Source organism: Salvelinus namaycush, chromosome 31, assembly GCF_016432855.1.
Source record: "Salvelinus namaycush isolate Seneca chromosome 31, SaNama_1.0, whole genome shotgun sequence".
Lineage (NCBI taxonomy): Eukaryota > Metazoa > Chordata > Actinopteri > Salmoniformes > Salmonidae > Salvelinus > Salvelinus namaycush.
This window is the reverse complement of record NC_052337.1, coordinates 44,430,515-44,502,603: the sequence shown is the minus strand read 5'-3', so window position 1 is coordinate 44,502,603 and position 72,089 is coordinate 44,430,515. Positions and strand designations below refer to the sequence as shown.

At 44.3% G+C, this 72,089-nt stretch overlaps 1 protein-coding gene and 1 non-coding gene across 3 annotated transcripts; both read right to left on the bottom strand.

The window, feature by feature from the left end:
- Positions 1-8,985: 8,985 nt before the first annotated feature.
- LOC120026596 lies at positions 8,986-9,038 on the bottom strand. The gene has a single exon (XR_005473168.1). It is a non-coding gene; the product is annotated as a U7 small nuclear RNA (small nuclear RNA).
- Positions 9,039-18,330: 9,292 nt separating this feature from the next.
- On the bottom strand, positions 18,331-31,723 carry LOC120026341 (trimeric intracellular cation channel type B-like). Of its 2 annotated transcripts, XM_038971183.1 has the most exons (7): positions 31,347-31,459; positions 27,749-27,774; positions 25,193-25,349; positions 21,638-21,822; positions 20,651-20,738; positions 20,221-20,338; positions 18,331-19,631 (listed from the first exon to the last, which is right to left on the bottom strand). In XM_038971183.1, exons 3-7 carry the CDS (start codon positions 25,297-25,299, stop codon positions 19,320-19,322), a joined length of 810 nt encoding a protein of 269 aa, XP_038827111.1. In that variant the 5' UTR covers positions 25,300-25,349; positions 27,749-27,774; positions 31,347-31,459; the 3' UTR covers positions 18,331-19,319. The 2 variants fall into 2 exon arrangements, with proteins under 2 accessions (XP_038827111.1, XP_038827110.1); XM_038971182.1 differs by lacking the exon at positions 27,749-27,774 and having other exon boundaries at positions 31,347-31,723.
- Positions 31,724-72,089: the final 40,366 nt, after the last annotated feature.

The window sequence follows — 72,089 nt, the reverse complement described above, 5'->3', positions numbered from 1 at the left end:
ACGTCCAACTGGCCTCACAACCGCAGACCATGTGCAACCACACCAGCCCAGGACTTCCACTTCCGGCTTCTTTATCTACGGGATTGTCTGAGACAAGCCACCCCGGTCAGCTGATGAAACTGAGGAGTATTTACTGTATGTCTGTAATAAAGCCATTTTTGTGGGGTAAAACTTATTCTGATTGGCTGGGCCTGGCTCCCCAGTGGGTGGGAGCCCATGGCTCTGCCCCTGCCCAGTCATGTGAAATCCATAGATTAGGGCCTAATTCATTTATTTCAATTGACTGATTTCCTTATATGAACTGTAAATCAGTAAAATCGTTGAAATTGTTCCATATTGCATTTATATTTTGTTCAGTATGAATAAAATAATAAATAATAATCAAATAAAATAGTAATAATAACAAAATAATAGAAATACCAACAATAGAATGACAACAATGGTTAGTAATATAAAATTGGATAAATAATGGGGACAAAATATGTTTTATTGTCACATACAGATGTAGGATCTAACTTTGAGCACCCTGTTGCAGGAGAACTGCAATGCAGGAAATGTAAAACTTGTAGTGTATTTGAGTTTTAAAAACGACAAAAACGTTCATTAATTATAATCCAGATAATAATTCCCATTTCCTGCATGATTATTTTACTGCTGAAGCAAACTGGCTCAAATTAAGATCATACATCTGTACACCGGATAGGTGCAGTGAAGTGTGTTGTTTGACAGGGTCAGCCATAGAAGTACGCACCCCTGGAGCAAATTAGGTTTAAGTGCCTTGCTCAAGGGCACATCGACAGATTTTTCACTTTATTCGAATCAAATCAAATTTTATTAGTCACATGTGCCGAATGCAACAGGTGTAGACCTTACATTGAAATAATTACTTACAAGCCACTAACCATAAAAAAAAATATGAGTAAGAACAAGAAATAAAAGTAGCAATAATTAAAGAGCAGCAGTAAAATAACAATAGTGAGGCTATACACAGGGGGGTACCGGTACAGAGTTAATGTGTAGGGGCACCGCTTAGTTGAGGTAATATGTACATGTAGGTAGAGTTATTAAAGTGACTATGCATAGATGATAACAACAGAGAGTAGCAGCGGTGTAAGAGGGGGGGCAATGCAACTAGTTTGGGTGGCCATTTGATTAGATATTCAGGAGTCTTATGGCTTGGGGGCAGAAGCTGTTTAGAAGCCTCTTGGACCTAGACTTGGCGCTCCGGTACCGCTTGCTGTGCGGAAACACATAGAACAATCTATGACTAGGGTGGCTGGAGTCTTTGACAATTTTTAGGGCCTTCCTCTGACACCGCCTGGTGTAGAGGTCCTGGATGGCAGGAAGCTTGGCCCCAGTGATGTACTGGGCTGTACTCACTACCTTCCGTAATGCCTTGCGGTCGGAGGCCGAGCAGTTGCCATACCAGGCAGTGATGCAACCAGTCAGGATGCTCTCGATGGTGCAGCTATAGAACCTTTTGAGGATCTGAGGACCCATACCAAATCTTTTCAGTCTCCTGAGGGCGAATAGGTTTTGTCGTGCCCTCTTCACGACTGTCTTGGTGTGCTTGGACCATGTTAGTTTGTTGGTGATGTGGACACCAAGGAACTTGAAGCTCTCAACCTGCTCTAACACAGCCCCGTCGATGACAATGGCGGCGTGCTCTGTCCTCTTTTTCCTGTAGTCCACAATCATTTGTCTTGATCACGTTGAGGGAGAGGTTGTTGTCCTGGCACCACACGGCCACCTCCTTCCTATAGGCTGTCTCGTCGTTATCGGTGATCAGGCCTACCACTGTTGTGTCATCGGCAAACTTAATGATGGTGTTGGAGTCGTGCCTACCCATGCAGTCATGAGCGAACAGAGAGTACAGGACGGGACTGAGCAGGCACCCCCGAGAGGCCCCTGTGTTGAGGATCAGCGTAGCGGATGTGTTGCTACCTACCCTTACCACCTGGGGGCGGCCCGTCAGGAAGTCCAGGATCCAGTTGCAGAGGGAGGTGTTTAGTCCCAGGGTCCTTAGCTTATTGATGAGCTTTGAGGGCACTATGGTGTTGAACGCTGAGCTGTAGTCAATGAATAGCATTCTCACATAGGTGTTCCTTTTGTCAAGGTGGGAAAGGGCAGTGTCGAGTGCAATAGAGATTGCATCATCTGTGGATCTGTTGGGGCGGTATGCAAATTGGAGTGGGTCTAGGGTTTCTGGGATAATGGTGTTGATATGAGCCATGACCAGCCTTTCAAAACACTTCATGGCTACAGACGTGAGTGTTCCGGGTCGGTAGTCATTTAGGCAGGTTACCTTAGTGTTCTTGGGCACCGGGACTATTATGGTCTGCTTAAAACATGTTGGTATTACAGACTCGGACAGGGAGAGGTTGAAAATATCAGTGAAGACACTTGCCAGTTGGTCAGCGCATGCTCGCAGTACACGCCCTGGTAATCCGTTTGGCCCTGTGGCCTTGTGAATGTTGACCTGTTTAAAGGTCTTACACACATCGGCTGTGGAGAGCATGATCACACAGTCTTTCGGAACAGCTGGTGGTCTCATGCATGTTTCAGTGTTATTTGCCTCGCAGCCAGCATAGAAGTAGTTCAGCTCGTCTGGTAGGCTCGTGTCACTGGGCAGATCTCGGCTGTGCTTCCCTTTGTAGTCTGTAATGGTTTGCAAGCCCTGCCACATCCGACGAGCTTCAGAGCCGGTGTAGTACGATTCGATCTTAGTCCTTTATTGACGCTTTGCCTGTTTGATGGTTCGCCTGAGAGTGTAACGGATGTGAAATGGCTAGCTAGTTAGCGGTGGTGCGCGCTAATAGCGTTTCAATCGGTTACGTCATTCGCTTTGAGACCTTGAAGTAGTGGTTCACCTTGCTCTGCAAGAGCCGCGGCTTTTGTGGAGCAATGGGTAACGATGCTTCGTGGGTGACTGTTGTTGATGTGTGCAGAGGGTCCCTGGTTCACGCCCGGGTCGGGGCGAGGGGACGGACTAAAGTTAAACTGTTACAATCGCATAGCGGGATTTCTTATAAGCTTGAAAGTGGCAGCTCTAGCCTTTAGCTCAGTGCGGATGTTGCCTGTAATCCATGGCTTCTGGTTGGGGTATGTACAGTACGTACGGTCACCGTGGGGACGACGTCATCGATGCACTTATTAATGAAACCAATGACTGATGTGGTGTACTCCTCAATGCCATCGGAGAAATCCCTGAACATATTCCAGTCTGTGCTAGCAAAACAGTCCTGTAGCTTAGCATCTGCTTCATCTCACCAGTTTTTTAATGATCGAGTCACTGGTGCTTCCTGCTTTAATTTTTGCTTGTAGGCAGGAATCAGGAGAATAGAATTATGGTCAGATTTGCCAAATGGAGTGTGAGAGAGAGCTTGGTATGCGTCGCTGTGTGTGGAGTAAAGATGGTTCAGAGTTTTTATCCCTTTTATCCCTTTCTTTTTTATATTTAGGATAATTCTGCAGAATTCTGTATGCATATTTTCTTTTGGGGGTTTCTCCCAATGCTTAAAACCGTAATTGCAGATTGGACCCAAAACCTCGCTTCCATTTAGTGCAATTGGTAAAATTACACTATTGAATATTTTGCACCAGAATTGGATTAGAATATTTATTTTGGAGAAATGTGTTTTTATGGAGTAAAATGCTTTGCAGCCTATTTCATTTATTGCATTCAGTGCCAGACCAAAGCCACCAGAGGCACATATTTTTTGTCCCAGGTAGTTGTATAATTGTGCTCGTTCAACCATGGTTTTTCCTCATTTGAAGGCGTGTTTGCTGCTCTGATTCCTGTCCTTTTTCTGGAAAATCACAACTTTGGTTTCATGAAAGTTAATGTTGATTGCTAAGTTGGTGCAGTATTCGCATATAATGTCTAGTTGCTCCTGTAGATATTGCTCCCCTGGTGACAGCAGGACATGGTCATCTGCGTAGAGCAGGAATCTGACCTCGTCTTTGAGGGTGAGTCTAGGGTTTGCAGACCGGTCCAAGGTTGAACAGGTTTGGACTTAAACTGCACCCTTGACTCACCCCCCTCCCTTGTTAAGGATTAGCCCCTTTTTTTCAATTTTCTCCTAAAATTACATACCCAAATCTAACTGCCTGTAGCTCAGGCCCTGAAGCAAGGATATGCATATTCTTGGTACCATTTGAAAGGAAACACTTTGAAGTTTATGGACATTTGAAATGAATGTAGTAGAATATAACACAATAGAGCTGGTAAAAGATAATACAAAGAAAAAAACAACCGTTCTTTTGTGTTTTTCTTGTACCATCATCTTTGAAATGCAAGAGAAAGGCCATAATGTATTATTCCAGCCCATGTGCAATTTAGATGTTGGCCACTAGATGGCATCAGTGTATGTGCAAAGTTTTAGACTGATCCGATCTGATGAACCATTGCATTTCTGTTAAAAATGTTGTATCAAGACTGCCCAAATGTGCCTAATTTGTTTATTAATAACTTGTCATGTTCAAAATTGTGCACTCTCCTCAAACAATAGCATGGTATTATTTCACTGTAATAGCTACTGTAAATTGGACAGTGCAGTTAGATTAACAAGAATTTAAGCTTTCTGCCAATATCAGATATGTCTATGTCCTGGGAAGTTTTCTCATTACTTACAACCTCATGATAATCACATTAGCCTACGTTAGCTCAACCGTCCCGTGGAAGTTAAACTGTTATTTTGTGTGGTTTAATACTTAATTTGCTATGAGAGTAAATGCATTTAATGATTTATACTTTACCCCCAACACCGCTTTGGAGGGTTGTGTAATAATCATGCCAAATGGAATCAAAAGCATTCTTAAAATCAACATAACATGCAAATACTTTCCCTCTGTTGTTCTGATGAACATGCTGGTTTATTAGCATGTGTAATGTGTGCGTGGTCTGTTCTGTGTTTGGGTAGAGAGACAATTCGTTTTTTGCTGAGAGCGTTTGTCACACCCTGACCGTAGAGATCTTGGTTGGTCAGGGTGTGACTCGGGTGGGAAACTCTATGTTCTTTATTTCTATGTTTTGGCCGGGTATGGTTCTCAATCAGGGACAGCTGTCTATCGTTGTCTCTGATTGGGAACCATACTTAGGTAGCCCTTTTTCCCTCATTTCAGTGTGGGTAGTTGTCTTTGTTCGTGGCACTATAGCCTTAAGCTTCACGGTTGTTTTTGTATTGTTTATTGTTTTTGTCGGCGTCATCCTAAATAAAAGGAATATGTACGCTCACCACGCTGCGCTTTGGTCTACTTCCTTTGACGGCCTTGACACCGGGAAAAAGGTGTTCTCTCTGGGGTCCCGTTGGACATTGATAATCAATATCTTAGGCAAACAATTCCAGGAGTAGTTCATGCACGTGGCTTGACCTGTATGGAGAAAGAGAAAAAGAGGCAAAGTTTATCTGTATTATTGATGTTTGATGAGTATTTACCACCCTATGTAAAGTTGGGATATACCAGCCAAAAGTTTGGACACACCTACTCATTCAAGGGTTTTCTGTACAGCCCTGACTGGTAATGTATAACATACACCGTAAGAGCGTTCGTGCAAAACCCGAAACAATGCAAGAAGTGTAAAAAGGTTGGCCATTTGTCAAGTGTTTGCAGACAGAAGAAATATGTTATTGTAAAATGTTGCAACTGTGGTGGGGATCATATTTCCGAGTGCCCTGTTAGGGTGAAAGAGGTTGAGGTTTTAAGGATCAGGGCAGTACAGCAAATCTCCTATGTGGAGGCGGTGATGAGAGTTGTTAGACATGCACAATTGAAAGCATCCTGTCAGGCTGTATTACCATCTGGTACGCCAACTGCACCGCCCGCAACCGCAAGGCTCTCCAGAGGGTGGTGCGGTCTGCCCAATGCATTACTGGGGGCAAACTACCCGCCCTCCAGGACACCTACAGCACCCGATGTCACAGGAAGGCCAAAAAGATCATCAAGGACATCAACCACCCGAGCCACTACCTGTTCACCATCCAGAAAGCGACTTCTGTACAGATACATCAAAGCTGGGACTGAGAGACTGAAAAACAGCTTCTGTCTCAAGGCCATCAGACTGTTAAACAGCCATCCCTAGCACATTAGAGGCTGCTGCCTATAGGCATAGACTAGGAAACACTGGCCACTTTAAGGAATGGAACACTAGTCACTTAATAATGTTTACATATCTGGCATTACTCATCTCATATGTATATACTGTATTCAATACTATTCTACGGTAGCTTAGTCACTTAATGTTGACATATCTGGCATTACTCATCTCATATGTATGTACTGGTTTCTGTACTATTCTACGGTATCTCATTCACTTAATAATGCTTACATATCTTGCATTACTCATCTCATATGTATATACTGTATTCTATACTATTCTACTGTATCTTAGTCTATGCCGCTCTGACATCGCTCGTCCATATGTGTATGGTCTTAATTAATTCCAACTTAGATTTGTGTGTATTGGGTATATGTTGTGTAATTTGTTAGATATTACTTATTAGATATTACTGCACTGCCGGAGCTAGAAGCACAAGCATTTCGCTACACCCGAAATAACATCTGCCAATCACGTGTATGTGACCAATGAAATTTGATTTGATTTGAAGAGGCAAGAGGCCACAGTTCTGAAGAAGATATGGCGGTGGATGAACCACAACCAGTTGCAAATGTTACACGTCAATCAAGTGATCTGGATACACTCATTGTGAAGGTGGATTTTGTAGCATTTATAGCCACAGTTATTAATTGCACTGCACAAGTGTCCAAGAAGCTGGACATCACTATATCTGCAGCCGAGAAGTTTTTGGGCCACCAAGAATTAACGGTAGAAGCACTGCAAGGACTACTGTCGCCGGGAAATGTCCCGCCATCATAGGATCCTTCTGAGCCTGTGTAGGGACCTGATCAAAACTGAAAAGGAGGCTGATTTAGTTTGAATTAACGTTTTATTTTACCACAAACTTTTTCCTTTTCGGGTCTTTATTATTCACCTGTTCAGTAGGTGGCGGAATGCACATATAATTGTTGCGAACATCATTATACCAAAGAAGAAGAAGAAGAGAGAAGAACAGCAAACCAACAAAAACATGCACAGGCAAGCATAAAGCACACAATTAATAAATGGCCACTGCAACTCCAATAAACACCTATTCAGAAAATAAGGGCTGGTTCTCTAAAAAGCTAATAACAGTCGACTGGCACTTCCATCTTACGTTTTGTTTGTATTCTTTCAATGTGCCATACAACTCTTGCCGAACGTCTGTATCTTGTGGTTGGTAATGTTTTAAAGACATATTTTTTTCTGAAGTGTTTACATTCGGTATTAAACAACTAGTATTTTTGAGGTTTCCAATTAGAATTATTGTTTCTTTTGCATACGTTTGCCTTTGTGGCTGCTCTATGATGCATACATTTTTTTTCACTGACACATTTGTTTTCAGGGAAGTTAGGGCTAAATGCACTTGAAAGGAAATCATTGATACAGGTTGTAATTTCTGGAGAGTGCAATACTGTGTTGAAGTGTGCTGAAGTGTGTTGCACTGTCAGGGGCCCATCTGTGTGTTTTATTTAGATTAATCAGTGTACAGGGCTCTGTTTGTGTGGTTCCCTCTTTCTCTCTCGCTCTCTCCCTCGTTCTCTCTCTCTCTGAAAAGAGGCCGAGTGAATCACAGCTGCTCTGTCGTGATGGCCTGATGTGAAACCACTGCGCTGAAAGCCTTGAACCCTGTCTTATCTCGCTCCTTCTCTCTCTCTCTCGCTCTATCGCGCACTCTCTCTCTTTTTCTCTCCCTCTCTCTCTCTCTCTCTCTCTCTCTCTCTTGCTCTCTGGCTCATTGTCACGCTCTCTCTCACTCTACCAATCTATATTGGTATTATGGATCTTACTACAGCTTGGTAACATCATCCATGTTGGTGCTTTCTATTCCTTTTGAGCCTGACAGAAGATGGAAATGGGAATCTCTCTCTCTCTCTCTCTCTCTCTCTCCCCACATCTTTCTACTCATGCTTTTTGTCCTGTACAGTTGTGTATTGTACTGCTTAAGGGGCTTGGTAAGCATTACTGGACTGTAGATTTAGACAGGGTCTTAATGCTCATGTCTTCTGTAGGTTTACTGACATGGTGCAGAGGGCAGAAGAGAAAAGCTCCTCAGTATGATCACTGCTTAGCCGTCTACTGTCAGGCCAGCTGATGGATGACAATCACTATGTAAGGAACACCACCATACCGTACAGGAGTGTTCACAGGTGCAGAAACAGCATACAGCATGTGCCAGAGACCATCCATTTGTGATACAAATCTTGGATTCCACTTATGTCCTTCACTTTAGAAAAAAAACAAAAAAAACATCTCAGCTCAGGATTAAATAAAGATGTGCTGGATCTATGTACAGTAACATTGTACGTGTGTAGCCTCTGTCTGGAGAAGGAGAAACACAGGATCTGGGTCTTTGTCTGGTCCCGGCTGCATAGCTGGTCGCTGGTCGTTGGTGGGGTTTGGGGGGGCGTGTGTGTGTGGCTGAAGGCTCTTTGTGTCTTTTTGATGGACTCTGCCTGTCTTTGTTAGGGACGTGCCACTCTGTGGCTGTGGGCAGCTACCATTCCCACTGAGGGAGAGGCCGGGGTCCCTAGCCATCTAGTCCCCAGCCACTGTCCTCCCCTCCCCTAACAGCCTGCAGCTGCCTCTCTGCTTGCCTGTCTGCTCTCCTCTCCTCCAGCCAGACAGGGAGGGACACTCTACGCCCTCCTGTGGACGATACCTGTACCTGCATACCCTTCTATGAAAATGGTTTGTTTACTAAGGACACTAGTGGTGGTGGTGGTAGTGTCTCTCCAGTCTGAGGGTGCATCTGAGGTAGTATTTTTGCGGACATTACTGTGGTATACTGTAGTATTCACTGTGGTATACTGTAGTATTTACTGTAGTGTTTTTGTGACCATTACTGTAGTATTTACTGTAGTTTTTATTATCTTTGACATAGAAGTGGGGGCTTTCTCCTTGAGAAAATCTACTGGAGAAATATTAAAAGAGCACATTTTCCATAACTTGTAAGGATTGGTTCAGAGATGATCTTGTCTATAATCTGTGGGGAACAATACTTGGCATGTAGGTTTCTCAATACAGTGTTTAGTATAGTATACTACAGTTTACTACAGTGAACTGCATAATTCTATATTAAGTCAACTATAGTATTTTATACCATTGGGGGATACTTTAAAAACATGTTTAACCTTTATTTAACTTGGCAAGTCAGTTAAGAACAAATTCTTATTTACAATTACGGCCTACCTCGGTCAAACCCTCCCCTAACCCGGACGACGCTGGGACAATTGTGCGCCGCCCTATGGGACTCCCGATCACGGCCGGTTGTGATACAGCCCGGGATCGAACCAGTCTGTAGTGACGAGTCTAGCACTGCGATGCAGTATACTACACAATTCTATAGTAAGCAGTACACGATCGAGGATACTAGTGTGTAGTATAGCATTCTACAGTATACTACAAAAGTCTATAGTAAGCAGTACACGATCGAGGGATAATACAGTGTTCTCCTTGTCTCAAATATACAGTATGTGCTTATTTAAATACTAATTTAATTAAAAAGTCATTCAGATTGCATACACTGAACAAAAACATAAACGCAACATGCAACAATTTCAAAGATTTTACTGAGTTTCGGTTCATATAAGGAAATCAGTAAATTGATTTAATTAGGCTGTAATCTATGGATTTCGCATGACTGAGAATACAGATATGCATCTGTTGGTCACAGAAAAGATAGCGGTGTGGATCAGAAAACCAGTCAGTATCTGGTGTGACCATTTGCCACATGCAGCGCGACACTTCTCCTTCACATAGAGTTGATCAGGCTGTTGATTGCGGCCTGTGAAATGTTGTCCCACTCCTCTTCAATGGCTGTGGGAAGTTGCTGGATCCTGGCTGGAACTGGAACACGCTGTCGTAAATGTCGTTCCAGAGTATCACAAACATGCTTAAAAGGTGACATGTCTGGTGAGTATGCAGGCCAGGGAAGAACTGGGACATGTTCAGCTTCCAGGAATTATGTAGAGATCCTTGTATCATGGGGCCGTGCATTATCATGCTGAAACCTGAGGTGATGGCGGTGGATGATCGGGATCTCGTCACGGTATCTCTGTGCATTCAAATTGCCATCAATGAAATGTAATTGTGTTCGTTGTCCGTAGCTTATACCTGCCCACACCATAACCCCACCGCCAGCATGGGGCACTCTGTTTACAATGTTGACATCAGCAAACCGTTCGCCCACACAACGCCATACAAGCTGTCTGCCATCTGCCCGGTACAGTTGAAACCAGGATTTATCCGTGAAGAGCACACTTCTCCAGCATGCTAGTGACCATCGAATGGGAGCATTTGCCCACTGAAGTCGGTTACGACGCAGAACTGCCATCAGGTCAAAACCCTGGTAAAGATGACGAGCATGCAGATGAGCTTCCCTGAGACGGTTTCTGACAGTTTGTGCAAAAATTCTATGGTTGTGCAAACACAGAGTTTCATCAGCTGTCCGGGTGGCTGGTCTCAAATAATCCCGGATGTGAAGAAGCCGAACGTGGAGCTCCTGGGCTGGCGTGGTTACACATGGTCTGTGGTTGTGAGGCCGGTTGGATGTACTGCCAAAAACGACGTTAGAGACGGCTTATGGTAGAGAAATTAACATTACATTCTCTGGCAAAAGCTCTGGCGGCCATTCCTGCAGTCAGCATGCCAATTTAATTAGATTGCACTCCTCATCACTCAAAAACAAACAAGCAGAAGTAGTAGCTGTAGACAAGGTGTTGAGATACAGTAGAAAGCTCCCCTTTAAAACTTGAGACAGCTGTAGCATTGTGTTGTGTGACAAAACTGCCCATTTTAGTGTGACCTTTTATTGTCCCCAGCACAAAGTGCACTTGTGTAATGATCATGTCACGATCGTCGTATGAGTATGAGACCAAGGCACAGCGTGGTATGCGTACATTCTCTTTTAATGAATGAACACTAAACAAAAACAACAAAATTGACGAACGAAACGTGAAGCTATACAAATAGTGCAGACAGGCAACTAAACATAGACAAGATCCCACAAACACAAAAGGGAAATGGCTGCCTAAATATGATCCCCGATCAGAGACAACGATAAACAGCTGCCTCTGATTGGGAACCATATCAGGCCACCATAGACATACAAATACACCTAGATAACCCACCCAAGTCACCATCACGCCCCAACCAACACAGAGAAAAAACAGCTTACTATGTTCAGGGCGTGACAGATCATGCTGTTTAATCATCTTCTTGACATGCCACACCTGTCAGGTGGATGGATTATCTTGGCAAAGGAGAAATGCTCACTAACAGGGATGCAAATAAATTTGGACAAGGACATCCCAGCTGGCCAAACCCTTACGAAGCTGGGCCAATTGTGCGCCGCCTCGTGGGTCTCCCGGTCGCGGCCAGCTGCGACACAGCCTGCGATCGAACCCGGGTCTGTAGTGATGCCTTAAGCACTGCGATGCAGTGCCATTGATCGCTGCGCCACTCGAGAGGCTGTGTTTATATTTTTGTTCAGTATATTTACCTAGTTTTTCAATAATCTACGCTGCATATGTCGACTCAATCGTAAATTGTCCTTAAATTGTTATCACCCAATCTGTAATGCTTCAGCGATACAGATTGAATAGAGCTCCCCATCACTCAAAAACAGACAAGCAGAAGTAGTAGCGTAGACAAGGTGTTGAGATACAGTAAGTCGATTTAACCCTATAGAAATAACCTCCAGGTAATTGCTGGTGTCAATATGAAATATTCACTGATAGCTAAACCCTCCTCTCCCTGACCCTGTCTGCGTCCCAAAGAGCACCCCTATTGCCTACATAGTGCCGAATGGGCCCTGGTCAAAAGTAGTGCACTATATAGGGAATAGTGTGCCATTTCGGACATATCCCCTGTATTTAACTTTGCTGCCATTGCAGCCTAATATCCTATCTGCTGTGTGTTTGACACAGAGAGACAACCTGACAGTCCTAACGCACAACATGCCATGCCCTTGGCTTATCCCATGTCCCATGCCTGGCCCTTTCGCTGGGGGGGAGAGAGAGAGATCTTGTTTATCTCACTCTTAACAACGTAGTGGTTACTGTATTTCTGACTGTGCTATTCTTTGTTTTTGCAGCATGAAATCGCCTTCATGCGGAACATCCCTGGAGTTAAAAAAAAAAAATCTTATAAGATGTTGACGTCATCATTCTGCAGGAGACATGGTGTAAGACAGACATTGTCACTCCATGCCCCACAGGCTACAGAGAGGTAATCGTGCCGTCACAGAAACACAGCTCTGTTAATAGAGGCAGAGACTCTGGAGGATCATTTGGTACAAATCCGAACTACAAAATGTAATTGATACCCTCAAAATTGGTAAATATCACATTTGGTTAAAACTGAAAAAATTACTTGTACTGACAGAAAAATATCCTTTTCGCAATATATATCCCCCTCTCAGAATCCCCATATTGCTCAGAGGAGATATTCCCCACCCTTGAGGAAGAAACATGCCATTTCCAGGCCCAGGGAAAGGTGCTCATCTGTGGGGACACAAATGCACACACAGGAACACTACCTGATCAAACAACCACACGAGGGGACAGCTTTATTACAGGCCATACTGTTTCTAACTGTCTTAATCTCCCCCATAGAAACAACAGTGACAGCACCGTCAACAAAAACTGAAGGGATCTTTTGCAGCTCTGTCAAAGCCTGGGTCTGTACTTTGCCAATGGTAGGTTACGGGGGAACTCTTTGGGGAGATTCACCTATTGCTCACCTCTTGGCCACAGCACAGTAGACTACATGATTATAGTCATTTACCCTTTCTCTCTCAGCTCATTCACCGTCAAGCCGCTAACACCTCTGTCTGATCACAGCCCAGTAAACAACCACACATTCACAGCCCAGTAAGCTGTACAACATCAGAAATTCATACAGATGGAGAAAAACAGCACAGAAGAATACCAGAAAGCAACCAGTAACCAAAATATATGTTTTTGTTTTTTTATTTAACCTTTATTTAACTAGGCAAGTCAGTTAAGAACAATGAACAATGACAGCCTACTATCCAAACACTCTTAGATAACTTTATGGGTAGCACATCCACTCATAGTAAAGAAGGCATCAATCTAGCAGTAAAAAACATCAACAATATATTCAGGCAAACAGCAAAAGAACTGAAATATATATTTTTTTAACTAAACAAAAAAGACCACAGATGACAACTGGTTTGATGCAGATTGTAAAATGATATGGAAAAAACGTACAATATCAAACCATAAGCACAGAGACCCAAATAATGGTGAATTAACGCTTTCATTACGCTTTCATTACTGTGAGACTCTATAAACGTACACTCAGAACCAAAAAAGCACAGCACAACAGCAAGCAGCTGACGCTAATTGAGGAATCCATAAACACAACTTCTGTCAAAATTGGAACCCCCCCCCCCAAAAAATCTAAACAAGAGGGATTAGCGATACAAAATGGTGACATATGGACAACACATTTTAAAACACTCTACAACCCTGTTCAAATTGATGCAAACACAAAACAATGCCAAATTCATGAGAAGTTGAATGGATTAGAAAAAGCTATAAAGGGCAATACAAATCTGTTGGACTCCCCAATTACTGACCAGGAGCTCTATAAGAAACTTCAGGCTCTCAAATTTAAAAAAGCATGCAGACCTGATGGCATCCTAAATGAGATGCTCAAACTCACTAGTGCAAAACGTCAATTGGCTATATTAAAATTGTTTAATTTGATCCTGAGTGTAGGTTATTTCCCTGACATGTGGAATTGTGGACTCATAACCCCAATCTTTAAGAACAGAGACAAATTTGACCCTAACAATTACAGAGGCATTTGTGTGAACAGTAACCTGGGGAAGGTTTTCTGTAGTATTATAAATGTAAGAGTTCTAAACTTCCTTAATAAGCACAATGTCTTGAGTTAAAGCCAAATTGGATTCATACCAAAACATCGCACAACTGATCATATTTACACCCTACACACACTGATAGATAAACATGTCTGCCAAAATAATACCAAAATGTACGCTTGCTTTATCGACTTCCAAAAAGCATTTGATTCTATTTGGCATACAGGACTGTTCTACAAAGTTATTGAAAGTGGTGTAGGGGGTAAAACATATGACATAATTAAATCAATGTATACTGGCAAAACTGGCAAAAAATAACAATTCTTTAACCAGGGGCGGGGCCTTCACCAGGGTTGCAATCTGAACCCTGCACTCTTCAATATTTACATCAACGAATTGGCCACTATTCTAGAAAAATCCTCAGCCCCTGGTGTTAGTCTCCACAATTCAGAGGTTAAACGCCTACTCTTCGCAAATTACCTATGCCTGCTGTCACCCACAGCACATGAGCCTGGACCTGCTAGTGCAGTACTGCCATACCTGGGCCCTGGCAGTAAACCTCAAAAATACTAAAATAATGATTTTACAGAGAAGATCCAGATCTCAGGGAATTAGACCAAAGTTCTCAATTGGCACTGCACAGAATACAATTACCTAGGTTTAAAAATGAGCTCAATTGGACACCTTAATGATGCAATGAATGAGAGAGAAAGCATGCAGGGCATTCTACGTCATCAAAAAACTAATTCAAATTGATATCGTGACCAAGCTCCGCAATACCTAGAGCTGAGCAAAGAAAAGAGTCCCCTCATCCAGCTGGTCCTGGGGCTGAGTTCACAAACCTGTTCTACTAACACACTGAAGCCTCATAACGAGAACATCCAATCAATCAGGATAAACCAAATTACAACACAGTCGAAACAAAACAACATTACTTATTGGGAAACACAAGCACAAGCAAAATGCAGTGATCTGGCCCTAAATCGACAGTAAACCGTGGAAAACTACTTGACCATGGTTACTGATCAAAACCGTAGAAAAACCTTGACAAAGTACAGGCTCAGTGAGCACAGTTTGCCATCATTGTAAGCCTGCCGCACACACAATATACGATACATTTATTAAACATAAGAATGAGTGTGAGTTTTTGTCACAACCCGGCTCGTGGGAAGTGACAAAGAGCTCTTATAAGACCAGGGCACAGAAGAGGATGTCTTCCTTAATTGACCCCCCATGAACGTATACCGGGAGCTGTGCCAGGCCCGCCACGTCTGTTGACTCATCCAGCTGTAACGCATAGAATTCATTGGCTTGTATGCGAAGCAGTAATTGTTTCAAAAAGGTATGGGGCTTGCCTGTCCTAGCCACTCGGTAGCTCACCATATACGACGCTTCTAGACCCTTTTATTAATGGTATCTGTTGCTTTTATACATGACTTACTAGTCGAAAGTCATTTTTATTCTCACTCAAAAAACTCCCGTGGCTTATTTGTGAAGATTTCCCGTGAGTGAGTAATGGTTAATGTGATTGGATGTTCATTATTTGACTAGGCTACCTGTATTTGACATTGTTATTTCGCTGAACACAAGATGGTTTAATTTTACTTTTGGCAGTGAAATGTGGCTACTCAGGCGAGGATAAAAAAAACACCCAAATGTATAGACCCGTTGGAAAATATAAATATACTGTTTGAAAATGTGAAGAATAAAAAATAAAATAAAAATAATGTTTTTTAAATGTGAATCACATTTTTATTTGGTGTTCACCTGACGGCATTGCGCGTACCCCCCCACTTTGGGAATACCTACGGTAGAGGAAGGCTGTGCAACCACTGCACCACAGCAGAACCTGAGACAGAGCTGCATTTCCTGACAAAATGTTTTTTAAAAATAAACGTATTCAAGGTTTCAAAGACCTCTCTGATGAGGATAGGCTACCCGTCCTGTTGGGGGAGGAGAGCACAGAGAGCTGTGGATTGGCAGCCCACTACATTTCTGCCTGCCATAAGATGAGGGACAGTGTCTGACAGACCAAACATCCTGCACATATACTTGTTGTTCAATGTACGGTTGTTTTGACCCTTGGTTATTGTTGTTACTGTTGTCCCGTTGACAATATTGATTATTATTATTAATTATGTTAATATTGTAAATCCCAAAGTAAGCTTTGGCAATATGTACATTGTTACGTCATGTCAATAAAGCAAATTGAATTGAGAGAGCGAGAGATAGCGAGAGAGGACTTTAACTACCCAGGACTCAGAGTTCACCCTTAGAGTCACATACACACCGAGCATGAACGCAAGCAAGTGGTCACACACACACACACACACACTGAGAGATGGCACTCTAATTGACATGCAGGGGTGGTGGCACTGTGAGCATTACAGACAGACAGATATCTGCTATCTGCTACGAGACTCCTTTACGACTCGAGTTTCAACACCACCTCTGTTCTTAATTTTGTATTCCTGTGGGACTCCTTTCCAAACTCTGAGGTTATTTTGTGAACTTGAAGCATTTCGGGATTTCGGGATTTTCTTTTCCCAAGGTGGTGAACGTGGGTGAGTTATCAGTCAAGTTCTGATGCTACAATGATGCAATGTTTCACTATTTGTCTTACAGATAGAAGAAATGTTACATCTGTGAGCTCCATTAGTTTCTACTGTTCCAGATCAAAGAATTAAGACATCATTAGGGCAAATACAACCAATAGACCGAGACACATATAAGGGCAGCATTATTGCACACTACTTAAAACTTCACTAGGGTAGGGGGCAGCATTTGGAATTTTGGATGAAAAGCGTGCCCAAATTAACCTGCCTGCTACTCAGCCATAAAAGCTAGAATATGCATATAATTGTTAGATTTGGATAGAAAATAATCTGAAGTTTCTAAAACTGTTGGAATGATGTCTGTGAATATAACAGAACTCATATGGCAGGCAAAAACCTGAGAAAAAATCCAACCAGGAAGTGGGAAATCTGAGGTTTGTAGTTTTTCAACTCATTGCCTATCGAATATACAGTGTCTATGGGGTCATATTGCACTTCCTAAGGCTTCCACTAGATGTCAACACTCTTCAGAACCTTGTTTGAGGCTTCTACTGTGAAGTGGGGGCGAATAAGAGGGGATTGAGTAAGGTCTCTCCCAGAGTGCCGTGAGCTGACCATCTGCATTCATGTGAGAGGTAGCTTGCGTTCCATTGCAATTCTAACGACAAAGGAATTCTCCGGTTGTAACATTATTGAAGATTTATGTTAAAAACATCCTAAAGATTGATTCTATACATCGTTTGACATGTTTCTATGGACTGTAACGGAACTTTTTGACTTTTCGTCTGCACCTAGTGATCGCGCCTCATGAATTTTGATTACTGGGCTAAACGCGTGAACAAAAAGGAGGTATTTGGACATAAATTATGGACTTTATTGAACAAATCAAACATTTATTGTGGAACTTGGATTCCAGGGAGTGCATTCTGATGAAGATCATCAAAGGTTAGTGATTAATTTTATCTCCATTTCTGCTTTTTGTGACTCCTCTCTTTGGCTGGAGAAATGGCTGTGACCTAACATAATCGTTTGGTGTGCATTCGTCGTAAAGCCTTTTTGAAATCGGACACTGTGGCTGGATTTACAACTAGTGTATCTTTAAAATGGTGTAAAATACTTGTATGTTTGAGGAATTTTAATTATGGGATTTCTGTTGTTTTGAATTTGGTGCCCTGCAGTTTCACTGGCTGTTGACGAGGTGGGACGCTAGCGACCCACATATGAGTTACTCTCAAACATTGGTATAATTTCAGCCAGTAGTTTTGAAAGTGGTGCTCATGAGCCAAAATTGGTCCCCATTTTTTGTGTGCTAAGTCATCAATTTGTGTACAACATCATCCATTTTGTATGATATGTTACATCCTGCAAAATATACATATTTAGTTTTTTTTTTTAGAAATGCTTATATGTTAAGAATGCAATTCGTACTATATGTTACACATTTGTTGTGCTTAAGATCCTGGAGGGCATCTAATTAAAACACCTCATTTCCATTGTAAAAGAAAAGCAGGCTGAGATGTGTATTTTTTCAGCTAAATCTGACCCTTTCCTTGGCCTTGTTTAATGGGTCTTGCCCTGGACATGACCACAGCTAACAATAAGATAAATAGGAGCCATTGTTACAGGTGAGAATATAATTCTATATAAATACATTATCGGTAGGTCGACTCAGAGCTTCGAGACGTGGTATCTGAAAATATTTCTCCAATCTGAACATCTTTGTAGGAACTAAAAGTTATCAACTAAAGGTTTTACCATACAAATGTTTTCAAATGTCCAAGTGTTTGCATTTCGGTGTTACTGTATGAGAACGACAAGGACTCCGATTAAAGTGCATGTGATCATTTACTTTTGAAGCGCTCAATAGCATTCACAAGAGAGTAAGTGTACCAAAAAGCATTCAATTTAGAAATGTGTAATTCAAGTGCATTTCCTTGTTCTATTTATACTCATCTGAGTAATAATTATATAAAACGCTCTATGTAAAATCTTTAAATATTTCATAGTAGGAAATACAGGCCAATAAAACTGAATATTTCATATTAAAATACAGTTAAACAGTGGCCAACAGTCATGGATCAGCATCATGGACAGTATTTATCCCTTAGTAAAAACTGGATTAATCAATGCATAATTAGAAAAGGATTATTCCAACTTTAATATAAAATAGTAAAATATAGATACATTTACTGTATAAATATTAAAATCAGCATAGATTATATTTGCACTCATTCAGCCGGTCCCCAATTTCCTCCGGCTTGGCCATAACTAGGGTTGCAAAATTTAAATAATTTCCCTGGCTTTTCAGAAGTCCTGGTTGGAGGAGTCCAGATTTCCTGCTTATTCCCTGATTCCAGGAATCCTCCAACTGGGATTTTGGGAAAACCAGGGAATTTATTGAAAGTTGCAGGAATTTTCCAACCCTAGCCATAATTGATGTTTGAAGATCTGAAGGATCTGGATAAGTATATATAAGTAGTGGTGAAGCTTTCACCATATTGCTTACACCTTACAGATCTACACACATCAAAGTGTTAGGACCAAGGGGGTGGGGGTAGTGAGCAAATTGGGACCTATCACAGGATGACGGTGTCACAGGACAAGGAGGATAGATTGCCCTAGCCAGGATAAGGAGGGCATTACAGCATAGAAATATAATTGATATAATCGACATCCCCATTCAAGTCAATGTACTAACAATGGGTGGACTGGCAGCCATATTAAGTGTACCCATGCCTTTACCAGTCAAATTCCAGTGTGCTAAGTGGCTGTCCATTCTATAGACTATATTTCTATATAGTACACTATACAGTCACTAGTCACTCTTCTTATTGCTCTCCGTTCCAGTGCTTTCCGGTTGCTCTTTGGCCTTCTTCGGGGAGCCCTTTCCCCTCTTGTGTGCAGCAGTCTTGGACGGGGAGCCTGGGGCCGTGCCGTTCAGGCCCTCACAGGCCTCTCTGATGCTCTTCTTAGTGGCTGTGGACGGCTTCTTCACTACAAGGGTCTCGGTCTCCGTGGTGAGGGTGGTATATGAGGATGGTGACGGACCAGCGAAGAATGTGCTGTATACGACAGACTCGATGGGAGCAAAGGGTGAGGAAGAGGAGCCGGTCAGCATCATCCTTGTCTGGAAAAAAAAGAGGGATGGAAGGATTTAGAGGAAAGGAGAGACAGGGTGGAGTGATGAGAATACACTGACTACTACAAAAAGGACTAATGAGGTAAACAGGTGCTTAAATCAGATTAAATGCAACTTTAGTGAGTTGACCGGTGAACTCCAAATTAACGTTTGAGAGAGTTCTGAAAACCTGTGCTTAGATTCATCAGAGTCGAGAGTAGGAGACCTCGGTGTGAGAGAATTGAGAAAGAATGACGCAACGAGATGAAAACGATACAAAAACCTCCCGCTGGGGCAACACTAAGCCTAATGTTGAGTCATAGCTCATGATGAAGGTAGGTCATTCAAATAACATGGCGAACACAACCATTTAATGCTGTAAGAATGTTGTTTGATATCCCATATAAATTATGTCCTGGCTGTTTTCCCAGAACCAGATGAATAAACCTATTCCTGTGTTTAAAACACTTTCAGCTGAGATTAACTAATAAAGCATACTCAATAGGACAATGTCAAGGCTTGATCTGGGTCCGATAAACATACGAGTCCTATAGTGTTAGGGTTGAGGCTAGGGTTAGGCTTGAGGTCAGTGACTGACCTTGTTGACGACAGTGAAGACAGTGTAGATCAGCATGAGGTGCTGTTTCTGGACAGGAAGGTACTGGTTCTGCTGCAGGGCAAACAGCACCGCTCCTATCAAGGTGACCTTAGTGGGGCTGCACAAACCACAAAGGTTAAAGGTCAGAGGTCAACTCAGATGTTATGACTTCACCATTGTGGTTCTGAACAGATTGTGAGTCACAGCGGGTAGGCATTCAGGATCTCCTCCTCTTTGCTCTCCTCCTCGCTCTCCCGTATCAGAATAGGGAGACGCCACCAGACAGACATTATCACACAACAGATCAAAGTCAAAGCCAACAGTCAGCCAGCGACAGATCTGTCACTCAGTGAGTCTCCAATTACATCACTGGGTTTCTGTGCACAACATCACACAGAGCCAAGTACGAGCACTGTTAGAGGAGACTTACTAGGTCATCTTAAGAAGCTCATTGGTCTCTGGCTTCCAGACTCCTCGTACCAGCTGCTCAAAGTTACTGATCAGACCCCCTCCAGCACCTGAAGAGAAAGAGAGAAGTAGACACTAATTGTCCTGGGCTGTTACAGTAGCCTGTGTAGCCTGATCCCAGATCTGTTTGTGCAGTCTTGCCAGCTCAAGTGGTCTGTTTGGCATGACAATGACCATATGAGTTTGCTATACAGCACAAACAAATCTGGGACCAGGCTAACTGCATTATACTCTTTCGGTCCAGTAATTAGTCTAAAAAGTCTACTCAATGAGTTTGTTTGTTGCTAAATAAATAGTAAGAATGTAATGTGTGTAAAGGCTTCCGGGCTTCATTTTTCAGGATCACAATTAGTGTCAACTCAACCTCATGTTATGTAGAAACATTTGTAAGGAAAAGCACAGGACATTAACAACAACAACAGTAATGGTTTTGATATCCATTACATTTCACAAACCTGTCTTATGAATGACTACAGACAAGGCTTTACTTTCCAAATGGATTTGCACACAACGTACCCACTGGGCAAAAACTGGTTGAATCAATGCTCTCTCCACGTCATTTCAACCAAAACGTCATCACAGATTTTGAATCAACGTGGGAAACAGATTGGATTTGCAGAAAGTCACCAACGTAAAGGAATTTGGTCTTTTTTTTCACCCAACTTTTAACCTTAAAACAATGACATGGTGAATTTGTTGTTGTTGAATTTAAGTTAGTTGACAACTCAACCGGATGTATATGAAAACTAGATGTTGGGTATACTTTATGAATGGGAGAGAGAGCGTTTATGTATCTGTGTGTACATATGGGCATATTTCGCATGCTTGTCTGTATACACACACAGTGGTATCTTAGCATAGCGTATAGTGGCCAGAGGTTGTCAGAATCTGTATGGTTATCAGACTGTATGCTTGTGTGGATTGCATTCACAATAGATGCCTACTGTACCTTTAGCCCATCCTATAGCGATCATCACCAGCAGTCCATCCTTGTACTTGCTGTGTGCCTGAGCCACACCGCCCAGGACCTTCCATGTGCGGGTCACCTCCTTCATACCCGTCAGCACCAGACGCAGGGGGAAGAGGGCGGTACAGGAGTACACCACATCCTGGGGGCAGTAGAACACCAGGTACCTAGAATACACAGGGAAGGCAGGCACATAGGCATCCAAGCCAGGACTCACACAGAAATGTATGTACACACGCACATACATACTGGCAGACATTTGAGAATGAGCTCTATGTTTACTGTAGTAAACCCCCAGCTATACTGTCTGTTATCAGCAGTCTATTTGGCCAGCAGAGGGCGGTATTTTACTCAATTCTTCCCACAACCACGCAATATACATTCAGGAAGTAGTGAGTAATACATTACAGCAAAACGCCTTGATGCTCCAATCCACATCATTATAATGGAGATAAAACAGGGACTGCAGTGATGCCTCTTGCACTGAGATGCAGTGCCCTAGGCCCCTGCGGCACTCGTGAGCCCCCAGTATATATTACCTTGAGTGTACTTGAATGATTACACATTCTAGCCTGGTCCCAGATCTGTTTGTGCAGTCTTGCCAAATCCAATGGTCAACATTGCCATGCTAAACATATACAGCACAAATAGATCTGGGACCAGGACTGGCTAATTGGTCCATTCCTGTGTGGTCATTTACCCACTTATTTGCATATTCTGTTACACAAGTGTATGTTATCAAAACACCCATAGGCCTACTGAAATCCACAAGGTAACTAAAATTGAAGTTAAAGTGGTAAATGATCTTAGACCCAACCTGGATTCCGAACAGCTCTCTGTCCTTGTAATCTTAGATTTAAGTGCTGCATTCGACACTGTTGACCATGATGTCCTTCTGGACAGGTGGGTTGGTCTCTCCTGTTCAGTTCTAAATTAGTTTAGGACCCATCTATCCAGTTGAGAGTTTGTCACTCTTGGTGACCATAACTCAGAGAAAATGCATATCACATGTGGAGATCCACAAGGTTCGATTTTGGGTCTGGTACTGTTCAGATATATATATATATGTTACCCCGTGGTAGCATTATGAGAAAGCACAACATTTATTTTTCACTGCTACGCAGAAGATACACCACTTTACATTTGTGTCACCAGAGGATTTTAGCTCCACAAATAAATGATTAGACTGTATTAGTGATTTAAATACTTGGATGGCACACAAGTTCATCCAGGTAAATCAAGACAAGACCGAGGTACTTATTGTTGGAGCCAAAGCACAGAGGGAATCTGGCCGCACATTTTAATTTACAGGTAATAAAGATAAAAACACCAGGTAAAAAAAAACTAGGATTTTAGATTCTGAATTAAATTTCAAATCAAACATTGGGAAGGTGAACAAAAAAGCTTTTTCCCCACCGGAGGAACATTGCCAAGGTGTGACTGTTTCTCTCTCAGGCTGATACAGAGAGACTCATCCACGCTATTATTAGAAGCAGGCTTGACTACTGTAATGCTCTTCTGTCTGGTCTTCCCAAGAAAGCCATTGGTCAACTGCTAAACATACAGAATGCTGCAACACGGGTACTGACCAAGACCAGACGGAGAGCACACATTACACAAGGTCTCTGCACTGGCTGCATGTGAGTTTTAGAATTAATATGAACATTCTTCTATTGGTTTCTAAATCCATCCACAATTGTGCACCCCAATACATGTCAGACATACTTTTAAGTTATGTACTCAGTAGGTCCCTCAGGTCCTCTGGCTTTTAAAAACTTCTTAAGGCTAGGCGTCCCGCTAAATAATCATACAAATTATGGATATTAAACATTTAGGAGCATACAAGTGTCTTATATCGGTTAAAATCTTAAATTATTGTTAATCTAACTGCACTGTCCGATTTCCAACAAAAACATGCCATGCGAGTGTTTGAGGATGGCGCCCCACATCAAATATTTTTCCACCAGCAAAGGTTTCATAAATTCACAAATAGCGATGAAGTATTCACATACTTTTTGAAAATCCTCCTCCGATTTGTCATCTAAAGGGTCCCAGCTACAACATGTAGTGTCGTTTTGTTAGATAAAATCCTTCTTTATATCCCAAAAAGTCAGTTTAGTTGGCGCCATCAATTTGAGTAATCCAGTCCTTCAACATGCAGAGAAAGGAATCCAAAAAACTACCGCTAAACTTTGATAGAGTCAAAATACATTTCTATTTAATCCTCAGATACCCTAAAATGTAATACGGAAAGAAATATGTTCAATAGGAAAACGATATTAGCAGGTGCGCGTCCTCTTCGTCCCACGCAGACTGATTTCCAAGACTCCCTGTACTAAAACGCATAATTCTTCCTCGTTTGGGAAGAAACAAGCCTGAAACCTTGAACAAAGACTACTGACATCCAGGGGAAGCCATAGGAATTGCATACTGGGAGCTAGATTTTATTTTTTCCCTATACGTTCTATTGGAAGAGCATTGGCTCTCAAATTAATCTGGTTTGTTTTTCTCCTACCATATATATCGTGTTATAGTCTCCTACATTATTTTAACATTTCTACAAACTTCAAAGTGTTTTCTTTCCAATGGTACCAATTATATGCATATTCTGGCTTCAGGGCCTGGGCAACAGGCAGTTTACTTTGGGCACGTCAGTCAGGTGGAAATAGGGTCTATCTCAAAGCATAGGACCAAGAGGCAGCCTTCAGTTGTTATACCCCAGCCTCTGGAATAGCCTGCCAGATAACCAGAGGGGGGCCGAAACTGTGGACATATTTAAAAGAGATCTTAAAATATAGATTTTTTGCTTTTATTTTCCTAAGAGTGCTTTTTAGTTGTTCAGTTTGTCACTATTTTGTTTTTTTTAATCTTGTGTTTGTTGTGTAGTAAATATTTCAGCTTTTTTTGTTTTTATTTGTTTTTTTTCTGTAAAGCAAATTGCGTTGCATTCCATGTCTGAAATGTGCTGTATAAATAAAGCTTGATTTGACAAAGACAGGTTCTTAAATGTCCATGTTTAAAAAATAATGTACAGCACAGTTCGACAGTCAGTAAGCAAATGTTGCATACAGTATGCATGTTGGATTCCCCCCAGCAGAGGGCACTAAAACACTTTGCTATTGAAAAGGAAGCATGGTGGATGTTTTTATTTATTTTTTATTTTTTTATTTTAAATCTGGGAGTTTAATAGGTACTATTTTATTCAGCCCTTTCCCCTGCTGTGTTGTGTATCCAGACTGGGAGAGCCTCACAGAGAATCTATGGTCCATTGGTTTTCAGGGTCCACTGAATGCAATCTACACAGTATTCTAGTGTGTATTCCAATGTCTTCCCCAGAGACACTGCATGTTGGGCTATGTTTTCCTGTGATTCCTCTCTCTCCCCATCCCACACTCCCTCCTGCTCCCTCACCAGATGACAGAAGCCATTAGGACATTGGCGCTGTTCGACAGAGGGGCTATAGGGGCCTCCCTCTCTATCTCTGTCCCCTCTCCCCTACCGCCCTCTCCGATCTCTTAAAGCTAATAGAGGACTCACCATATGACAGAGGCCATGAGAACACTGGTGCTGTTGGACAGGAAGGCTATGGGGGCCTCAGCCATCATGAAACCGGAGAGAATGCCCCCTCCGAAGCAGTAGAGCATGGAACTGAACCAGCAGGCAAATGGGCTCCTCCGTGCCACCTCCAGGGCTCCTGAAACCCAGCCACCAGCAGTTAGTTGATCTCAAACTAAGTAAAATAAAGTACAATATAGCACATGACACAATGTATCCAGGGCAGTTTAAATATGAACTACAGTAGATATAGAACTGAGAACCCAGGTCAGCCACAGGACTAGGATATGTGCTCATCTCGCCTACACACGTTTTGATACAGATATGAGAATCCGTTTTCTAGGACTTCAGAGTAAAGGGCAGAGTTAAGAGCTCAAAAGTTGATTAGGGCTGGTGTCTGCTCAATTAAGGTAAGTGTATCGTCTCCCCATATCCCAAGCCATTCAGCATTGTGTTCCTTCACTCAGTCAGACTATGGACACGGCCTCTTAAGGAAGGAATTCTAGATCAACTAGGATCAAGTATTAAGAAAGACTTCCACTATGTATTAGGGACTGACACAGGTAGTTGGGTCACTCAGGTCAGCCAAAAGGTCAGTACACCACAAACAGTGTGGCAAACAAGCTAATAAACCCCACCTCCTCTGACAAATAAATGTCATGGTCAATTAAAAATATGGCTAAATATAGCATGTTCACATGGTGAAAATGTACTAGTCAAGAACAAGATCAAGTTGCAACCACTTGGGTCACCAAAGATGGAGGGTCAAAAAGTTCATGGCTTGAGTGGAGGGAGGTGGTCCGGAAAATGATTGATGATGGTGATGGAGTCTGCTGATGTACAGGATCAAGTTCCTGCCAGTCCAGTATGTGAGCATAGGACGTACACAGCTGAGGTCCTTCTCAGAGCCATATTTAGCACCTTGGCTCTGGCCCTTCCTCGTCTTAAAATTTGCCAGTTCCCAAGTAGTCTACTTCCTGGTCTCAAGGTTAGCCCCACGCTAACTAAATCCTGTAATGCCCAGCCTGGTTAACCTGAGGGATTAAAGAGAAGACTCCTGGAGAGGCAGGCAAGGAAGCCTCCTGCCCTGAGCACAAACGCAACTAGGAAGCCATGTTATTTAGAGTTCTCTCTTGAACACAACTAAGGCTTCCTTTATAAAGACTGCAGAGTAGACCTACGGTAACTACATATGCTCTTCCCATTGTCCCAATAATTAAAAACGACAGTGTTTATCCTGTTGTGTTTTCTAAAATAAATCATTGATTTTCCCTGTATTTTGAGGGTTTTATTGACAGGATAAATTGGAAACGGTGGCGAGAGAGAGAGAGAGAGATAGATCAAATCCATGCAGCTCGTGGCAATGTGTGGTCTGGAGTTGGTAGCAACAATGCTCCTTGACCAAACTCCAACAAACAACCACACCCCCAACAGTGGTTAGGGGAGAGAGGTGAAGAGAGGTTTTACAGGAGGAACTACAACCGTATCTGCAGTGTAACTATTTAAAAAAAAAAAAAAAAAAAAAGCTGGCCAACTGGCATACTGTTTACATAACATCACATGATATAGATCAAGCAATACGGATTAGTGATTACCTGGTTCCAAGAGGGTGCGCTACAGTACACAGTTGGCACACGCATACGCACACAAAGAAACACACACAAAGCAACAGCAAATACGCCCAAACAAACACACAAAACATACACCAACGGTTCCTCACAACACCAAATCTCAGGCGTCACCAAACCACCATTTGCACAACCATTCAATAGCTGATGAAAATGTATTTTTGTGCATCACAGTTCACTACAGATGGGACACTCGGCGTTGCGCAACAGTACCCATCTGAACACACACATGCATCACAACTGACAGCCGGCGTGGTCGGCGGCGTTTGCCGTTGGAGCAAGGTAGTTGATGTTGCAACCGAAGTCGTGGTTACGGCACATCGACATATTTGCACATCAACAACATCCCTAATCAAAAGAACTGCCATCATGCAAACCATCAGTTGAAAGCAGGTCGTAGCCTACTGACGGAAGGTTATAACAGTCGTAATAACCTTTTAAACAAGCTTTGTAAACAGTTAAACCACTGTGATAGCAGGAGGAGCGGTGTAACCATGGCTCCTCCATAATCACTGACAAAACAACGCTTCACAGGTTGTTATGGTCAAATATGTAACCTACCTGTTTAAATATAGCCTGATCCCAGATCTGTTTCTGCTCTCTTACCAACTCCTATGAGAGTTGTCACACCAAACAGTTCGCAAGTCCACACAAACAGATCTGGGACTAGGCTAGGTTAAATTAAAGTAATAAATAAACAAAAGTGCGGCGGCCATGCGTGCACCAGATCTGGGACAACGCCTTCTGGATAGAAGATTTGTCAACAGTGGATGTCTAAAGATGAGTTTACTCAGAGCCATATACTGTATACAGTCTACACATACCGTGATGACTCGATGGATTTCTAGAGCAGGTGGATTGCTACAGTAATGACATGTAGTAATAAGTTGTACTTGAAGTAGTAACATACCTGTCTACTGGGAAACGTACTGTAACCTGTAACATAACCAAAGGCACAACAGTCATGAATACACCTATACAAAGAGTTCAACGACAAAAGTACAGACAGTTAGTTCAATGACATGCATGCAAATGTGTACACAACATCTACTGTCGTTGTCATGTCCCTCGAGTATAGGCATAGTGTTGGTAACACGTAGCAGTGTTTAGAGAGGATTTCTTTCGCTCGTGAGCACTGGGCAGACAGCAGAGAAACAGAGTTGGTTATTTTGTCACAAAGGCCTGCAGCAGTGCGTTTTTGCCGCGTGACAGCAGCAGGGTGTGAAATTAGCTGTGGCGAGCGTCCTGTAGTTGAAAAGCAGGTCATGCCTCGAGGGCTATAAAAAGCAGCAGAGCCAGCAGAGCCAGCCAAGCAACAGGAATTAAGGAAGGCTGTTGCCCACCATTTAGCAGAAGTAAACAAGAGAGGTGAGAGGTTTAGTCAACTAATACCTTTCCGCTGCATATCTGTAGTTATTGAAGCTCGGTTGAGTCGTCTACCCCTTGCACACTGAGAATCCCTTGAGAATGGGTGAACTGGTCATGCTACTAGCTAGGGATATTCATTGAGTGGGTTGTTGAGTTTTTGCTTCTAGAGTCCCCAGAGAAAGCCTAAAACATTTGAATTACGTCCATGTGCGGTGCAGTGCTTCTCCTTTCGTGAATCACAGTATTTTCCTGCTGAATATACAGTCCCAATAAAAGACAGGAAGTGTTTACAATGTTTCCATTGTGACATTTCTGGGACCTCTTTACTTTTGCATTTGGACAGGTACAGTGTGACAAATTACACCCCAAAAAAAAGGAATGCTTGCTGGAATCCAATCTCTCGTCGCAAACTCAGTCATGACACCAGCAGAAAGAGTAACCCTGCAGAGGTTTAGCTTTTTAGGTTGTGCAGGAGACACTGTACACTTTCACCCTGACCGCCATGCCTCGAGAGACCTTGGTTACTAGCACATTTTGCATTCAGAGGGCATTTACAAGTCAAATCTGATCTCGCTGTCAGGCTGCAGGCTGACCTCCTTGGATAGTTATGAGTAAAGTAAATACAACAGCCTGGTGTTGCGCTGCTATGTAGTTTGTGGTGAGTAGAGTTGGCCCCAGTCTGATATTTCACATGCTCTCTCGCCAAACAGGAAGGAACAGAATGTGGTGTAACCCCTGTCTCTCTGTAGTTCCAGTCTACCGGGTTCATTTACTGGGTTTCTAGAGCTGCAGTTTGTTACTAGAACCCTGTTTAGAAAACAATGATGTCGCTCTGAGAGACTAGTTTTACGTCACAGAATCCTCAGAGTCTGGGAGAGACTGGGGGTGGGGGGGTTCTCTCTCTCGTTCAGTCTGCTTATCTTTTTCTGTGTAGGTCTCTCTGGGCTAGGTCGCCGCTGAGTACTTGAGAACGGGGCACTTCTTTTTAGATTACAGACTGTTCACAGAATAAACTAATGCTGCGGTTTTTCCATTTTAGATGGCAGACAGACCTCCCACCTCCTGTACAACTCACTCAGTGAAGTTTGGACACGGCTTGAAATAACTCTGCTGTATAAAAGACAAGTGCTCATGAAAAATACTTTGTGTTTATTATTAAATAAGTATCTACATATCAGTGGTGCTTTTCAAGTGGCTCTGAATGTACAATGTGCCAGTTATTTCCATTAAAAATGTCAAGTCTGAGTGCTTTGTGGGAATCATGACAAGATCCAGTGCTGTCTACAAATGAAGGACAGCCAGAACAGGATGGAAGACAGAGGGGAACAGAACATTCCTTTCTGGGAGAAAATATGATTTGGAACGTAGAATCTAATAAGCTCCATTGTTCTCTGTGGCTTGAGTTCTAGAATTGATCCCTGATATGGCTGTAGATTCCACTAATATGGCTTTCTGTGTTGTAGAAGCCATCCTAATACAGGCAAGGCTATGACCATATCGTGTCCCACACATCCTCCACACACCCAGGGGAGGGGTTATATGAGGACCACTGGTGCATGTTGGGTGACCGTGTGATATTTTGGGAGGTTGACAGCAGAGGCAAACTGCACGAGGGCAACCCCCTCCATTACTCAATCACTCACACCCAGGAAGCCTGTGGGACATAGACTGTACCCCAATTGACACCCTATTCCAAATTTTGTGCACTACATTTGACCAGAGCCCTATGGGCCCTGGTCAAGAGTAGTGCACTACTGTATATAGGGAATATGGTGCCATTTGGGATGCAGATCATAGCCTATAGGATCAGCAGCGGCTGAGGTATTGACAGGCCAGAGGGAATGAGATGCCACAAGTCAGGGAAGCCACACTAGCTCTAACCCTGCTGTTTGTTTCAGACCTGGGTACAAGTACTATTTGATACCATTTCAAATTCTTTATCTGGGCTTGATTGAGCTTGCCTGCCGCAATGGAACCAGTAGAATAGTCACAAAAATGCAACCATTCATCTGGCACTCCAGACAGACTAGAGTAAATGCTTGAATATTTGTATTTTATTTTGAACTCAGGTCTGGTTTGGGGAAAAGGTCAACATTGAAATTGTAAAACTCCACCTGTCTCTGAGCCACTATAAGAGTGACATAAATATAACAGACTTGGCAACCCGATGTACAGTAGGCCTGTACTGTAGCTGCTACCTATATCACAATGGACAGTGCCAGTGACAATGTGTTTGTTGTAAATGTTAAGATAACATCTCTATGATGTCAATACAGCCATGCCATTGACTCATTTACTTTCATTGACCTTGAAGCTTATCATAAACACTATCGTGATTCACGAAGAATAGGCTACAGTAGTTTGCCTCCCTTCTCAAGCACAGAGTATCAAAAATCTTATATATCTGCAAATCTCCAGTTACATACAGTTCAGGCTACAGTTTTAATCTTAAGTAATTAGTCCACACGCCCTGATACAGCACAATACACTATCTCACTATGTCTGTGGGAGAGGGATTGTGTTTGTGTGTGTGTGTGTGTGTGTGTGTGTGTGCGCGCACAATCACTGTCCACTATATGAACTTCCAGAGGCATGTATAAAAACTTCAAGGCTGCAACAGTGGCGTGACTTCACCTTGTTAATGTCAACTGGGCAAATAGATAGAACATACACAGATTTAACTAGGAATCATGCATAACGCTGTCACTTTGTAATATGAGGGATGTCAATTCTCAAATTAATCCCGCAGCAGTAATCCATTCCCTAAGATTATTATGCCATCCAGCTGTGGGTATTTAAAAAATGAAAACATGACGGTAGACTATGTCAACATTCAACGTGGCCAAAAACGTTGAATTGTGTGGAATGTTCTCCCAAGTTCCACGTTCTCACGCGCTTAATCGAACGCGTACTGACACGTCTGGTGTGGAGGCAACTCGAGGCTGAATTCTGTCATCAGGGAGCAAAAAAAAAAGTGTAGTATTCAAGCCTTGCCTTATTGTCATTCAAATATGGAAAGTAACGAAGCAAAACATTCAATAGGCTAGTAGATAGATTCAGCTTTTTAACAGTTATAACTAGGCTACTGTAGTGAACTAGACCGGTCAATGTCAACCGGCTGTTGAACGGTCTTTGCTTACCTGGCTGTTCTCGCAGTGCCATCACTGAGACAATGTAATGCGCCGTGTCAAAGTATGGAAACATGGAGAGACCAGCCAGTCCATGGGACACTTCGTCCAAATTCAGAACCCCAAACAAATCCATATTTCTGTTACTCTGGAATCCCTCGAGTTGAGTGTTCTCTAGTTCTAATCTTCGAGGTGTTTAAATAAGTGGCAGTCGTCCAACTCCGAGCATCTGAGCAGTCGGTTAGTGGTTTATCCCCAGTCTGTCTTGTCTTCAGAGTTCAAATCGAAACAGCTGCTTCTGACGAGCGCAAAACTGACAACACCTGGTTATCGGTCAGCAACGGCTCCCTATGGACAAGGGACAGCCAATGCAATGCCATTGACATCAGGCTGCGGGTTTTCCGGCTACGTCGGTCCGTCAATGATGTGGCGGTTGGAGCGAGCGGAGCTCTCTGATTGGAAAGAAGTGGAGGGATGAGCCAATCAGAGGTGCGTGTGTGGTTCGCGGAGTGCCGCAATAGGACATGTTCTCGCAATACACTTCTGCACGCGCGTGGACACACACACACAAGCACAAGCATACAGAGCTGCAACTATTTACGTATTTGTAATGACATGAGCACCAGGTACAGTTATGCACAGGTCATTATCGTTGCAACTGTTTACATTGTGCATAGGTAGCGTGTAACAACTGTGCAGGTGCACTTTGCATCAGACATTACAGTATAAAATGTAACAATTTGTGTAGGTTACCTACTGTAGGCTAGCCTACCTGCCAAAAAGAAAAACGGGAAGCATGTTTTATGTGTAGGTTTATTTTGATCGAACAGTTCATGAACATGAACAAGAACATGTCTACCTACTACTACTGTAGATCAAATTGGGGGCTCAACCATAGACTTAGATAGACATCGCATCTTTGTATCTGTCCCATTATGGCGAGAGAGCACGGCAGCGCCATGGAGCCCACCTTCATTTTCAATAAATGTTCTTCTACTATATCTATAAGTTGGCAAACAAACTGAAAGGGTACATACTGCCACTTGGAGCATGTTGTTTGAACAGGTATAAATCCAAGGTTGGCGATTTGCTGCCACCTGCAGTTATGGAACGGTTGCTCAGAGGTATAATTCATTGGCTGACATGGCCACAGGAAGATGTTTGGGGGTGGGGGTGCTGCGATTTTTGTTATTAGATTTTTTTTTGCTGACGTTACAGATGGCTATATCGGCCCTTTAATACAGGACTAGTAAAGGACCAGTAAAGGACTTTTTTTGTAACTTTTTTGAAATTATGATTTCTCATGGGATGCTGCAGCACCCACAGCAACCCTACTTCCCTCGGCTATGTTGGCTGGTAATCTCTCCTGTTGACCTGGATGGAATTATGTGATCCTTCCTTAACCCAGAGGAAGTCCCACCCAGTTGACTACTTCAAAATGGGGAAAGTCCTCAATGGCGCTGCCCAGGGCCAGCGTTATGGGGCCTGGCCCGCCCTACTCTACCTCCTTGCCCGTCCAAATAAAATATTGAAATATTGATTGTTTATTTGACTGAGACAAGCGCTCACAGAAAGGCACATCAATCTCAGATAAAGCATCTGAGCGAGCGAAACAGCGCCCCTCTGTCTCAGTATGTGTAGATCATGTATCTGATGCTGTCTGGACAAAAATAGTATGGCATGTCATATCATGTCATGAACTCAAGCTTACGGACAATGTCAAATGTGATATAGCGAAGCACCTGAGTGAGTTAGGTGTGCAATTACGCAGGTACTTTCTCAAACCGGATGACACAAACAACTGGTGAGGTTTATCATAATTTATTTAGTCTGTAGCCTAATAATCTACATGGTTTCCCAAGTCGTAACGGGAGGACCACACATATCTTTGCGTGACTCCAAATTTACTTCAAAATGATGGTTATTGTATCAATATTTGCGTATAAAGGTGTTGCCGCCATTTCCTGCATAATTAATTTCACCAACACATAAAGATCCCACCATGTCTAACAAACAAATTATCTAGGGAGTTTTTCAGAGCCACCGTGCTTCTACATCTGCATTGCTTGCTGTTCAGGGTTTTAGGCTTGGCTTCAGGATAGCACTTTGTGACATCTGCTGATGTAACAAGGGTTTTATAAATACATTTGATTGATTGATTGATAGGCTGTCATTATTGAAATGAAACTGTTCCACAAAAATCATAACTGGCGTGCAGATCGGTAGGATAAACTTAAACTCATGCGTTCTGCCTACATCTTGGTCATTTAACAGACACTCTCATCCAAAGCAACTTGGCTTGAATGCCTTGCTCAAGGGCACATCAAAATATTTTTCACCTAGTCGGCTCAGGAGTTTGAACCAGCAACCTTTCAGTTACTGGCCCGACGCTCTTAACCACTAGGCTACCTGCCATCCCATGAAAAATCGTGCCCCCCTATGGAAATCAAATGCCTGTCCAACTGATTCGCGGGCCCTGGAGCTGCCCATGCTAAAACAGGCTTTTGGACACTAGAGTCATCTACCACTTTGTGCTCAACAAATTCTAAATCATTGCCAGCAGAGGTCAGCATTGTATAGTTAGGATTTCTATGTTTTTCAGCAACTGGGAATGTCTGTGGGAACACTCCTGCCCAGTACCCACTGACTGTAATGCACAATACAGGCCAGTAGATTGAGACAGATCATGTACTGGAGATTTCACAAGTCCATGAGGTAGTGGTGGCATTGGTGCTGACGCAGGCTAATGTCATTTTCAATGTTTCCTTCGATAAACATACATGTACAGTCATTGTTACCTCAATTGAAAGTGAAATACATTTGGTTTCACAAAGGATTATTTATAGGCCTATTAGAAGTTCTTGGTGGAAAGTCCCCTTATGGGTGATGCCACAGCACCGAAACTGTGAAGAAATGTCTACTAAAGCCTTGAAGGCATAGGTAGGTAGTGCTGACCCTGTACACAGTACGAGAAGAGTACAGTACCATTATGGCACATAGAAAGGTGATAAAGTGAGTCCTACACTATAGCAAACACAAATCAGGTTACTGTGACAACAACCGGGTTGATGCTGGTTGTGAGAGGAGACTGAAAGATTCAAACCCCATCGTCACTCTGTAATAGTAACCCCCCTGTCCCCTAGTCGTGTGCCCCCCATACCATAGCTCCCCTGTTCCCACCCACCAGCTATCCTCACTGTCACCCCTGTCCCTAAGCGCCTCTGTGACTCTCCAACCCTTCACTGTTACCCCTCAGCCCCCCCCCCCCCCCCCCCCTCCCCTGGACCCGGCTGTGACTCCCCAGTTTCATCAGTCCCTCATGCCCCCAGCCATCTAGCCTTGTCCAATGCTGCCGTTTTTAATCTCGATACCAAATCATTTCGGGGTAACAATTAATTACCTTACTGTATTGTCAAAAAGAAACAAAAACAGCTTCTAAGCAAAGAGCAATTTCTCAAGCAAGAGTTTTGCTAGGACGGTCTAAGAGTGGTCTGAGTGGGGAGGGAAACACTGAAAACTAGCAGAGAGATTTGGATGTCATTGGCAGAACGATTTGGATGTCACCAGGCAGAGAGATTTGGAATTCACCAGGCAGGCTAAAACACCATCCCAGCAAACAGGCTGAAATTTTAGGCAGTCTTTTCAACAGCTCTTACACTAAAAGGGCATTATCATAATTTTCACAATTTCAGAGTATTATTGCAACCTCATAGTGTGGAAATACTGTATATATAAAATACAGGAGATTGCGAGATCAGGATGGTTCATAAGAGGCTACAACCCCTCCAGCCCAGTCCCCCAAAACCGTAGCTCCCCTGTTCCCACCCTATCCCTCTTCCCTGTCACGCCTGTCATTGCTGTCCCTACCCCTCCAAACTGCCCGGACTCCCCTGGTCCTCCCCAGCCTCATCAGTATTCTCCTCCTGGTCCAGGATCAAAGGCACCGGTCCCCCCTGCGACAGTAGCACAGGCAGCAGAGTGACGGGATGTGTCCCAAATGGCACCCTATTCCCCACATAGTGCACTACTTTTGACCAGGGCCCATGAGCTCATTGCTCATCCATATATTTATATGTACATATTCTTATTCCATCCCTGTAGATTTGTGTGTATTCGGTAGTTGTTGAGGAAATGTTAGATTACTTGTTAGATATTATTGCACTGTCGGAACTAGAAGCACAAGCATTTCGCTACACTCGCATTAACATCTGCTAACCATGTGTATGTGACCAATAATATTTGATTTGGTCAAAAGTAGCACTACCCTGGTTAAAAGTAGTGAGCCATGTAGTGAATAGGGTGCCATTTAGGATGTAGTCATGGCCTTTAAGTGCTGGGATTTATGGGGCCCGCGCCCAGTCTCACAAAGGGTACAGAACTGCCTGGAATATGTGTTCCATTAGGTCTGTGACTGTGAACCTGTCGCTGCAATGTAAACCCATTCACACCTGCTTCCTGTTGTGAATATGGGGACGTATCAAGTTTAGGAATGGTAGTGACAGCTTGGTCGCATCCAATGATCACCTCTAAGTCTGGCCAAGAGCTGAGGAATGTGTGTGCCCATATCCCTTACTGATGGACACCACAAAATGAGTAGTTCTACAGTGCTCTGCAGTACGGTGTTCTGCTCGTTAAGTGTTGGATGTCAAGAACTCAGTGTTGGCGGTGCTCTCTCTAGTGTCTGTCATCCTCTCAAATCAAATCAAATTGTATTTGTCACATGCTTCATAAACAACAGGTGTAGACAAACAGTGAAATGCTTACGGGTCCTTTTCCAACAATGCAGAGTTAAGATAAAACATATCAAATAGAAATCGTGACACAAGGAATAAATACACAGTGAATAATGAAAAACAATAATAATAGCATGGTTAAATACAGGGAGTACCAGTACTGAGTCAATGTGCATAGGTACAAGAAAATTGAGGTAGCTATGTACATATACAGTAGGTAGGGGTAAAGTGACCAGGCAACAGGATAGATAATAGACTGAACAGTAGCAGCAGTGTATGTGGTGAGTGGGAAAGTTGTATGTGTGTGTGGGCGTATGTAGTGTGTGTGTGTGTGTTGGGGTGTGTCAAGTGTCAGTGTGCAGCGGGTAGGACGGAGTCAGGCGCAGGACACAGAACTGAGTAAAAACGTACTTTACTCGAATAAATCACAAACTAATTCCATACAGGGAAAAATATACCAGCTCGACACAAAAGAGGGACCACTAAACAATGAACAAACACGCACAAAACCATGTGGGAACCAGAGGGTTAAATAGGGAATAAATTATAACGTAATGGAAACCAGGTGTGTACAATCAAGACAAAACAAATGGAAAAAGAAACGTAGATCGGTGGCGGCTAGAAAGCCGGTGACATGGACCGCCGAACGAACAAGGAGAGGCACCAATTTCGGCGGAAGTCGTGACAGGGTGTCAGTGTAAGTAGTAGTAGTAAGTGAGGGGATAGGTAACAGTGCATTCGTAAAGTATTCAGACCCCTTGACTTTTTAAACATTTTGTTACGTTACAGCCATATTCTAAAACGGATTAAATAGTTTTCCCCCCTCATCAATCTACACACAATACCCCATAATGACAAAGCAAAAACAGGTTTTTAGAGAAAAAAAATGAAATATCACATTTACATAATTATTCAGACCCTTCACTCGGTACTTTGTTGATGCACCTTTAGCAGCGATTACAGCCTCGAGTGTTCTTGGGTTTGACGCTACAAGCTTGGCACACCTTTATTTGCGGAGTTTCTCCAATTATTCTCTTTACATCCTCTCATGCTCTGTCAGGTTGGATGGGGAGCATTGCTGCACTGCTATCAAATCCAATTTCAAATCAAATTTGACATACACCTATTTAGCAGATGTAATTGCGTGTGTACTGAAATGCTTGTGTTCCTAGCTCCAACAGTGCAGTAATATCTAACAATTCATAACAATACACACAAATATAAAGTAAAAGAATGGAGTTAAGAAATAAATACATATTAGGACGAGCAATGTCAGAGTGGCATTGACTAAAATATAGTAGAATAGAATACAGTATATCTATATGAAATGAGTAAAGCAGTATGTGAACATTATTAAAGTGACCAGTGATTCCATGTCTATGTACAGTTGAAGTCGGAAGTTTACATACACCTTAGCCAAATACATTTAAACTCTGTTTTTCACAATTCCTGACATTTAATCCTAGTAAAAATTCCCTGTCTTAGGTCAGTTAGGATCACCACTTAATTTTAAGAATAATAGTAGAGAGTGTTACGATCGTTGTTGTAAGAATCGGACCAAAATGCAACGTGGTTTGGGTTCATCATCTTTTATTATGAGAACCGGCACAAAAACAATAAAGAGCAAAGAAATTAACGTGCAGCTTTGTCGTGCTCAAAGGCAACAATACAAAAACAAGATCCCACAACCAACAGGTGGGAAAAAGCTGCCTAAGTATGATCCCCAATCAGAGACAAAGATAGACAGCTGTCTCTGATTGGGAACCATACCAGGCCAACCTAGAAATAAAGAAACTAGAATGCCCACCCTAGTCACATCCCGACCTAACCCAAAATAGAGAATAAAGGATCTCTAAGGTCAGGGCATGACAGAGAGAATTAGTTATTTCAGCTTCTATTTCTTTCATCACATTCCCAGTGGGTAAGAAGTTTTCATACAGTCAATTAGTATTTGGTAGCATTGCCTTTAAATTGTTTAACTTGTGTCAAACTTTTCAGGTAGCCTTTCACAAGCTTCCCACAATAAGTTGGGTGAATTTTGGCCCATTCCTCCTGACAGAGCTGGTGTAACGGAGGCAGGTTAGTAGGCCTCCTTGCTCGCACACGCTTTTTCAGATCTGCCCACAAATGTTCTATAGGATTGAGGTCAGGGCTTTGTGATGGCCACTCCAATACCTTGACTTTGTTGTCCTTAAGCCATTTTGCCACAACTTTTGGAAGTATGCTTGGGGTCATTGTCCATTTGGAAGACCCATTGCGACCAAGCTTTAACTTCCTGGTTGATGTCTTGAGATGTTGATTCAATATATCCACATACTTTTCCTCATTCATGATGCCATCTAATTTGTGAAGTGCACCAGTCCCTTCTGCAGTAAAGCACCCCCACAACATGATGCTGCCACCCCCGTGCTTCACGGTTGGGATGGTGTTCTTCGGCTTGCAAGCTTCCCCGTTTATCCTCCAAACATAACGATGGTCATTATGGCCAAACAGTTCTATTTTTGTTTCGTCAGACCAGAGGACAATACTCCAAAAAGTACAATACTCCAAAAAGTACGATCTTTGTCGGTTTTGGAGATTGCTGAGCGGCCTTTCAGGTTATGTTGATATAGGCCTCGTTTTACTGTGGATATAGATACTTTTGTACCTGTTTCCTCCAGCATCTTCACAAGGTCCTTTGCTGTTGTTCTTGGATTGATTTGCACTTTTTGCACCAAAGTACGTTCATCTCTAAGAGACAGAGCGCGTCTCGCTCCTGAGCGGTATGATGGCTGCATGGTCCCATGGTGTTTATACTTGCATACTATTGTTTGTACAGGTGAATGTGGTACCTTCAGGCGTTTGGAAATTGCTCCCAAGGATGAACCAGACTTGTGGGGGGTCTACAATTTTTTTCTGAGGTCTAGGCTGATTTCTTTTGATTTTCCCATGATGCTAAGCAAAGAGGCACTGAGTTTGAAGGTAGGCCTTGAAATACATCCACAAGTACATCTCCAATTGACTCAAATTATGTCAATTAGCCTATCAGAAGCTTCTAAAGCCATGACATCATTTTCTGGAATTTTCCAAGCTCTTTAAAGGCACAGTCAACTTAGTGCATGTAAACTTCTGACCCACTGGAATTGTGATACAGTGAATTAAAAGTGAAATAATCTGCCTCTAAACATTTGTTGGAAAAATTACTTGTGTCATGCACAAACTAGATGTTCTAACCGACTTGCCAAAACTATAGTTTGTTCACAAGAAATTTGTGGAGTGGTTGAAAAGAAGAGCCATACGTGTATGTAAACTTCCGACTTCAACTGTATATAGGGCAGCAGGCTCTAAGGTGCAGGGTTGGGTAACCGGGTGGTAGTAGGCTAGTGATGGCTATTTAACAGTGATGGCCTTGAGATAGAAGCTGTTTTTCAGTCTCTGGGTCCCAGCTTTGATGCACCAGTAATGACATCGCCTTCTAGATGGTAACGGCGTGAACAGGCAGTGGTTGATGTCCTTTGATCTTTTTGGCCTTCCTGTGACATCGGGTGCTGTAGATTGTCCTGGAGAACAGGAAGTGTGCCCCCTGTTATGCGTTGGGCTCTCTGGATGGCCCTGCGGTTGCGGGCAGTGCAGTTGCCATACCTGGCGGTGATACAGCCCGACAGGATGCTCTCAATTGTGAATCTGTAAAAGTTTGTGAGGGTCTTATGGGCCGATCCGAATTTCTTCAGCCTCCTGAGGTTGAAGAGACGCTGTTGCACCTTCTTCACCACACTGTCTGTGTGGGTGCACCATTTCAGATCGTCTGAGATGTGTACTCCGTGGAACTTGAAGCTTTTCACCTTCTCCATTGTGGTCCCGTCGATGTGTATAGGGGCGTGCTCTCTCTGCTGTTTCCTGAAGTCCACGATCAGCTCCTTTATTTTGTTTAGGGAGAGGTTATTTTCCTTGCACCACTCCACCAGGGCCCTCACCTCCTCCCTGTAGGCTGTCTCGTCATTGTTGGTAATCAGGCGTACAACTGTTGTGTCGTCTGCAAACTTGATGATTGAGTTGGAGGCATGTGTGGCCACGCAGTCATGGGTGAACGGGGAGTACAGGAGGGGGCTGAGCACGCACCCTTGTGGGGCCCCTGTGTTGAGGATCAGTGAAGTGGAGATGTTGTTTTCTACCTTCACCACCTGGGGGCGGCCCGTCAGGAAGTCCAGGACCCAGTTGCACAGGACGGGGACGAGACGAGCTTGGAGGGTACTATGGCGTTGAAGGCTGAGCTATAGTCAATAAACAGCATTCTAGCATAGGTATTCATCTTGTGCAGATGGGATAGGGCAGTGTGTAGTGCTTTGGTGATTGCATCGTCTATTGGGGTGCTATGCAAATTGAAGTGGGTCTAGGGTGTCAGGTAAGGTAGAGGGGATATAATCCTTAACTAGCCTCTCAAAGCACTTCATGATGACAGAAGTGAGTGCTATAGGTCGATAATCATTTAGTTCAGGTACCTTTGCGATCTTGTGTACAGGAACAATGGTGGACATCTTGAAGTAAGTGGGGACAGCAGACTGGGATAGGGAGAGATGTAATATGTCTGTAAACACTCCAGCCAGCTGGTCTGCGCATTGCTTTGAGGACGCGGCTAGGGATGCCTTTGAGGTTTAACAAGTTTATATGTCTTACTCACGTCAGCCACGTAGACCGAGAGCCCACAGTCCTTGGGAGCGTACAGCGTCGGTGGCAATGTATTATCCTCAAAGCGGGCGAAGAAGGTGTTTAGCTTGTCCGGGATCAAGAAGTTGGTGTCTGCGACATGGCTGGTTTTCCCTTTGTAATCCGTGATTGTCTGTAGACCCTGCCACCACAAATTGAATTGTGACTCTATTTTATCTCTGTACTGACGTTTTGCCTGTTTGATTGCCTTACGGAGGGAATAACTACACTGTTTGTATTCAACCACATTCCCAGTCACCTTGCCATCAGTTTTGTCCGAATGCTGCCATCTATCCATGTTTCTGATTTGGGTAGGTTTTAATAGTTACAGTGGGAACAACATTCGCTATACACTTCCTGATAAACTCAGTCACCATGTCAATGTTTTTCGCAGGGGCTACCCGGAACATATCCCAGTCCGCGTGATCAAAACAATCTTGAGGCATGGATTCCGATTGGTCAAATCAGCGTTTGTTTGAGGTTCTGCCTATAGGAAGTAATGAGCAAAATGGAGTCATGATCTGATTTGCCAAAGGGAGGGCGGGGGTCAGCCTTCTAGGCATCCCGGATGTTGGAGTAGCAGTTGTCGAGTGTTTTAGCTGCACTAGTACTACAGTCAATGTGTTGATAGAATTTCAGTAGCGTTTTCCTCAAATTTGCTTTGTTAATATCCCCAGCTACAATAAATGCTGCCTCAGGATATGTGGTTTCCAGTTTGCAAAAAGTCCAGTGTAGTTTCTTGAGGGCCGTCATGGTATCGGCTTGACGGGGAATACACGTCTGTGACTATAATCGAAGAGAATTCTCTTGGGAGGTAATACGGTCGGCATTTGATTTTGAGGTATTCTAGGTCGGGTGAACAAAAGAACTTGAGTTCGTTATCACAATCATCACCATGAGTAGTTAATCATGAAACATACTCTCTCCCCCCCCCCCCACCTTTCTTCTTCCCAGAGAGTTCTTTATTCCTGTCTGCGCGATGTACTGAGAACCCAGCTGGCTGTATGGACGGGGACAGTATATCCAGAGAGAGCCATGATTCCGTGAAACAGAGTATGTTATAGTCCCTGATGTCTCTCTGGAAGGAGATTCTCGCACTGAGCTCTTCTACTTTATTGTCCAGAGACTAAACATTAGCGAGTAATATACTCGGAAGTGGTGGATGGTTTGCACACCTCCTGAGCTATTTTCAGGTCTCTCCAGAGATGTATGATCGGCTTCAAGCCCAGGCTCTGGCTGGGCCACTCAAGGACATTCAGAGACTTGTCCCGAAGTCACTCCTGCATTGTCTTGGTCGTGTGGTTAGGGTCATTGTCCTGTTGGAAGGTGAACCTTCGCCTGCAGTCTGAGGTCAAATAAAATAAAATAACATTTTACTGGTCACATACACGTGTTTAGCAGATGCTAGTGCGGGTGTAGGGAAATGTTTGTGCTTCTAGTTTCGACAGTGCAGGTCCTGAGCACTCTGGAGCAGGTTTTTATCAAGGATCGCTTTGTACTTTGCTCCATTCATCTTTACCTCGATCCTGAATAGTCTCCCAGTCCCTGCCACTGAAAAACATATTTCACTGCATGATGCTGCCACCACCATGCTTCACCGTAGGGATGGTGCCAGGTTGCCTTCAGACCTGACGCTTGGCATTCTGGCCAAAGAGTTCAATCTTGGTTTCATCAGACCAGAGCATCTTGTTTCTCATAGTCTGAGAGTTCTCTAGGTGCCTTTTGGCAAACTCCAAGCGGGCTGTCATGTGCCTTTTACTGAGGAGTGTCTTCCATCTGGCCTGATTGGTGGAGTGTTGCAGAGATGGTTGTCCTTCTGGAAGGTTCTCCCATCTCCACCAAGGAATCCTGGAGTTCTGTCAGAGTGACCATCGGGTTCTTGGTCAACTCCCTGACCAAGGCCCTTCTCCCCTTATTGCTCAGTTTGGCTGGGCGGCCAGCTCTAGGAAGAGTCTTGGTGGTTCCAAACTTCTTCCATTTCAGAATGATTGAGGCCACTGTGTTCTTGGGGACCTTCAATACTGCCTAAAGTTTATGGTACCCTTCTCCAGATGTGCCTCGACACAATCCTGTCTCGGAGCTCTACGGACAATTCCTTCGACCTCATGGCTTGGTTTTTGCTCTGACATGCACTGTCAACTGTGGGACCTTATATAGACAGGTGTGTGCATTTCCAAATCATGTCCAATCAATTGAATTTACCACAGGTGGACTCCAATCAAGTTGTAGAAACATCTCAAGGATGATCAGTGGAAACAGGATGCACCTGAGCTCAATTTCGAGTCTCATACCAAAGGGTTATCTTTTTAATACCTTTGCAAGAACCTGTCTTCGTTTTGTCATTATGGGGTATTGTGTGTAGATTGATGAAAAACAAAAAATTAAATCAATTTTAGAATAAGGCTGTATGGTAAAAAAATGTGGAAAAATTGGAGGAGTGTGAATACTTTCCGAATGCACTGTATACAAACGTATTTGGACACACCTTCAAATTAGTGGATTTGGCTATTTCAGCCACACCCATTGCTGACAGGAGTATAAAATTGAGCACACAGCCATGCAATCTCCATGACACACATTGGCAATAGAATGGCCCGTACTGAAGAGCTCAGTGACTTTCATATCACAGGATGCCACCTTTTCAACAAGTCAGTTCGTCAAATCTCTGCCCTGCTAGACCTGCCCCGGTCAACTGTAAGTGCTGTTATTATGAAGTGGAAATGTCTAGGAGCAACAACGGCAGAGCCGCGAAGTGGTAGGCCACACTAGCTCACAGAACGGGACCGCCGAGAGCTGAAGCGTGTAGTGAGTGAAATCGTCTGTCCTCGGTTGCAACACTCACTACCGAGTAAATCAAGGTTAGTGATCCCTGTTCTGATGTCCAAAAGCTGTTTTCGGTTACAGGAAATGATTATGTGCAAAAGTTACGATCAGCATAAAGAACACACAAAATAGCAGTATTGGTCTGGTGTAAGACGGCTGCTATCCAACTGCAGTGCTTTACAGAGATGTGTTGCGGGTAAAGAAATAGCAGAAGGCTGTTGGGTCTTCCAAACACTCCAGGATCTGAAATTAGAGAGGGAAACTAGAGATTTCTCGCTCTCTGTCTTCTCTCTCGCTCTCAAACTCCCTGAGTAGAAGAGAGGGTAAAGAGTGTCGTCGGTCAGTCGTTAACCGTCATTTCTTTTTTTTTACGGGAACTAAGGACAAAACATACATAAAAGCCACTCACTCCACAAACTCCTGAGTGACTGTTTTCCTCTGGATGTTTGTGGTATTAGCTGGATTGACCTCCATGGGCAGCTGGGTCTGTTCCATCTGCCCATTCTCTTCCCCTGTGAGAAAACTGTGTGAGTCAGGTCTGGTGATTCAGTGGCTGATTCTGCCACACCGGCCACCCCCCTCCACTCCTCTAAGAGTTACAATAGAGCAGTTATAATCACCCCATCACCCACTGAGTGGCCTGGCCCCCACCACACACACACACACACACACACACACACACACACACACACACACACACACACACACACACCCACACACACACACACACACACACACACACACACACACACACACACACACACACACACACACACACACACACACACAGCAGCAGCAGAGTTGGATCCAGGCCAGTCATTGGTCGATGCCTGCTATGTCCCCCAGAGCATTGTTTGGCCCTGCTCTCTCTCTCCATGACTCTCTCTCTACTTCTCTCCCTTTCTATCTCTATCCTCTTCCTCTCTTTCTTTGTCTCTCTCTCCCTAACCACTTCTCTCTCCCCCTGACTCTCCCCCCCTCTCTCCCCCTCTCTCTCTCTCCTCTCTTTATCGCTCTCTTTCTCTCTCCCTCTCTCTGTCTCTCTCTCTCCCTCTTTCTGTGTGGTGTGCCTTCATTCATTCTAGCACAGTACATTATTTATATGGTAATGTAAAACTGTGCTGGGATGGGACTGCAATATGAGATCAATGCCACAGCTTCTCCATTTGCACAGTCAGAGGGCCTGTCCTCCGTTTGTCTCTCTGTTGCATTTTTATAGAGGTGTTTGAGCTTTCCTCTTCAACATGGGATGGGAAGTGTTGTTATGTATGGTTGCATCTCAAATGATACCCTATTCCAGAGCGTTACGGATCCTGGACAAAAGTAGTACACTATAGAATAGGTTGTTGTTCAAACTATTAACCTATGTTTCAGACAAGACTCCTGTGTGTGTGTGTGTGTGTGTGTGTGTGTGTGTGTGTGTGTGTGTGTGTGTGTGTGTGTGTGTGTGTGTGTGTGTGTGTGTGTGTGTGTGTGTGTGTGTACATGCGTGTGTGTGTGTACATGCGTGTGCATGGGTGCGTGTGTTGTAGGGGAGAGTTGGGTTGAGCCATTTGCCGTTTTTTACATTCAGCCTTACTCTGTCAAGGAAATATAGTATTATTCTAACAAATATATCTACATACACTGAGTATACAAAACATGAAGAACACCTGCTCTTTCCATGACATAGACTGACCAGGTGAATCCAGGTGAAAGCTATGATCCCTTATTGATGTCACTTCAGAGGGTGAGTGGGCAATACAAAATATTTAAGTGTCTTTGAATGGGGTATTGTAGTAACTGGTTTGTGTCAAGGCACCGGTTTGTGTCAAGAACTGCATCGCTGCTGGGTTTTTCACACTCAACATTTTCCGTGTGTATCAAGAATGGTCCACCACCCAAAGGACATCCAGCCAACTTTACACAACTGTGGGAAGCATTAAAGTCAACATGGGACATCATCCCTGTGGAACGCTTTCAACACCTTGGAGAGTACATGCCCCGACGAACCGAGGCTGTTCTGAGGGCAAAAGGGGGGGGGGGGGGGGGGGGGCGTGGCGCAAATCAATATTAGGAAGGTGTTTCTAATGTTTAGTCTATTCAGTGTATATTTCAGAACGTTGTCTGGACTGTCCTTGGAAATAATCAGGAAGTGAATGTAAACATTACAGTTTTGAAAAAATAACTTGTCCAAAAAAAGTGGTCTCTTGGCACAAGGTGTAAGTTGAGCCGCGGGACAGGGTAAGTTGTCATCTACAAATTTTTGGTTTTTAAAACCATGTCTATCTTTATTTCCCAACACAATTCATGTCACGAATCCCGCCGAAGATGGTGCCTCTTCCTGTTTGGGCGGCGCTCGGCGGTCGTCGTCGCCGGCCTACTAGCTGCCACCGATCCCCTTTTCTGTTTCAGTTAGTTTTGTCTGATTAGTTTCACCTGTTTCTTGTTTGGGTTTTGTTTTGGGCTATTTAAACCCGGTAGGCCATCGATGGAGGAGCGCGTCCTCCATCACACAGCCATCCTCCATCGGATCGGTTCGGCGATGGACCAGATGATGGAGAGGATGGAGCGATGGGAGAGGAGTGGTCTCCCGACATCCACCCCAGCTCCCCCACAGACGACGCAACCCACTCCTCCTCCAGCGGCGTCCGGTCCCAGCGCGTTGCTTCTAGCGCCCCCGAGGGTGTACGATGGAGCGGCGGCTGGGTGCCAGGGATTTTTGCTCCAGCTCGAGCTCTACCTGGCTACCGTTCGTCCGACTCCCTCGGGTGAAGAGAGTGTGAGCCTCCTCGTCTCCTGCTTGACGGGTAGAGCCCTGGAATGGGCCAACGCTGTCTGGAACGGCCTAGACTCTGCTCGGGGCCACTACCCGGAGTTCACCCGCCGTTTTCGGGCCGTGTTCGACCACCCTCCTGAGGGCCGAGCGGCGGATGAGCGACTGTTTCACCTCAGACAGGAGACGAGGAGCGCACAAGACTTCGCCTTGGAGTTCCGGACCTTGGTCGCTGGTGGGGGGTGGAATGACAGGGCCCTGATGGACCACTACAGGTGCAGCCTCCGGGAGGACGTTCACAGGGAGCTATATTGTCGGGACACCACACTCTCCCTCGACGAGCTCATAGACTTGTCGATCCGGCTGGACAACCTGCTAGCTGCCCGCGGGCGTTCAGAAGGGGTCCTGTCAGTTCCACCTCCCAGCCCTCCGGCTCCAACTCCGATGGAGTTGGGAGGGGCTGCATCGAGGGGGACCGTAGGAGGGGGCTCCTCCTGCACCTACTGCGGTCGGAGAGGACACACTTCAGACCGGTGCTGGAGGAGCCCGTCTGGGAGTTGAGATGGCAGGCGGAACACTTCTCGGCCACCCCAGGTGAGTAAGCACCAAACTCACCCAGAGCTCCCTGTTGGTCACATGTTTTTGTTTTTTTCCCCCTGCGTTTTTTCCCTCTCTCCAGCATAAGGCGCTAGTCGATTCAGGCGCAGCTGGGAGTTTAATGGATCTCGCCCGTAGGTTGGGGATTCCGTTGGTGCCGATAGATCCACCCTTCCCCGTGCACTCCTTAGATAGCCGACCGTTAGGGTCAGGGCTGGTCAGGGAGGCCACGGTTCCGCTGGACATGGTAACGCAGAGGGATCATAGGGAGCGGATCAGTTTCTTCCTTATCGATTCACCTGCGTTTCCAGTGGTGCTGGGGGTTCCCTGGCTGGCTATTCACAATCCCCTCATTTCCTGGAGACAGGGGGCTCTTCAGGGGTCGTCAGAGGAGTGTTGAGGTAGGTGTATAGGAGTTTCCATCGGTGCCACGTCGGTGGAGAGTCCAGACCAGGTTTCCACTGTGCGCATTCCCTCAGAATATGCCGTTTTGGCTATCGCTTTTTGTAAGAAAAAGGCGACCAAATTACCACCCCATCGACGGGGGGGGTTGCGTGATAAACCTCCAGGAGAACGCTGCACTTCCCAGGAGTCACGTGTACCCATTGTCATACCCATTCGGCCCTCCATGTCACCCGTCTCCTCGAGTTTCTTTTTTGTGAAAAAAAAGGAGGGAGGACTGCGTCCGTGCATTGATTATCAAGGTCTCAATTTGATCACAGTGGGGTTTAGTTACCCGCTACCTCTCATCGCTACGGTGGTGGAATCATTCCACGGAGCGCGTTTTTTCACGAAACTGGACCTCAGGAGCACGTATAATCTGGTGCGTATTCGGGATGGAGACGAGTGGAAAACCGCGTTTAGTACCACACCGGGCCACTATGAGTACCTCGTCATGCCGTATGGGTTAAAGAATGCTCCAGCCGTCTTTCAATCCTTTGTAGATGAGATTCTCAGGGACCTGCACGGGCAGGGTGTGGTGGTGTACATTGATGACATCTTGATCTATTCCGCCACACGCGACGCGCATGTCTCCCTGGTGCGCAAGGTACTTGGGCGACTGCTGGAGCATGACCTATACGTCAAGGCTGAGAAATGTGTGTTCTCCTGGGTTATCGCATTTCCACCTCGGGGGTGGTGATGGAGTGTGACCGCGTTAACGCCGTGCGTAATTGGCCGACTCCGACCACGGTAAAGGAGGTGCAGTGGTGTTTAGGGTTTGCAATTACTACCGGAGGTTTATCCGGGGTTTTGGCCAAGTAGCAGCTCCTATTACCTCACTGCTGAAGGGGGGGCCGGTGCGTCTACGGTGGTCGGCCGTGGCCGGACGGAGCTTTCAAGCGGTTGAAGGCGCTGTTTACTTAAGCGCCCGTGTTGGCGCATCCGGACCCCTTGTTAGCGTTCATAGTGGAGGTAGATGCGTCCGAGGCTGGGGTTGGAGCAGTGCTATCACAGCGCTCGGGCACGCCACCGAAGCTCCGCCCCTGCGCTTTCTTTTCGAAGAAGCTGGGTCCGGCGGAGCGGAACTATGATGTGGGGGACCGGGAGTTGTTAGCTATGGTAAAAGCCCTGAAGGTGTGGAGACACTGGCTTGAGGGGGCTAAGCACCCTTTCCTCATCTGGACTGACCACCGCAATCTGGAGTATATTCGGGCGGAGAGGAGACTGAATCCTCGTCAAGCTAGGTGGGCCATGTTCTTTACCAGATTCAGATTCACGATCTCTTATAGACCAGGTTCCCTTAACACTAGGGCCGACGCGCTGTCCTGTCTCTATGACACTGAGGACCGGTCCATCGATCCTACTCCCATCCTTCCAGCTTCTAGGCTGGTGGCTCCGGTGGTATGGGAGGTGGACGCGGACATCGAGCGGGCGTTGCAGTTGGAACCTGTGCCTTCACAGTGTCCTGCCGGTCTCAGGTACGTGCCGCTTGGTGTCCGTGATCAATTGATTCGGTGGGCTCACACACTACCCTCTTCAGGTCATCCAGGGATTGTGAGGACAGTGCGGGGTTTTAGGGGGAAATACTGGTGGCCCACCTTAGCCAAGGACGTGAGGCTCTATGTCTCCTCTTGTTCGGTGTGCGCCCAGAGTAAGGCTCCTAGGCACCTGCCTAGAGGGAAGCTACAGCCCCTCCCGGTTCCACAACGGCCCTGGTCTCATCTGTCGGTGGACTTTCTTACCAATCTTCCCCCGTGTCACGGCCCCTCTGCATTGCAGGGGCGGTTCCTCCTGCAGGCAGAGTAGGGTCGTTAGTGATTGGAGCCACCTGGGCTCAGGGTATTTAAACTTGCTTCACTAATCACTTCTCTCTCTCTCTCTGCTCCTCCAGGTATGATCCTGTTTTGTTTGTGCCTTTGTAGTTGTACATAGTTTTCACTCAGTCATATTTACACACACAGATTCCCGCATCCCTGCACTTTACATACACCCTACATTATGATACTTCCACACCTCATTCCTTTTTCTTTGTTTAAAGTTAATCATTTTGGTTTAGAATAAAGAACCTTTTTAATTGGCCTATACCTGTTGTTCGTGTCCCCTCATTTTTGTCACAGGCTACGAGCCGGCCTGTGACAAGTGGGGGCTCATCCGTAAGTTAAAGTTAATTGTACTTTAGTCTTAATTTAGTATTTTAGTTTACTTTAACATTTTGTCATAGTTGGTTAAGGTTTTGTCTAGATTGTCTTTGTCTTATTATTGATACGTTTGTTTATTTGTAATTTGGCTTATTTGATTATTGTTTTGTAGTTAACTTGGGTTAGTTTAGTTCAGATTGCCAAAAAAAAAAATTGTTTGAGGGGATGTTTTGGTTGGGCCAATATTGTTGAAGAGAGTGTTGAGAGCCATGTGTTCTTTTGGTTCAGTTAGCTTGGTAGCTAAGCAATTCACTCTGGGTTTTTCTGGGTTTTGTTCAGGTGGGAGTCCTCTCCTGTTCAGGCTTATCAGCGAGTGTCAATAGGAGGCTCGTGGTGTTTTTGTTTTAGGTGGCAGTGAACGTGGGTATAGCATCCCTTTCCCTTTTCCCCTACATCGGCTCGGGAGCACCTCCGTGGTTATGGGGGGGCCGCCAGTTTCTGGTTGTCTTTTCCACTCCACTGGTTTTGTGTGCATAAAACCCCACCACATGTGACTGCACGAAGACCAGGGCCAGTAAGTTAGTTGTTTTTGGAGGATAGTGGGGTGTGGCTCCTGTCCTTGAACCCAGACTGACAGCAGGTGAGTTGTGTGGTTTTTGGAGCATTTGTAATAGTTGTATTGGTTGAGGAAAATGTCTTCCATTTTGAGTAGTTTTGTTCAAGCTCCTTCAGAGGTAGCCTTAGAGTTGTGTACTAAGGAGCAGTTAATTGAAATTGCTGAACATTATCAGATTGAGATTGTTGATAAAAAAATGAAAGTGTTAAAACTAGATTAAAGCAGGGTCTTAGGGAAATGGGTGTTTTTGGGGGTCAGTCTGCTAGTAGTGAGGGTGCAAGTTTTCAGTCTAGCCCTTCATTAACTTTTGAGCAGCAGAGGGAGCTGTTGCAAATGCAGTTAGAGATAGCGCGATTGAGAAATGCTAATAGACCAGAAGGACTACCACAGTTTGATGTTTCAGAGAATCTTTGTTTGTTGCCTAAATTTGATGAGTCAGATCCAGACACATACTGTACTTTGCTTTATTTGAGCGTATTGCGGAAGCTAGAGCTTGGTCAGATTTGGACATGGCTATGTTGTTGCAATGTGTACTTACAGGTAAAGCACGTGAGTCTTTTGTAGCACTGAGTGTAGCTGATAGTAAAGTTTTTGCTAAAGTTAAATCAGCAGTTCTGAAGGTCTACGAGCTTGTGCCAGAGGCATATCGTCAACGTTTTCGTTACAGGAAAAAGTTAGATTCACAAACCTATTCTGAGTTTGTTCGTGATTTGACTTCTGCATTTAATCGTTGGTGTACAGCTTCTGAAGTTAGTACTTTTCAGGGTCTGTCTAATTTGATTGTGTTAGAACAGTTCAAAAATTCTGTGTCTGACCAGGTTGCTACATACATGAATGAACGTAAAGTTAAGTCTCCAAGTGATGCAGCAATCCTTGCAGATGAGTACAGACTAACACATAAAAGCCATTTTGAGTCAAACAGTGACATGTACCATAAAACTAACTTTACTCCTAGGAATAGTAGGTCACCTTTTTTTGGAGCTTCTTTCCAAAGGCCTCAGCAGAAGTTTGGGTCTGGAGGACTTAAAGCACCGGTTAATGCTAATACCTGTCGCTACTGATTAGTTGAAGGACATTGGAAGAAAGATTGTCCTTTGCTTAAATCAAAAAAGTCAGGTCAAGTTAAACCTGCTGTGATGGCAGCTCCTGTTTCAGCCTCTGACCACCAGGGTGAGCGGTTTCAGCCACTAGTTGAGTTTGATTCTCAGTCTTCCCACTGTGATTTTTCAGCCTTTATTTCAGATGGTGTAGTGTCCCTGATAGATGGCAACCAAAATGTTTCCCTGCAGGAAGCTGGGGCCGCAGTGTGTGGGGCCATTTAAAGTCCTGAGGAGGATAAACGAGGTGTGTTATAGATTACAACTCCCCTCTTACTATCGCATTAACCCCTCGTTTCATGTGTCTCTCCTCAGGCCGGTGGTAGCTGGTCCCCTACAAGAAGGTGAGGTGCTGGAGGTCCCTCCGCCGCCTCTGGACATCGAGGGGTCCCCAGCGTACACGGTACAAGCTATTCTGGACTCGAGACGCCGGGTGAGGGGCCAGCATTACCTCGTGGACTGGGAGGGGTACGGTCCGGAGGAGAGGTGCTGGGTACCGGTGGGGGATATTTTGGATCCATCGCTACTAAGGGAGTTCCATCGCCTCCATCCGGATCGCCCTGCGTCTCGCCCTCCGGGTCGCCCTCGAGGCCGGGGGCGACCCGGAGGTGCCACCAATCCCCTTTTCTGTTTCAGTTAGTTTTGTCTGATTAGTTTCACCTGTTTCTTGTTTGGGTTTTGTTTGGGGCTATTTAAACCCGGTAGGCCCGCCGGCTTTTGTGCGGGCTTGTTTTTCTGGTCATGGTGTGTGGATATTTGTGGATTCTGTTTTCCTGGTCAGTTTCGTCCTATTTGTTGGACTGGGTATTTTATGCGCCCTTGTGTTTGGCGTGACCGTTACTCTGTTCTTGGAATAAAGATCCACGTTTTGAACTACCCTGCTCTCTGCGCCTGACTCCTCCACCCACTACTCCTAGAAGCCGTGACAATTCAACACAATCACAATCATTTTCTTTAATTTACATTTACATTTTAGTCATTTAGCAGACGCTCTTATCCAGAGCGACTTACAGTAGAGTGCATACATTTTATTACATTTTTACATTTCATTACATTTTACATACTGAGACAAGGATATCCCTACCGGCCAAACCCTCCCTAACCCGGACGACGCTATGCCAATTGTGCGTCGCCCCACGGACCTCCCGGTTGCGGCCGGCTGCGACAGAGCCTGGGCGCGAACCCAGCCCAGCCTGGGCGCGAACCCAGAGACTCTGGTGGCGCAGCTAGCACTGCGATGCAGTGCCCTAGACCACTGCGCCACCCGGGAGATAATTGTAAGCATTTTTTAAAACAGGATTAACACCTAACAAACACATTCCACTTTTTTAAACACTTTTATAATAGTCCATGCCCTTTTGTTACCTCATGTACAGTTGAAGTCGGAAGTTTACATACACCTTAGCCAAACAAAATAAAACTCAGTTTTTCACAATTCCTGACATTTAATCCTAGTAAAGATTCCCTGTCGTAGGTCAGTTAGGATCACCACTTTATTTTAAGAATGTGAAATGTCAGAATAATAGTAGAGGGAATGAGTTATTTCAGCTTTTATTTCTTTCATCACATTCTCAGTGAGTCAGACGTTTACATACACTCAATTAGCATTTGGTAGCATTGCCTATAAATTGTTTAACTTGGGTCAAACGTTTCGGGTAGCCTTCCACAAGCTTCCCACAATAAGTTGGTTTAATTTTGGCCCATTCCTCCTGACAGAGCTGGTGTAACTGAGTCAGGTTTGTAGGCCTCTTTGCTCGCACACGCTTTTTCAGTTCTGCCCACAAATGTTCTATAGGATTGAGGTCAGGGCTTTGTGATAGCCACTCCAATACCTTGACTTTGTTGCCATTTTGCCATCACAACTTTGGAAGTATGCTTGGGGTCACTGTCCATTTGGAAGACCCATTTGCGACCAAGCTTTAACTTCCTGATTGATGTCTTGAGATGTTGCTTCAATATATCCACATAATTGTCATCCCTCATGATGCCATCTATTTTGTGACGTGCACCAGTCCCTCCTGCAGCAAAGCACCCCCACAACATGATGCTGCCACCCCCGTGCTTCACGGTTGGGTTGGTGTTCTTCGGCTTGCAAACCTCCCTCGTTTTCCTCCAAACATAACGATGGTCATTATGGCCAAACAGTTATATTTTTGTTTCATCAGACCAGAGGACATTTCTCCAAAAAGTACGATCTTTGTCCCCATGTGCAGTTGCAAACCGTAGTCTGGCTTTTTTTATGGTGGTTTTGGAGCAGTGGCTTCTTCCTTGCTGAGCGGCCTTTCAGATTATGTCGATATAGGACTCGATTTACTGTGGATATAGATACTTTTGTACCTGTTTCTTCCAGCATATTCACAAGGTCCTTTGCTGTTGTTCTGGGAATGATTTGCACTTTTCGCACCAAAGTACGTTCATCTCTAGGAGACAGAACGCGTCTCCTTCCTGAGCGGTATGATGGCTGCGTGGTCCCATGGTGTTTATACTTGCGTACTATTGTTTGTACATATGAATGTGGTACCTTCAGGCATTTGGAAATTGCTCCCAAGGATGAATCAGACTTGTGGAGGAAAAGATCCACTGAGTTTGAAGGTAGGCCTTGAAATACATCCACAGGTACACCTCCAATTGACTCAAATGATGTCAATTAGCCTATCAGAAGCTTCTAAAGCCATGACATCATTTTCTGGAATTTTCTAAGCTGTTTAAAGGCACAGTCAACTTAGTGTATGTAAACTTCTGACCCACTGAAATTGTGATACAGGGAATTATAAGTGAAATAATCTGCCTCTAAACAATTGTTGGAAAAATTACCTGTGTCATGCACAAAGTAGATGTCCTAACCGACTTGCCAAAACCATAGTTTGTTCACAAGAAATTTGTGGAGTGGTAGAAAAACGACTTTTACTGACTCCAAATTGTAAGTAAACTTCCGACTTCAACTATACAAGTGATAATTCCTTGCATGACGCCTGGGAAGAAAAACGTACATTTGCTCAACTTGTCATTAGCTCAACCATTGGCTCAACTTACCTCAAGGGAAACATTTGGACTTTAGCCCATACAGATGCACTTTCATGCTAGATTTAAGACCTCATACTGAAGCATATAGAGACCCGAACTGATGTATAGAACAATCTTAAAATGTGGTTTAGGTACAAATATCATGAAACCTCTAACACAATAAATGAATAAATTAACGACTTTTTCCATGTGTTTTCTTCCTTCACAGATTCCATGAAATTATGACCTCTTCCTAAATATTTTGTGTACGGTTTCCTAGAAACAAGGGTGGCTCAACTTACCCCTTTGGCTCAACTTACGCCACTCTCCCCCGCAGCTCTCAATATTTCAGAAATATGTTTGCTTTGAATTGCTTGAAGTCTTAGTATATGCTGCTCAGTACATGCTGCTTTCTTTGCCCAAAAACTGTCTCACAACTGTCTGCCATCGATAGACTATGTCTGTAAAGAATGCCTATGCTTAGTTTGCACTTTGTAAAGCATCCATCTTATGCCCTTCCTATGGCTGGGCTGGACTTGTCTAAAGGCTTTGGTTGATGTCATCACTGTGTGGATATCATCTGAAATGTTGTGAAAAGCCGACATTGAGATGTCTATAATTACAGTATAGCTCCCAACCACTATAAACTGTTTACATTGAGATAATATATAATATATCTATAATTACAGTATAGCTCCCAACCACTATAATTTTGAAATATTTTTTTGTTGTTGCCGCTTTCTATTTTTTAAACCAATTTAAACTTCTAAAGCTGGCCAGAGGAGCTGCTCAGATGTTTGACAATAGCAGACTCCATAAAGTAATTACTGCACGTCGCCACATAAAGCAGATGTTTTATAACTAGACATCTAAAGCCGTTCGCTGGAAAGCGACTTTGAATAAGTGTATTAATTGTGAGCCAATGGTCACAAAACTCTTCAAATCCATAAAAATGTTCACAAGTGTCGTGCATTTTCTATCCATAATTTCCTACGAGATTAAAAAGAAATGCAGATAAATGACCTGTGCATTGCTATTGACTGGTGTATACAGAGAACATGCAGGAAGATTCTTAAAGTCTATGCGGAGCTCCGTACAGGTTGCTAATCTGCATTGGATTGAATCCTGGCCAATGAATGTCCTCCCCTCCATGTACTGTAGCGTTCCCCTGTGAGAGCAGAACTAACACACAGCAGCATGCTGTTTACTTTCCCCCATCAGCCTGCATGGTGACTCACACATATATTGTCATTCAGACTCACTCTCCACCCTAATCCAGACAAAGAGCCGAGGTAAAAGGAGCGTGACCTTAACATATCTGAGACCATTTTGTGGAGGTTAGCTTATAGTGGTGGCATATTACTCATAGAGGATATGAATAGCCTATGGTCACGCTGCTTTAACCATGGCTATGCAGAGGACTCGTACAAAGGCCCCCTTGTTTTTTTACAAAGTCCCCTTAGTTTCATTGTTTAAATCTCTGTTTATATAAAAACACTACCCTTGTCCCTAATGATAAGGAGGTTGGGAGAGTTCAGGCTTGGCTAACCCGGTATGCCTCAACCAACCGGCGCACGCACGCACGCACGCACACACGCACGCGCACACGCACACGCACACGCACACGCACACACACACACACACACACACACACACACACACACACACACCACACACACACCACACACTCTTCCTCCCCCCCAAAGAGCTGATTAATAATTCATCCTCGTTATTCCCAGCCACGTTCCTCTCATCTGATGAACTCTAATCGAATGGAAGTTAGGACAATTGGTCTCAATCAGGCATGCAGCCAGCGTGTTCATTTGGTGTAGCAGCTTCCTACAGCACATTCCTAATGTAGAACCATTTAGCAGATGCAGTGCACACATTTGTATTATGTGTCCGTGATTTCTACAGGAATTAAACCCCAAACCTTTGCATGGCTAGTGTCTACATAATGTACTGAGTCTACACTGCGGCATACGTTGAAGAGAGAGAGTTAGTACATCCTGCTGGTGTCATAACTGAGAGCCTGGGTAAGTTAGAGGGGATGTGTAGGTCACTCTATGACTCAGCATTGTTCCTCCACAGGAATGTCAGACTGTGGATGTCGGGGCTCGGGAAAAAGCGGTCAATCCTTGTGACCTCGCTGCAGTCCTTCCATGCATGCTACCCGCCACCCAGCCACCCTACTACGCTTCTAGCTACACATGGATGTGTGTATGTGTGGCTCACTTTCTCTGTGGCGACTCTCTCTCCTCCCCGGCCTCGCACAATCCGACTAAGCCAAACCACACAGCTGCAGTACGCATGGAGGACTTCAACGGATGTCAGATCAGGCCCTGCCTTGGTATTGAGAAGAAGAAGAAAAAATATTCACTCCACATTTATTTAACCTTTATTTAACCAGGAAGTCCACAATTCAAAATGGATTACATACATCTTGATAGCTGATTCCACCTTACAGCACCAACAACTATTCTTGAAATCTTGTGATTTGCAATAGATTTTTATTTTCATGTCAAATCTATGGGGAAAAACGGGATAGATCGCTAGCTCCAAAATACCCCACCAACAACTATCCTTATATTTTTGTAATTGCAATTGTAAAAGCCATTACAGGTCATGGTTACTGGGAAGTGGGAGACATCTAGCTGGAGTGATTGTTGCTGTGATGTTGGAAGGAGAAGTTTCCTTCTCCGGATGCAGAGGCTGTTTTCCAAGCGTACGAGGGACAGCTAGGAACGTTGCTGAGTGTTGCTGTGTGTCACCCCAAGGCCGCTGGGTAATTGTTGGCTCTAACCTTTTATTTCTCTCACTCGCTCATTCTCTCTCTCTCTGACTGCCCTCTCCCATGTCTCACTCTTTCTGTCAGACGTATACTCACCCTCTCTAACCATCTTCTATTGTTTTGTTTAAACACCATGGAGCAAGTGAGGAGGACCTGGAAACGTCAGGTCAAGACGTGGTTTTTTCTGGTGCAGACAGACCAGACTAAAGGGGAGCGATGGAGGACTGGTAGAGGACAGACTCCTAATCACTCCGAGGCTCACTGCCTCCCAGCGCGGCCAGCTTAATGACAACGCCACCCTGAGTCCTGGAGGTTACTGCTGGATAATAACTGGAGGTAGGGAGGCTGTGAAAGCAATACACGGTAAAAGGCCATAAAATAAACACTAAGTCTATGTCGCCTCCAGGTATGACAATGGTGTGTGAATAAAGAAGGGCTGTCCTATATTACCATTGATGCATACCGTGTCTCATGCATACCGCATCTCAACAAAGTTTGGTGACAGGAACGTTATTACAGCATACCGATGTGCCATGTCTCCACTATGTGTGATAGTAGCCCATTAGGTATGACACTTTGGGGGGCTGATGCCCTTTCATTGTTCAGTCTCTACGTCACAAATGCTTACGAAGGTATATGGTTGGAGATCATATACAGTATCATTCAAAAGTTTGGTCACAGCTACTCATTCAAGGGATTTTCTTTGTTTTTTTACTATTTTCTACATTGTAGAATAGTAGTGAAGACATCAAAACTATGAAATAACACATATGGAATCATGTAGTAACCATAAAAGTGTTAAATAAATCGCAATACATTTTATATTTTATGTTCTTCGAAGTAGCCACCCTTCGCCTTAATGACAGCTTGCACACTCTTGGCTGTGTGTGGGGCTATGCCTACATAATGGTGCTAATTAAAAAAACTCACAAAAGCTCTGACGAAGGCCGTGAGGCCGATACGTAAAACTTATTAACTTCTTCTTAATAGGGGGCGCTATTTTCACTTTGGGAAAAAATCGTGCCCAAATTAAACTGCCTCGTACTCTGTTCTAGATCATACAGTATGCATATTATTATTACTATTGGATAGAAAACACTCTGGAGTTTCTAAAACTGTTTGAATTATATCTGTGAGTAAAACAGAACTCATTTGGCAGCAAACTTCCAAACAGGAAGTGAAAATTCTGAAAATGGGGCTCTGTGTCAGGGCCTGCCTATTCAACTGGCTTATATTTATGGATCTGTATGCACTTCATACGCCTTCCACTAGATGTCAACGGGCAGTAGAATGTTGAATGGGGTGTCTAGCTTGATGTGAGACCGAATGAGAGCTTTTGGAGTGACAGGTCCGCTCTTTTGTCAGTATTCAACTGCGCACCAGGGAACCTCACATTGTCTTCTGAAATGCGTTCGGTATACACGACGAAATGCTCCGGCTCTGATTTTATTGGATACATATGAGAAAAACATCATAAAGTAGGATTTTTCAACCGAGTTTGACCAGTTTATTCGACGTTTATTGGGACTTTTGGAATTTTTCGTTCCATGCGCAAAGATTTCTTGGACATGTGCCCTCCACATGGCTAGCCAAAGTTGCTAATTCGACAGAAGAAATGGACATTCTAAAACAAAACAATGATTTATTCTGGAACTAGGACTCCTTGCACAACATTCTGATGGAAGATCATCAAAAGTAAGAGAATATTTATGATGTTATTTCGTATTTTTATGGTTTGTGTTGGCTCCAACAAGGCGGAGAATTGTTGGGCGCTGTCTCACAATATTGCATGCTGTACGTTGTACTGAAGTTATTTTTTTTTAAATCTAACACAGCGGTTGCATTAAGAACCAGTGTATCTTCCATTTGCTGTACAACATGTATTTTTTAGTAAAGTTTGTGATGCATGCTGTACGTTGTACTGAAGTTATTTAGCATTATAAAACTGGAGGGCCGGGGCCCCAAAAGCTGTAGTCCGGCCCTGCCACTGAGTGTACAAAATATTAAGAACACCTTTCTACTATTGAGTTGCAACCCCCGACCCCCCCCCCCCCCCCCCCCCCCCCCCACACAAGACTCTTCAAGGTGTCGAAAGTGTTCCACAGGGATGCTGGCCCATGTCGACTCCAATGCTCCCACAGATGTGTCAAGTTGGCTGGATGTCCTTTAGGTGGTGGACCATTCTTGATACACACGGGAAACTGTTGAGTGTGAAAAACCCAGCAGCATTGCAGTTCTTGGCACAAACCGGTGCACCTGGCACCTACTACCAAACCCCGTTCGAGAGCACTTAAATCTTTTGGTTTTGCCCATTCACCCTCAGAATGACATGCATTTTTCAATTTTGAGACATGGATTATGTATGTATGTGTCTCCTCCCCTTCATCTACACTGATTGAAGTGGATTTAACAAGTGACATCAATAAGTAATCCCAGCTTTCACCTGGATTCACCTGGTCAGTCTGTATCGTGGAAAGAGCAGGTGTCCTTAATGTTTTGTACACTCAGTATATTTTATTATTACATGAAACAAAGGTTAGTGTCAGGAAGACTATCACAACATGCAACATGGTGGTTAGCTGTTATCTTCTCGGGTCAGACGCCCTAAAGCACCTCCTGTTTTTTGTTTCTCTCTTCCCTTTTATCCTCTTCCTCTCGCTTCCTTTGACATAATTACCTTAGAGATAAACCCCACTTTGGACGTGAAGGGTTGAGGGGTTGAAAGGAGGAGGGGAAGGAGAGGGGGAGGGGAGGATGGACAGAGTTTAAGCACACTGAAGCGGCAAAGGGGGAATGCTTCTTTGACCTTTAACCTGTAGGTTATTAGAAAGAGGTGGAGCATAATATCCCCCCCCCCCTTGTGAAAAGACAGGGGGTGTTGACCATCCATCCCTCTCACTGACTGAGCAGAAATATCCCTTGTGAGTCTAGATTATTAAACCTTACTTTACCAGGGAAAATAACTGAGAACATTCTCTTTTCTATCCAAAGACCCTGGGAGAGGATATGAATGAGCCAATTGAGCCAGTAATCTATCTTTCTATCTACCCCCAGGTTTTTTATGCACTGGTTTTCATTTTCTTGTGGAAGACTTTATAGGCTTGTGATTGGCTGTCATTTGCTTTGGGCCAATCAATCACCGAATGGTAATACCACCATTGGCTTTGAATACATTTTATGTCACTCTGTTGGTGTTTTTAGTATCATTTGTTGCTGGGTGTGTGCAAATTGTTTTGACATGTCATTAGTAGACTATTATGAAATAATTGCAAGGTGAAGTCTGTCTTGTTTGATGTTTGCTGTTATATATGTGTTATTACTGTTTTATGTGTACGATTTTTTAAATAGATACTGTAGGCCTCTAAGGGAAGTTGTAAAGATGTGTTATATCTGATATGGATCCGTTTTAATATATGTTAACATATTTTTCTACAGCTATTTGGTTTCAGAGTTAGAGCCTCACAAATCCTACCACTGCTGTCTTTCCCTCACAAACCATTTGATTAAATGAGAGGCCCAGTGGTGGATTTTTTATTTATGAATTCTAGGATTTGCAGTGCAGGGCTGAAAGGATCAGGTTGGAAGAAATTGCTTTGAGAATAAGATAAAACCTGTCCATGTGAATGTGTTCCTTTGAAAGTGCCTGGGCCTCCAGGCTACACAGTGGAGATGCAATACCAACATCATTCTTTTCACTCCTAGCTTGCGTCCCAAATGGCACCCTATTTACTGCACTACGTTTGATGAGGGCCCATAGGGCTCTGGTCAAAAGAAGCACATTATATAGGGAATAGGGAGCAATTTGGGACAATACCCTACGGGTTGTGTTTCCACTATCTCTTTCGCTCTATCTTTTTCCCTTCATTCACTCCCTTTCTCTCTTTCACTCTTCCTTCAGGGACTGTTCTGGACCCGGGTCCCATGTCTGCTTCCTTTAGCTCCCTTTTGTCTTCCCCAGAATTGCAAATAGGCCGCGGACCAAGGGTCAATTGAAACATCCAAAGGCACTAGGCACTTGCCAGAGATTTTACACATTATCTTGGCCAGATCTAAGCTGGGAGATCTTGACCACCACAGGGAAAGAGGGTGGTGGGAAAAACTAGGAAGTTTTTGTGCCTACTGAAAAGACTTTGGGCCCTCACTGTTTAAAACCATGATGGATAACTGATGCATACATCCGCCATCCTATAGCTCACAGTGGAAGGAGAAACTGAATTGGTTTGTCAGTCTGAGAAATGCCTAAAGGTGTTGACTTTGGAATGCGAATGTGTATTGCAATGCAAAATAGACTAATTAGATAGATAGCATAGATAACATTAATTCGTTAGATAGCATAGACATCATATAGTTTATTATACATTCCGAATCATTCTTCACATCATTTCCCTGTTGTTTCTATTGTTGTTTTTTGATTACGACAGGAGAACAAATACAATAGAGAACAAACGGGGCGGCAGGGTAGCCTAGTGGTTAGAGCGTTGGACTAGTAACCGAAAGGTTGCAAGATCGAATCCCCGAGCTGAAAAGGTAAAAATCTGTCATTCTGCCCCCTGAACAAGGCAGTTAACCCACTGTTCCTAACCCACTGTTCCTAGGCCGTCAACTGACCTGCCTAGTTAAATAAAGGTTTCAAAATAAACAGCACATGTCCTCTCCATCATGTGATGTGTTGACCATTGTTCAGTTCAATATATTGACTTAAGCAGTGTTGTGCCCTGCTGAGGTGGAATGTTCAGCTTGACTTCTTTGTGTTTGAGGATAATTGCCGGATTACAAACTTTCACTGGGCGTGAGTTCACTGACAGGGAACACTGAGAAGAGCACACAAAGAGACACTTATTGGGCTTATACATGTACATACAAACACCTCTGTAAGAAAGCTCTGTTAAACCCTGGTGTCCGGCACCTGTCTGGACCTGTCTGAAGGGGAATGTGTGAATGTGTAGTATGAGAGAGAGAGAGCTCCTCCTGGCCATGTGGTCTGTCTCTTCCAACAGACTTGAGGACCATCACATCAGCATGGGAAACAACAGCCTTGGGACTGTTCAGAGGGAGACAAGTAGCCCAAATAAGCATCCCTGGAGCTGCAGTCACATCACCAAAGCCCTATGTGTTGGGGCAGATAAGGAATGGGGGTTGTGTGTGTGTGTGTGTGTGTGTGTGTGTGTCTACAAATCTCAAATTCCTCTTGTCAAACAGATTCAAACGTCCATTCATTCCAATCAGTGAAATTAAACACCACATAACATTACGGCAGTATGAAACTGGAACCGTGGCTGGTTCTAGGCCGGGACAGGACCTGGGGGATGGGTAGAGGAGCAACCCCAGCAGCTGACAGGGTTCAGGCCAGGCAGGGCAGGAGTTGGAGGCCCTCCCTGGGGCCTGGGTCTGATTTATGCCTTGCAGGTGGCTGGCTGGGGCTGCACCGGACAGGGATGTCAATGGCAGAACAAATGGGCCCCTTAGTGTATTTTACTACTAGCCTGTATTTTACTACTCAGCCTGCACTGTAAAGTCACTGAGAGATTGAGATAAATGCTTTACACTCTGTGCTTTCCACAGAGCTCCCGAGTGGCGCAGCGGTCTAAGGCACTGCATCTCAGTGAAAGAGGTGTCACTACAGTCCCTGGTTTTATTCCAGGCTGTATCACATCCGGCCATGACTGGGAGTCCCATAGGGCGGCGCACAATTGGCCCAGCGTTGTCTGGGTTTGGCTTGGGTAGTCCGTCATTGTAAATAAGAATTTGTTCTTAAACTGACTTGCCTAGTTATATAAAGGTCAAAAATGACACTGGCTTGTGCTTAGGCTACACTCTCCTAATATATTGCCCTAGACTAGAGTCAATAGAGGTTCTTGGTTGTATCTGTTGTGTTGAAGGGGCCGGAGATTTGACAAAACACAAAGGAACACTATTACAGCCTGTTGTGAACACTACCAAAACCATTAACTGTATTTGATTGGGGTGAAGGATAACAGTGAAAAGGGATACTCAGGGCTCTATTTTAGCAAAGCTAACACAATGTTAAATTTTAGCGCTGGTGCCGTTATAAGTTCAGGGGTGTGTCACAAATATTTTAGCTATTTTCACAACTGGAATTATGGGTGCAGTAGCTGGTGGTAGCGCGAAAGTTCTGGATTTTGATGAATAAACAAGTTTTAGGTGTGTCGAGGCGCGGCCCCTCGCTGGCCAATCAGAACATGCTCCATGGTGTGGTTGTTTCAAGGTGTGTATTTACAGTGTCTTATGTACATTTTCAGTCATGGACATGACAAACATAGTCAATAAGCAAGATTAAATTCACTAGGCTAAAAAGACACTGTATAATTCTAATAAAAACAAAACAACAACTTGCTTTAAATATACAGTACCAGTCAAAAGTTTGGACACATCAACTCATTCAAGTATTTTTCTTTATTTTTACTATTTTCTACATTGTAGAATAATAGTGACGACATCAAAACTATGAAATAGCACATATGGAATCACGTAGAAACCAAAAAAGTGTTAAACAAATATATTTTATATTTTATATTCTTCAAAGTAGCCACCGTTCGCCTTGATGACAGCTTTGCAAATCCTTGGCATTCTCTCAACCAACTTCACCTGGAATGCTTTTCCAAAAGTCTTGAAGTAGATCCCACGTATGCTGAGGACTTGTTGGCTGCTTTTCCTTCACTCTGCGGTCCAACTCATCCCAAACCACCTCAATCGGGGTGAGCCAGGGTGATTGTGGAGGCCAGGTCATCTGATGCAGCACTCATCACACTTCTTCTTGGTCAAATAGCCCTTACACAGCTTGGAGGTGTGTTGGTCATTGTTCTGTTGAAAAACAAATGATAGTCCCACTAAGCACAAACCAGATGGGATGGCGTATCGCTGCAGAATGCTGTGGTAGCCATGCTGGTTAAGTGTGCCTTGAATTCTAAATAAATCATAGACAGTGTCACCAGCAAAGCACCCCCACACAATAACACCTCCTCCTCCATGCTTCAAGGTGGGAACCATACATGCCAACCATACACGGAATCATCCGTTTACCTACTCTGCGTCTCACAAAGACACGGCGGTTGGAACCAAAAATCTCAAATTAGGACTAAAGGAGAGATTTCCACTGGTCTAACGTGCATTGCTCGTGTTTCTTGGCCCAAGCAGGTCTCTTCTTATTATTGGTGTCCTTTAGTAGTGGTTTATTTGCAGCAATTCGACCATGAAGGCCTGATTCATGCAGTCTCCTCTGAACAATTGATGTGTCTGTTACTTTAACTCTGTGAAGCATTTATTTGGGCTGCAATTTCTGAGGCTGGTAACTCTAATGAACTTATCCTCTACAGCAGAGGTAACTCTGTGTCTTCCTTTCGTGTGGCTTTCCTCGTGAGAGCATGTTTCATCATAGCGCTTGGTGGTTTTTGCGACTGCACTTGAAGAAATTTTCAAAGTTCTTGAAATGTTCCGTATTGACTGACCTTCATGTCTTAAAGTAATGATGGACTGTTGTTTCTCTTTGCTTTTTTGAGCTGTTCTTGACATAATATGGACTTAATTGACCAAATAGTGTTATCTTCTGTATACCACCCCTACCTTGTCACAACACAACTGATTGGCTCATACGCATTAAGAAGGAAAGAAATTCCACAAATTAACTTTTAACAAGGCACACCTGTTCATTGAAATGCATTCCAGGTGACTAACTTATGAAGCTGGTTGAGAGAATGCCAAGAGTGTGCAAAGCTGTCATCAAGGCAAAGGGTGGCTACTAGAATCTCAAATATAAAATATATTTTGATTTGTTTAACACTTTTTTGGTTACTACAGTACATGATTTCATATGTGTTATTTCATAGTTCTGATGTCTTCACTATGTAGAAATTACCAGAGGTGGGACCAAGTCATTGTTTTACAAGTCACAAGAAAGTCTCAAGTCTTAGCACTCAAGTCCCAAGTCAAGACTGTCAGGTTTTGGCCACTAGATGCCCCCATTGTGCTTTCTTGACCTATTTGTTTTCCCTTGTTTCCTTTCATCTGATCCCCTGTTCCAAGTTCCCTCTCGTCCTTGGCTACCCCTGGCTTCACAGCCATAACCCTCACATCGACTGGTCTGTGGGCACTGTCAAGCAGTGGGGTCCTACGTGCCAAGCCACTTGTATCTTCCCGAGTTCCCCAAGTTCTCCTCCCGAGTCTCTAGAATCCATCGACCTGTCCCGAGTTCCCGAGTGTTACCATGACCTCAAACCGGTATTTAGCAAACAGAGGGCCACCATGCTACCACCCCATAGACCTTACGATTGCCCCATCGACCTGTTTCCGGGCACCTGCCCCCCCAGGGGTAGGATCTTTTCCCTATCTCCTCCCGAACGAGCTGCTATGGATACCTACATCAAGGACGCTCTGGCAGCAGGCCTCATTCGTCCGTCCACCTCGCCCGCGGGAGCAGGGTTTTTCTTTGTGGCCAAAAAAGACGGTGGATTACGTCCTTGCATCAACTACCGGGGACTCAATGCCATAACCGTCCGTAACCGCTACCCGCTACCCCTTATGGCCACAGCATTTGAGCTGCTCCAGGAAGCAGCTGTCTTCACTAAGCTTGACCTGCGGAACGCATACCATCTTGTGCGGGTCAGACACGGTGACGAGTGGAAGACCGCTTTCAACACGCCTACTGGTCACTATGAATACTTGGTGATGCCCTTCTGCCTGACCAACGCCCTGGCTGTGTTCCAAGCGCTCATAAACGATATGCTTAACATCTTTGTGTTCGTTTACTTGGATGACATCCTCATCTTTTTGAGCTCCCTTCAAGAACACACAAAGCATGTCAGACAAGTACTCAAACGCCTCCTAGACAGCCATTTGTACGTTAAGCCGGAAAAATGTGAATTCCATTCCTCCCGAGTACGGCTGAGGTAGACGAAACGGCTGAGGTAGACGCATCAGAGGTTGGTGTTGGAGCTGTCCTGTCTCAGAGGGGTGAAGACAAGAAGCTCCACCCTTGCGCCTTCTTCTCACACCGGCTTACCCCGGCCGAGAGGAACTACGATGTGGGGGATCGTGAACTCCTAGCGGTTAAGATGGCATTGAAGGAATGGAGACACTGGCTCGAGGGGGCTTCTCAACCGTTTCAAGTGCTTACGGACCACAAAAATCTGGAGTATATCCAGCAGGTGAAGCGGTTGAACTCCAGACAAGCTCAATGGTCTCTTCTTCAATCGATTCCAGTTTATCCTCACCTATCGGCCCGGGTCGAAGAATCTCAAACCGGACGCCTTGTCCCGAGTCTACGCTCGGGACAAGGCTGACATGCTAAGATGCTCAAGATACTGACATGCCTGTCCTTCCTGCCGCTAAGATTGTGGCCCCGATCTCGTGGCAAGTTGAGGATACCGTGAGACGAGCTCAAGCTATCGAACCGGGTCCGAAAGGAGGTCCTGCCAATCGGTTGTTTGTCCCCAAGCAGCGAGGACCCAGGTCCTTCTGTGGGGGCACTCCTCTCGCCTCACCTGTCACGCCGGGCATAGGTCGCACCTTGGAGTTCATCCAGCGAAAGTTCTGGTGGCCCACCATAAAAGAAGACGTTGCCACTTTCGTCAAGACCTGTCCCGTGTGCTGCCAGGGCAAATCTTCTCATCTCCACCTTCAAGGACTCCTTCACCCTTTATCTATTCCCCACCGACCCTGGTCCCATATCTCGTTGGACTTTATTACTGGCCTTCCTCCGTCCCATGGTAATACTACTATCCTAGTCATCATCGACAGGTTTTCTAAGGCGGCCAGGTTCGTCCCCTTCTGCCAAGGAAACGGCTGAGTTGATAATTAACCATGTGTTTCCGAGTCTTCGGCATTCCTCAAGATATGGTTTCCGACAGAGGTCCCCAGTTCGCCTCAAGGTTTTGGAAGGCCTTCTGCCAACTCATAGGGGCCACTGCCAGTCTATCTTCAGGGTACCACCCGGAGTCCAACGGCCAAACCGAGAGGATGAATCAAGAGCTGGAAACCGCCCTCAGATGTATGGCCTCCAACAACCCGTCCACATGGTCGTCCTTCATTGTTTGGGCCGAGTACGCGCACAACACCTTGCTCTCCTCCTCCACTGGTATGTCCCAGCACGAGAGTCAGTTTGGCTATGCCCCTCCATTGTTCCCGGACCAGGAGGCAGAAGTCGGAGTGCCTTCAGCCTTGAAGTTCATCAGACGCTGTCGGCTTACGTGGAGGCAGACCCGTCTTAATCTTCTGCGTTCCTCACAGCGGTACCAACGACAAGCCAACAGACGTCGCCGTCCCGGGCCTACCCTGCGCCCCGGCCAGAGAGTCTGGCTTCTCCACAAAAAACTTACCGCTACGGGTGGAGTCTCACAAACTGTCCCAGAAATACATCGGTCCCTTTAAGGTTGCCAGGAGAGTGAACCCCGTTACATATCGCCTGCACTTACCCAGATCCCTTAAGATTAATCCCACGTTTCACATTTCCTTATTAAAACCTTTTTTTTTTTTCCCTTGTCCCGACAGGCAGACCTCCCCCTCCGCCCTGTGTCATCGGAGGCCAGCCGGCTTATACCGTCCATCGGATACTGGATTCCCGGTCCTGGCAGTATCTGGTGGACTGGGAAGGCTACGGTCCCGAGGAGCGCTCCTGGGTTCCTGCCAAAGACATACTGGACCCTGACCTCATTCGACAGTTCAGGGCCCTCCACCCCGAGAAAGCTGGTAGGAGCCGTTCCTAGGGGGGGATTCTATCAGGTTTTGGCCACTAGATGCCCCCATTGTGCTTTTTTGACCCTTTTGTTTTCCCTTGTTTCCAGTTATTATTTGCACCTGTGCCTCGTTTCTCTTGAATGTATTTAAACCCTTAGTTTTCCTCAGTTCTTTGCTCTGTGTTTGAATGTTAGCACCCAGCCCTAGCGAAGCTGTGAACATTTGTTGCTCCAGTAGGACTCTCTTGTGGTACTCTGTTTTTGTTCTCGTTTATTTATTTTTGATTATCTTTTGAGGCTTTTTCCTGCTGTACCTACCACCTTGTGGATTTAACTTTTGACTTGGAGGATTACCTTTTTCTCTTGGAATTACTTTTGACGTTGTGGATTTATATTTTTGCCTGAAGAACTTTCCTTTTTACTTTATTAAAACACCGTCTCAAGTACTGCTGTGTCTGCCTCATCTTCTGGGTTCTGCCGACTATTAGCGGCTAAGTGACTGTTTCTCACACCGGAGGCCCGAGTTCGTAACCGGGTCCTGACAAAGACAGGCAAGTCTCAAGTCTTAGCACTCAAGTCCCAAGTCAAGTCCCAAGTCAAGACCGACAAGTCTCAAGTCCTAAACTTCGAGTTTGGAGTCCTAAACAAGTCATAATGTGCTCTTCGCCAAATGTAATACCATTTCATATTTGTAACAAGAGTAATAGTTAGTATATTACATTTACGCAAATCATGAATACTTAAGGAGGCAGATTATTTCACTTATAATTCACTGTATCACAATTCCAGTGGGTCAGAAGTTTATATACACTATGTTGACTGTGCCTTTAAACAGCTTGGAAAATTCCAGAAAATGTCATGGCTTTAGAAGCTTCTGATAGGCTAATTGACATCATTTGAGTCAATTGGAGGTGTACTTGTGGATGTATTTGAAGCCAACCTTCAAACTCAGTGCCTCTTTGCTTGACATCATGGGAAAATCACAAGAAATCAGCCAAGACCTCAGAAAAAAATTCTGTTTCATCCTTGGGAGCAATTTCCAAATGCCTGAAGGTACCACGTTCACCTGTACAAACAATAGTACGCAAGTATAAACACCATGGGACCATGCAGCCGTCATACCGCTCAGGAAGGAGACACGTTCTGTCTCCTAGAGATGAACGTACTTTGGTGCGAAAAGTGCAAATCAATCCAAGAACAACAGCAAAGGACCTTGTGAAGATGCTGGAGGAAACAGGTACAAAAGTATCTATATCCACAGTAAACAAGTCCTATATTGACATAACCTGAAAGGCCACTCAGCAAGGAAGAAGCCACTGCTCCAAAACCGCCATAAAAAAGCCAGACTACAGTTTGCAACTGCACATGGGGACAACGATCGTACTTTTTGGAGAAATGTCCTCTGGTCGGATGAAACAAAAATAGAACTGTTTGGCCATAATGACCATCGTTATGTTTGGAGGAAAAAGGGGGAAGCTTGCAAGCCGACGAACACCATCCCAACCGTGAAGCACGGGGGTGGCAGCATCATGTTGTGGGGGTGCTTTGCTGCAGGAGGGACTGGTGCACTTCACAAAATAGATGGCTTCATGGGGAAGCAAAATTATGTGGATATATTGAAGCAACATCTCAAGACATCAGTCAGGAAGTTAAAGCTTGGTCGCAAATGAGTCTTCCAAATGGACAATGACCCCAAGCATACTTCCAAAGTTGTGGCAAAATGGCATAAGGACAACAAAGCCAAGGTATTGGAGTGGCCAGCACAAAAGCTCTGACCTCAATCCTATAGAAAATGTGTGGGCAGAACTGAAAAAGTGTGTGTGAGCAAGGAGGCCTACAAACCTGACTCAGTTACACCAGCTCTGTCAGGAAGAATGGGACAAAATTCACCCAACTTATTGTGGGAAGCTTGTGGAAGGCTACCTGAAACATTTGACCCAAGTTAAACAATTTATAGGCAATGCTACCAAATACTAATTGAGTGTATGTAAACTTCTGACCCACTGGGGAATGTGATGAAAGAAATAAAAGCTGAAAGAAATAATTCTCTCTACTATTATTCTGACATTTCACCTTCTTAAAATAAAGTGGTGATCCTAACTGACCTACGACAGGGAATTGTTACTAGGATTAAATGTCAGGAATTGTGAAAAACTGAGTTTTAGAAAATTTGGCTATGTTGTATGTAAATTTCCGACTTCAACTTTAGCTGTCGGCTATATTAGCAACGACTTACCGTTCTTTGTGCAGCTTCAAATGTCAAACAAAGTTGTAAATTGTTGCGCCTCCGTCTGTAATTTTCTTCACGCATTGCAAGTTGCAATCCGTTTTTTGTTGATACAGTGTCGTCTTTATATCCGAAAATAATAATTTTTAGGTATAATCTTTCCACGGGCTCCATCTGAATTCACCCGCCGATGTTCCTCTGCACTGCCACGCGCAACTTCTTCTCAGCTGCCACAATTTGATTGGCTACAGTCCGATTCAAACTGTAATCCGTTAAATGAAGAGTTGATGCGCTGCACACTTTTTTATAGCATAATTTTTTATATTTGGGCTTGGGGAGGGTATCAAGTCAGGTCGAGTCATAAGGCTCAAGTCCAAGTTAAGTCACAAGTCATTGGTGTTAAAGTCAAAGTCGAGTTGCAAGTCATCATATTTGTGACTTGAGTCTGACTCGAGTCCAAGTCATGTGACTCGAGTCCACACCTCTGGAAAATAGTATAAAGAAAGAAAACCCCTGGAATGAGTAGGTGTGTCCAAACTTTTGACTGGTACTGTTTATGTCTAAACACAGTTACAGGCACCATAATTGCTCCCCAAGTGTGAATAATACAGACAAGGCACCTGAAGACTATGGAGGGTTTTACACACATCCAAACTTTTCACAGGAGCTGAATTTTTTTAATATTACCTTTATTTAACTAGGCAAGTCAGTTAAGAACAAATTCTTATTTTCAAATCAGTGATGCAACCAGTCAGGATGCTCTCGATGTTGCAGCTGTAGAACCTTTTTTAGGATCTGAGGACCCATGCCAAATCTTTTTAGTTTCCTTAGGCTTTGTCGTGCCCTCTTCACAACTTTCTTGGTGTGTTTGGACCATTCTAGTTTGTTGGTGATGTGGACACCAAGGAACTTGAAGCTCTCAACCTGCTCCACTACAGCCCCGTCGATGAGAATGGGGGTGTGCTAGGTCCTCTTTTTCCTGTAGTCCACAATCATCTCCTTAGTCTTGGTTACGTTGAGGGATAGGTTGTTGTTCTGGCACCACCCGGCCATGTCTCTGACCTCCTCCCTATAGGCTGTCTCGTCGTTGTCGGTGATCAGGCCTACCACTGTTGTGTCGTCTGCAAACTGAATGATGGTGTTGGAGTTGTGCCTGGCCATGCAGTCATGAGTGAACAGGGAGTACAGGAGGGGAATGAGCACGCACCCCTGAGGGGCTCCAGTATTGAGGATCAGCATGGCAGATGTGTTGCTACCTACCCTCACCACCTGGGGGTGGCCCGTCAGGAAGTCCAGGATCCAGTTGCAGAGGGAGATGTTTAGTCCCAGGATCCTTAGCTTAGTGATGAGCTTTGAAAGTACTATGGTGTTGAACGCTGAGCTGTAGTCAATGAATAGCATTCTCACGTAGGTGTTCCTTTTTTCCAGGTGGGAAAGGGCAATGTGGAGTGCAATAGAGATTGCATCATCTGTGGATCTGTTTGGGCGGTATGCAAATTGGAGTGGGTCTATGGTTTCTGGGATAATGGTGTTGATGTGAGCTATTACCAGCCTTTCAAAGCACTTCATGGCTACGGACGTGAGTGCTATGGGTCTGTAGTCATTTAGGCAGGCTGCCTTCATGTTCTTGAGCACAGGGACTATGGTGGTCTGCTTGAAACATGTTGGTATTACAGACTCAATCAGGGGCATGTTGAAAATGTCAGTGAAGACACCTGCCAGTTGGTCAGCACATGCCCGGAGCACACGTCCTGGTAATCCGTCTGGCCCTGCAGCCTTGTGTATGTTGACCTGTTTAAAGGTCTTACTCACATCGGCTACGGAGAGCATGATCACACAGTGATGCTCTCATGCATGCTTCAGTGTTGCTTGCCTCGAAGCGAGCATAGAAGTGATTTAGCTCGTCTGGTAGGCTCGTGTCACTGGGCAGCTCACGGCTGTGCTTCTCTTTGTAGTCTGTAATAGTTTGCAAACCCTGCCACATAAGACGAGCGTCGGAGCCAGTGTAGTATGATTCAATCTTAGTCCTGTATTGACGCTTTGCCTGTTTGATGGTTTGTCGGAGGCATAGCAGGATTTCTTATAAGATTCCAGATTAGACTCCCGCACCTTGAAAGCGGCAGCTCTACCCTTTAGCTCATTGCAAATGTTGCTTGTAATCCA

Bases quoted from the DNA above. Each gene is read 5' to 3' on its own strand.
- LOC120026341 (XM_038971182.1), bottom strand. From the start codon at position 31,470: ATGGATTTGTTTGGGGTTCTGAATTTGGACGAAGTGTCCCATGGACTG. The intron at 21,823-25,192 runs GTGAGTCCTCTA...TGTGTATTCTAG, and splicing joins CTCATGGCCTCTGTCATATG to GTACCTGGTGTTCTACTGCC. The intron at 20,739-21,637 runs GTACAGTAGGCA...CTTTCTCTTCAG, and splicing joins CGCTATAGGATGGGCTAAAG to GTGCTGGAGGGGGTCTGATC.